General features: G+C 40.8%; 1 protein-coding gene and 7 non-coding genes across 8 annotated transcripts; all 8 read left to right on the forward strand.

The window, feature by feature from the left end:
* The first annotated feature begins 946 nt into the window (after window positions 1-946).
* trnaa-cgc (transfer RNA alanine (anticodon CGC)) lies at window positions 947-1,018 on the forward strand. Its single transcript has one exon. It is a non-coding gene; the product is annotated as a tRNA-Ala (tRNA).
* A 1,982-nt stretch (window positions 1,019-3,000) lies between these two features.
* trnaa-ugc (transfer RNA alanine (anticodon UGC)) lies at window positions 3,001-3,072 on the forward strand. The gene has a single exon. It is a non-coding gene; the product is annotated as a tRNA-Ala (tRNA).
* A 1,981-nt stretch (window positions 3,073-5,053) lies between these two features.
* Window positions 5,054-5,125, forward strand: trnaa-ugc (transfer RNA alanine (anticodon UGC)). Its single transcript has one exon. It is a non-coding gene; the product is annotated as a tRNA-Ala (tRNA).
* A 1,981-nt stretch (window positions 5,126-7,106) lies between these two features.
* trnaa-ugc (transfer RNA alanine (anticodon UGC)) lies at window positions 7,107-7,178 on the forward strand. Its single transcript has one exon. It is a non-coding gene; the product is annotated as a tRNA-Ala (tRNA).
* A 1,982-nt stretch (window positions 7,179-9,160) lies between these two features.
* trnaa-ugc (transfer RNA alanine (anticodon UGC)) lies at window positions 9,161-9,232 on the forward strand. The gene has a single exon. It is a non-coding gene; the product is annotated as a tRNA-Ala (tRNA).
* Window positions 9,233-29,448: 20,216 nt separating this feature from the next.
* On the forward strand, window positions 29,449-44,833 carry LOC114659705 (lectin-like). Its single transcript, XM_028812322.2, has 6 exons — window positions 29,449-29,536; window positions 36,884-36,948; window positions 37,684-37,814; window positions 40,037-40,177; window positions 42,371-42,482; window positions 44,060-44,833. The coding sequence occupies exons 2-6, from the start codon at window positions 36,897-36,899 to the stop codon at window positions 44,131-44,133; spliced, it is 510 nt and encodes a 169-aa protein (XP_028668155.1). The 5' UTR covers window positions 29,449-29,536; window positions 36,884-36,896; the 3' UTR covers window positions 44,134-44,833.
* Window positions 44,834-52,959: 8,126 nt separating this feature from the next.
* On the forward strand, window positions 52,960-53,032 carry trnak-uuu (transfer RNA lysine (anticodon UUU)). The gene has a single exon. It is a non-coding gene; the product is annotated as a tRNA-Lys (tRNA).
* A 734-nt stretch (window positions 53,033-53,766) lies between these two features.
* On the forward strand, window positions 53,767-53,838 carry trnaa-ugc (transfer RNA alanine (anticodon UGC)). Its single transcript has one exon. It is a non-coding gene; the product is annotated as a tRNA-Ala (tRNA).
* Window positions 53,839-60,948: the final 7,110 nt, after the last annotated feature.

The following is a 60,948-nucleotide window of genomic DNA, read 5'->3' on the forward strand; positions in this document are numbered from 1 at the left end:
GAATCATATCGATATTAAACTCAAGTTAAACATAAATGTAGAAAACACGATTACCGATTAAAACAAGAAAGACTTGGACCCCTTACACTGATCCACACCTAACACTCGTTCGTATTCTTTCATTTTAAATCCAGAACGTCTATGTGTTTAATGTATTTTTAATTCCTTGTTTGTCATTAGTAGCGCTGCTGCCTCGCAGTTGGGTGACCTGGGGACCCGGGTTCGCTTCCCGGGTCCTCCCTGCGTGGAGTTTGCATGTTCTCCCCGTGTTTGCGTGGGTTTCCTCCGGGCTCTCCGGTTTCCTCCCGCAGTCCAAAGACATGCAGGTTAGGTGGATTGGCGATTCTAAATTGGCCCTAGTGTGTGCTTGGTGTGTGGGTGTGTTTGTGTGTGTCCTGCGGTTGGTTGGCACCCTGCCCAGGATTGGTTCCTGCCTTGTGCCCTGTGTTGGCTGGGATTGGCTCCAGCAGACCCCCGTGACCCTGTGTTCGGATTCAGCGGGTTGGAAAATGGATGGATGGATGTTTGTCATTACTAGATTACATGCGTGGCTGCAGCAAAAGGACGTAAACCTTTAATAAATAACTTGTTTATTTTCACGTAACGTATTGCTTTCGGTTCCTTGAATACTCAGAAGACGTTTGGGTGATACCCGTTTTCAATATTACGTTATAAATGTCCTGACTTCAAACAATGGTTCAATTTTTCCTTCTAAAATTTGCATTTCAGCTCAAATGGGGACTTGATAGGGAAGTCTGACGCTCTACTGACAGGAGTTATTCGGGCTACTGAGTTCAAAATACTTAAGGAAACAATCGGGCCAAATAACCAAAATCCCTTTCTCCCGGGGAAAAAAATAAAGAAATAAGACAGGGAACTCGCATTACTTTTAATACTGGAGGTCAGTATGTTCTCATTGTGACCGCAGAGATCATGGGTATACGGTGGGGATGTAGCTCAGTGGTAGAGCGCATGCTTCGCATGTATGAGGCCTCGGGTTCAATCCCCGGCATCTCCATACGGCACTTTTAAATGCTGTATACCTCAGACAACTCTGCTTAATCTTAAACGGTAGTCTAATATAAATTAGTTTACATACCTCATGTTTATACTCTTCCTGGGATATTTCAAATACGTACATTCTTATAATTCTGAATGTAAAGCATTTTATTTAGACACTGCTGCATAACAGGTTTCTGAAAAAGATCGATGTGAAAAGCATGATAGATAAATAGGTAGACAGATGTGAAATATACTACATAATAGATAGATACATAGATTGATAAATAGTTTATTTGTCCCAAGAGGATATTTAGAAGCTTAATAAATACAGAAGAATGAAATAATACACTGAAACATGTAATACAGAATTTTTCTGATTATATAGAGATTGAAGGTTAGGGGTACATAAGCCTTACGGCAAAACATGGGTACACTTTTACAGTCGTAAAAAATATTTTTATTTTGAAAGGTTCACTCAATCTATCTAACTTTTAATCCATGATCTATCTAGTACTTTACAACTATCCCTCCACTTATCAGATCTGTACTGCTATCATTGAATTATACATTTATTTCAAATATTTTTATTATTTGTTTTTAGTCATGGTTGTTCCATCGAACCAATGCCCACCAACACTTTATCAGTAATTTAAAAATTAATTTTTCAATTCAATAGTGCACTATTTGATAGATATTCCAAAGAACAGTACACTAAAGCTCACAACAGGTCACGTCTTATACTTTTTTCATTAAGTGTTTTCCTCATCACAACCCTGACCACCAAATCCCATTAATTTTAAACAACCAAAACTGTCCATGAAATGTTTTATTTATTTCCTCCTAACCCTCACTTCACACTAAACAGAAACAAAACTGTCCTCCTCACTCCTGTCCCTTATCTACTGATGCTGCCCAACATTACTGGCTTAACATCAGGGCCTCCTACCCCTAGGGGTTAAGTTTAGAATAAGGCAAGGGTAAGTCAGTCACATAAACCCAAAACTAAACATACAATCCAACCCAACTCCAATTGTTTCCTTCCACCATCAGGCTGCCCTCCTCAACTACTTAACATCAGGGCCTAATCCCTGTAGGGCTAAATTCAGAGTTGGGGTGAGGGTTAATCCCTCCTTAACATAAAAAGACTAAATAACACCCAACCTAAACTTACTGAAATCCCACTAGACTGCCCATGTTTACTATTTAACATCAGGGCCTGTCCCCCAGTTGGGTTAAGTTCAGGATTTGGACAAGGAAGAGAGTATCTAAAAAGATCACCACCACCCCAAGCTTACTTACCTCCATTAAAAGTTTCCTTAGTTATATAACACCTTTCTAATGCTTAAAGCGTTTCACTAAAAATCAACATGTAACAACAGGAGTTTTACATTGAAAAAAAGATGCAGGGAATCATATCAATATTAAACTCAAGTTAAACATAAATGCAGAAAACACGATTACCGATTAAAACAAGAAAGACTTGGACCCCTTACACTGATCCGCACCTAACACTCGTTCGTATTCTTTCATTTTAAATCCAGAACGTCTATGTGTTTAATGTATTTTTAATTCCTTGTTTGTCATTACTAGATTGCATGCGTGGTTGCAGCAAAAGGACGTAAACATTCAATAAATAACTCGTTTATTTTCACGTAAAGTATTGCTTTCGGTTCCTTGAATACTCAGAAGACGTTTGGGTGATACCCGTTTTCAATATTACATTATAAATGTCCTGACTTCAAACAATGGTTCAATTTTTCTTTCTAAAATTTGCATTTCAGCTCAAATGGGGACGTGATAGGGAAGTCTGACGCTCTACCGACAGGAGTTATTCGTGCTACTGAGTTCGAAATACTTAAGGAAACAATCGGGCTAAATAACCAAAATCCCTTTCCCCCGGGGAAAAAAATAAAGAAATAAGACAGGGATCTCGCATTACTTTTAATACTGGAGGTCATTATGTTCTCATTGTGACCGGAGAGATCACATGTATATTGTGGGGATGTAGCTCAGTGGTAGAGCGCATGCTTTGCATGTATGAGGCCCCGGGTTCGATCCCCGGCATCTCCATATGGCACTTTTAAATGCTGTATACCTGATACAACTCTGCTTAATCTTAAACGGTAGTCTAATATAAATTAGTTTACATACCTGATGTTTATACTCTTCCTGGGATATTTCAAATACGTACATTCTTATAATTCTGAATGTAAAGCATTTTATTTAAACACTGCTGCATAACAGGTTTCTGAAAAAGATCGATGTGAAAAGCATGATAGATAATAGGTAGACAGATGTGAAATATACTACATAATAGATAGATACATAGATTGATAAATAGTTTATTTGTCCCAAGAGGATATTTAGAAGCTTAATAAATACAGACGAATGAAATAATACACTGAAACATGTAATACAGAATTTTTCTGATTATATAGAGATTGAAGGTTAGGGGTACATAAGCCTTACGGCAAAACATAGGTACACTTTTCCAGTCATAACAAATATTTTAATTTTGAAAGGATCACTCAATCTATCTAACTTTTAATCCATGATCTATCTAGTACTTTACAACTATCCCTCCACTTATCAGATCTGTACTGCTATCATTGAATTATACATTTATTTCAAATATTTTTATTATTTGTTTTTAGTCATGGCTGTTCCATCGAACCAATGCCCACCAACACTTTATCAGTAATTTAAAAATTAATTTTTCAATTCAATAGTGCACTATTTGATAGATATTCCAAAGAACAGTACACTAAAGCTCACAACAGATCACGTCTTATACTTTTTTCATTAAGTGTTTTCCTCATCACAACCCTGACCACCAAATCCCATTAATTTTAAACAACCAAAACTGTCCATGAAATGTTTTATTTATTTCCTTCTAACCCTCACTTCACACTAAACAGAAACAAAACTGTCCTCCTCACTCCTGTCCCTTATCTACTGATGCTGCCCAACATTACTGGCTTAACATCAGGGCCTCCTACCCCTAGGGGTTAAGTTTAGAATAAGGCAAGGGTAAGTCAGTCACATAAACCCAAAACTAAACATACAATCCAACCCAACTCCAATTGTTTCCTTCCACCATCAGGCTGTCCTCCTCAACTACTTAACATCAGGGCCTAATCCCTGTAGGGCTAAATTCAGAGTTGGGGTGAGGGTTAATCCCTCCTTAACATAAAAAGACTAAATAAAACCCAACCTAAACTTACTGAAATCCCACTAGACTGCCCATATTTACTATTTAACATCAGGGCCTGTCCCCCAGTTGGGTTAAGTTCAGGATTTGGACAAGGAAGAGAGTATCTAAAAAGATCACCACAACCCCAAGCTTACTTACCTCCATTAAAAGTTTCCTTAGTTATATAACGCCTTTCTAATGCTTAAAGCGTTTCACTAAAAATCAACATGTAACAACAGGAGTTATACATTGAAAAAAAGATGCAGGGAATCATATCGATATTAAACCCAAGTTAAACATAAATGCAGAAAACACGATTACCGATTAAAACAAGAAAGACTTGGACCCCTTACACTGATCCGCACCTAACACTCGTTCGTATTCTTTCATTTTAAATCCAGAACGTCTATGTGTTTAATGTATTTTTAATTCCTTGTTTGTCATTACTAGATTGCATGCGTGGTTGCAGCAAAAGGACGTAAACATTCAATAAATAACTCGTTTATTTTCACGTAAAGTATTGCTTTCGGTTCCTTGAATACTCAGAAGACGTTTGGGTGATACCCGTTTTCAATATTACATTATAAATGTCCTGACTTCAAACAATGGTTCAATTTTTCCTTCTAAAATTTGCATTTCAGCTCAAATGGGGACGTGATAGGGAAGTCTGACGCTCTACCGACAGGAGTTATTCGGGCTACTGAGTTCAAAATACTTAAGGAAACAATCGGGCTAAATAACCAAAATCCCTTTCCCCCGGGGAAAAAAATAAAGAAATAAGACAGGGATCTCGCATTACTTTTAATACTGGAGGTCATGATGTTCTCATTGTGACCGGAGAGATCACGTGTATATTGTGGGGATGTAGCTCAGTGGTAGAGCGCATGCTTTGCATGTATGAGGCCCCGGGTTCGATCCCCGGCATCTCCATACGGCACTTTTAAATGCTGTATACCTGAGACAACTCTGCTTAATCTTAAACGGCAGTCTAATATAAATTAGTTTACATACCTGATGTTTATACTCTTCCTGGGATATTTCAAATACGTACATTCTTATAATTCTGAATGTAAAGCATTTTATTTAGACACTGCTGCATAACAGGTTTCTGAAAAAGATCGATGTGAAAAGCATGATAGATAAATAGGTAGACAGATGTGAAATATACTACATAATAGATAGATACATAGATTGATAAATAGTTTATTTGTCCCAAGAGGATATTTAGAAGCTTAATAAATACAGACGAATGAAATAATACACTGAAACATGTAATACAGAATTTTTCTGATTATATAGAGATTGAAGGTTAGGGGTACATAAGCCTTACGGCAAAACATGGGTACACTTTTACAGTCGTAAAAAATATTTTTATTTTGAAAGGATCACTCAATCTATCTAATTTTTAATCCATGATCTATCTAGTACTTTACAACTATCCCTCCACTTATCAGATCTGTACCGCTATCATTGAATTATACATTTATTTCAAATATTTTTATTATTTGTTTTTAGTTATGGCTGTTCCATCGAACCAATGCCCACCAACACTTTATCAGTAATTTAAAAATTAATTTTTCAATTCAATAGTGCACTATTTGATAGATATTCCAAAGAACAGTACACTAAAGCTCACAACAGATCACGTCTTATACTTTTTTCATTAAGTTTTTTCCTCATCACAACCCTGACCACCAAATCCCATTAATTTTAAACAACCAAAACTGTCCATGAAATGTTTTATTTATTTCCTCCTAACCCTCACTTCACACTAAACAGAAACAAAACTGTCCTCCTCACTCCTGTCCCTTATCTACTGATGCTGCCCAACATTACTGGCTTAACATCAGGGCCTCCTACCCCTAGGGGTTAAGTTTAGAATAAGGCAAGGGTAAGTCAGTCACATAAACCCAAAACTAAACATACAATCCAACCCAACTCCAATTATTTCCTTCCACCATCAGGCTGCCCTCCTCAACTACTTAACATCAGGGCCTAATCCCTGTAGGGCTAAATTCAGAGTTGGGGTGAGGGTTAATCCCTCCTTAACATAAAAAGACTAAATAACACCCAACCTAAACTTACTGAAATCCCACTAGACTGCCCATATTTACTATTTAACATCAGGGCCTGTCCCCCAGTTGGGTTAAGTTCAGGATTTGGACAAGGAAGAGAGTATCTAAAAAGATCACCACCACCCCAAGCTTACTTACCTCCATTAAAAGTTTCCTTAGTTATATAACGCCTTTCTAATGCTTAAAGCGTTTCACTAAAAATCAACATGTAACAACAGGAGTTATACATTGAAAAAAAGATGCAGGGAATCATATCGATATTAAACTCAAGTTAAACATAAATGCAGAAAACACGATTACCGATTAAAACAAGAAAGACTTGGACCCCTTACACTGATCCGCACCTAACACTCGTTCGTATTCTTTCATTTTAAATACAGAACGTCTATGTGTTTAATGATTTTTAATTCCTTGTTTGTCATTACTAGATTGCATGCGTGGTTGCAGCAAAAGGAAGTAAACATTCAATAAAGAACTTGTTTATTTTCACGTAAAGTATTGCTTTCGGTTCCTTGAATACTCAGAAGACGTTTGGGTGATACCCGTTTTCAATATTACATTATAAATGGCCTGAGCTCAAACAATGGTTCAATTTTTCCTTCTAAAATTTGCATTTCAGCTCAAATGGGGACTTGATAGGGAAGTCTGACGCTCTACCGACAGGAGTTATTCGGGCTACTAAGTTCAAAATACTTAAGGAAACAATCGGGCCAAATAACCAAAATCCCTTTCCCCCGGGGAAAAAAATGAAGAAATAAGACAGGGAACTCGCATTACTTTTAATACTGGAGGTCAGTATGTTCTCATTGTGACCGCAGAGATCATGGGTATATGGTGGGGATGTAGCTCAGTGGTAGAGCGCATGCTTTGCATGTATGAGGCCCCAGGTTCGATCCCCGGCATCTCCATACGGCACTTTTAAATGCTTTATACCTGAGACAACTCTGCTTAATCTTAAACGGTAGTCTAATATAAATTAGTTTACATATCTGATGTTTATACTCTTCCTGGGGTATTTCAAATACGTACATTCTTATAATTCTGAATGTAAAGCATTTTATTTAAACACTGCTGCATAACAGGTTTCTGAAAAAGATCGATGTGAAAAGCATGATAGATAAATAGGTAGACAGATGTGAAATATACTACATAATAGATAGATACATAGATTGATAAATAGTTTATTTGTCCCAAGAGGATATTTAGAAGCTTAATAAATATAGACAAATAAAATAATACACTGAAACATGTAATACAGAATTTTTCTGATTATATAGAGATTGAAGGTTAGGGGTACATAAGCCTTACGGCAAAACATAGGTACACTTTTCCAGTCATAAAAAATATTTTAATTTTGAAAGGATCACTCAATCTATCTAACTTTTAATCCATGATCTATCTAGTACTTTACAACTATCCCTCCACTTATCAGATCTGTACCGCTATCATTGAATTATACATTTATTTCAAATATTTTTATTATTTGTTTTTAGTCATGGCTTTTCCATCGAACCAATGCCCACCAACACTTTATTAGTAATTTAAAAATTAATTTTTCAATTCAATAGTGCACTACTTGATAGATATTCCAAAGAACAGTACACTAAAGCTCACAACAGATCACGTCTTATACTTTTTTCATTAGGTGTTTTCCTCATCACAACCCTGACCACCAAATCCCATTAATTTTAAACAACCAAAACTGTCCAAGAAATGTTTTATTTATTTCCTCCTAACCCTCACTTCACACTAAACAGAAACAAAACTGTCCTCCTCACTCCTGTCCCTTATCTACTGATGCTGCCCAACATTACTGGCTTAACATCACAGCCTCCTACCCCTAGGGGTTAAGTTTAGAATAAGGCAAGGGTAAGTCAGTCACATAAACCCAAAACTAAACATACAATCCAACCCTACTCCAATTGTTTCCTTCCACCATCAGGCTGCCCTCCTCAACTACTTAACATCAGGGCCTAATCCCTGTAGGGCTAAATTCAGAGTTGGGGTGAGGGTTAATCCCTCCTTAACATAAAAAGACTAAATAACACCCAACCTAAACTTACTGAAATCCCACTAGACTGACCATATTTACTATTTAACGTCAGGGCCTGTCCCCCAGTTGGGTTAAGTTCAGGATTTGGGCAAGGAAGAGAGTATCTAAAAATATCACCACCACCCCAAGCTTACTTACCTCCATTAAAAGTTTCCGTAGTTATATAACGCCTTTCTAATGCTTAAAGCGTTTCACTAAAAATCAACATGTAACAACAGGAGTTATAAATTGAAAAAAAGATGCAGGGAATCATATCGATATTAAACTCAAGTTAAACATAAATGCAGAAAACACGATTACCGATTAAAACAAGAAAGACTTGGACCCCTTACACTGATCCGCACCTAACACTCGTTCGTATTCTTTCATTTTAAATCCAGAACGTCTATGTGTTTAATGTATTTTTAATTCCTTGTTTGTCATTACTAGATTACATGCGTGGCTGTAGCAAAAGGACGTAAACCTTTAATAAAGAACTTGTTTTTTTTCGCGTAAAGTATTGCTTTCGGTTCCTTGAATACTCAGAAGACGTCTGGGTGATACCCGTTTTCAATTTTACGTTATAAATGGCCTGAGCTCAAACAATGGTTCAATTTTTCCTTCTAAAATTTGCATTTCAGCTCAAATGGGGACTTGATAGGGAAGTCTGACGCTCTACCGACAGGAGTTATTCGGGCTACTGAGTTCAAAATACTTAAGGAAACAATCGGGCCAAATAACCAAAATCCCTTTCCCCCGGGGAAAAAAATGAAGAAATAAGACAGGGAACTCGCATTACTTTTAATACTGGAGGTCAGTATGTTCTCATTGTGACCGCAGAGATCATGGGTATATGGTGGGGATGTAGCTCAGTGGTAGAGCGCATGCTTTGCATGTATGAGGCCCCGGGTTCGATCCCCGGCATCTCCATACGGCACTTTTAAATGCTTTATACCTGAGACAACTCTGCTTAATCTTAAACGGTAGTCTAATATAAATTAGTTTACATATCTGATGTTTATACTCTTCCTGGGGTATTTCAAATACGTACATTCTTATAATTCTGAATGTAAAGCATTTTATTTAAACACTGCTGCATAACAGGTTTCTGAAAAAGATCGATGTGAAAAGCATGATAGATAAATAGGTAGATAGATGTGAAATATACTACATAATAGATAGATACATAGATTGATAAATAGTTTATTTGTCCCAAGAGGATATTTAGAAGCTTAATAAATACAGACAAATGAAATAATACACTGAAACATGTAATACAGAATTTTTCTGATTATATAGAAATTGAAGTTTGGGTTACTGAGAATATTGCTTTTTTTAAATGCTGTTTGTCAAAGTTGTATCACATTAGATAGATAGATAGATAGATATATAGATAGATAGATAGATAGATAGATAGATAGATAGATAGATAGATAGATAGATAGATAGATAGATAGATAGATAGATAGATAGATGTGAAAGGCACTATATATTGCACAGATCAATGGATGTGAAAGCACTGTACAATAGAGAGATGTAAAAGGCACTACATATTAGGGAGATTAGATATTATGTTGTTACACAGCATTAAAAGAGAATTCAGAAATGTCAGTCAGTCATTTTCTAACCCGTTTACTCCTGAACAGGGTGGCTCTATGGGGCGCGTGCCTATCCCAGCATGCATATGGAGGCATGGCAGAGACAAACCACAGACAAGACTCCAGTCCATCACAAGGCAAACACACACACCAATACCACACACTGATGTGGTCCATTTTAGGATCGTCAATTCACCTAACCTTCACCTAATGCTGCCATTTTGAAATAAAACATGTAATGATTATATAATAATGGCATTGTATATTAGATGCCTTTTCATAATGATTTGATAAACTTATATAATTGTGCATTTTTTTCACAACTCATGACTCTTTTGTCATAAACCTACCGTGGGGGCAGTCAGCTTGCAGGTAACAGGTAACCAGATCCAAGGGTATAGCGAGAGGTGGAAAAAGAAACCAAATAATGGCACACGAGAGGGATCTGATGTTAAAAAAAAGGTTGTTTTTATTCCTCCACAAGTTCAAGACTCAAGAATTGTTACAACAGTGAAAAATATTCACAGTGAGCAGAGAAAAAAATTATATTTCAAAATACACTTTGAGTCTCATGAATACACACAAGTGGGAATATCAAAATCAATGTGAAGGACGCACAGATCTTCTTCTACAATATTTAGGTTTAGGTTTAGGTTTATTTGTCATATATAAGTTAACACAGGGTCAACATACAATGAAATGTATGACGAAAAAACAAGTCACTCAGCCTAGATCCAATAAAGCTAAAATATAATTAAAAAAAATGACAAGTTAAAATTAGACTAGCCATATAAAATAAAATGTGTACATTTTAAAAGAAGTTATAGAGCAATATGAGTTGAATGAGCAGCAAGTACAAATGACAGTTATTGCACAGATAATATTTTATAAGTACAGATGCATATTCCATAAAGTGCAGATGCATGTTCCAGTCAGTATTCCGAGTGTGCAGGTACAGTTTCTGTGTGAGTAGTGCAATGTAGGTGTGATGTAAGTGTATGTAAGTGTTCAGGTGTTGCTGTTGAGGAGTCGAATGGCCTGGTGGTAAAAACTGTTCTCAAGTCTTGTAGTCCGAGCACCCAGACTCCTGTATTGTCTGCCAGACGGAAACAAGGCCTTCACCACTCTCTGTAGTGATTTCCGGCTGCTGGCAGAGCAGCTCCCATACCAGACGGTAATGCAGCCCGTCAGCAGACTCTTGACCACACTCCTGTAAAAGTTTCAGGTGATGTTGGCATTCATGCCAAACTTCCTCAGCCTCCTCAGGAAGTAGAGCCGCTGGCGAGCTTTCTTGACCACAGTGTCTAAGTGAAGGGTCCACGAGAGATCCTCTGTGATGTTTACTCCGAGGAACTTGAAGCTGTTAACCCTTTCAACTTCTACGCTGCTGATGAAGATGGCTTGGTGTTCTCCGCCTTGCTGTTTCCGATAGTCCACGATCATCTCCTTGGTTTTGCTGACGTTACGAGACAAGTTGTTATCCAGGCACCAATTACTCAGTGCCAGCACCTCCTCTATGATGGTTGTGTCGTCTGCAAACTTGATAATGGTGTTTGTGCCGTGTTTTGCAATACAGTCGTGGGTGAACAAGGAATACAAGAGGGGGCTAACACACAGCCCTGCGGTGCTCCTGTGTTTAAAATGAGTGATGAGGGCGTGTGTTTGCCGACTCTCACTACCAGGGGCCTGTTTGTGAGGAAAGAGAAAATCCATCTGCAGATAGTCGTCCCCAACCCAAGGTCGTCAAGCTTCAAGACGAGTTTTGAGGGGATGATGGTGTTGAATGCCGAGCTGTAATCTATGAACAGCATTCTTACATACTGTATGTATTTCCTCTTTCCAGGTGGGTTAGGGCAGTGTTTATTGTTAGCGCAATGGCATCCTCTGTCAATCTGCTTGCTCTGTAAGCAAATTGGAGAGGGTCCAGTGTGTCGGGGAGGGAGGAGCAGATGTAACCTTTGACCAGTTGCTCGAAGCACTTCATAATGACCGATGTCAGTGCAACCGGGCAATAGTCATTCAGACAGGAGACCACCGGTTTCTTTGGGACAGGAATGATGATTGGTTTCCTTGAAGAAAGTGGGGACCACCGACTGCCTCAGGGAGAGATTGAAGATGTTGGTGAACACACCTGCTAGCTGGTCAGCACATGCCCTGAGGGCACGGCCTGGGATTCCATCTGGTCCCGGAGCTTTGCGAGGATTGACCTTTTTGAAGGACCTTCTCACGTCAGACGTTTCAAGGATCAGAGTGACAGACTCACTGCCCTCTTGAGGATATAGCACCTGTTCTTTGTTGGTTGCATTAAAACGAGCATAGAAAGTGTTGTGCTTGTCTGCAAGAGATGCAGTGGGCTGAACACTGACTGTGTTTTTCTTTTTATAGTCAGTGATGCAGCACAGTCCATTCCACATTAGCTTGGTGTCAGAGCTGTGGTAGCTTGACTCCACTTTGTCCCTGTAGTCCCGTTTGACCTTCTTGATGGACCTCTGGAGGTCGTATCTGGCTGCTTTGTATGCATCAGAGTCCCCAGAGCCAAAGGCAGAGGTCCGTGCCTTGAGCTTAGCTCGAATCTTCCCATTTACCCAGGGTTTCTGGTTAGGATAGATGCAAACGGTGATTTTAGTAACAACATCGTCAATGCACTTGCTGATATATCCTGTGACAGAGTCTGTGAATTCATTGATGTTGCCATCAGCTGCATCCTCAAACATTTGCCAGTCAGTTGTTTCAAAGCAGTCCTGTAAGACCCCCTCAGCTTCACTGTCCCATTTGTAGATGTCCCTGTAAACTGTTTTTTCCTGTTTAAGTCTTTGTTTATATGCGGGCAGCAGCAATATAGAGCAATGGTCTGCTTTTCCAAAAGCTGGTCGAGGGAGGAGTTTGTAGGACTCCTTGAATAAGGTGTAACAATGATCCAGTGTTTGATCACCTCTTGTGGGGGGAGAGATGTGCTGATAGTATTTAGGGAGAACTCTCTTCATGTTTGCTCTGTTAAAGTCTCCCAACACAATAAATGCTGCTTCTGAGTTAGCGTTCTCTAGTCAAATGAAACCCTCCACCTGCGTCCTTGACCCAATACCAACAAATTTTTTCAAAGAAGTATCGGGCGTGCTAATTGATAATGTTCTTGACATAGTAAATTCGTCATTAGATACGGGGGTCTTCCCAGACTGACTTAAGACTGCTGTAGTTAAACCCCTACTTAAGAAAAATAATCTCGACCCCTCTGCTCTTGAAAATTATAGACCCATCTCTAACCTGCCTTTCTTAAGTAAAATTCTAGAGAAGGCAGTCATTATGCAGTTAAATGAGCACCTCAATAAACCTGCTATTCTTGATAAATTTCAGTCAGGTTTTAGAACAAATCACAGCACAGAAACTGCACTCGTTAAAGTAGTAAATGACTTGTGGGTAAATGCAGACAGAGGCCATTTATCTGTTCTCATCCTCTTAGATCTAAATGCCGCATTTGACGCCATTGATCATAATATTCTTAGAAATCGCCTTAGTCAATGGGTGGGCCTCTCTGGCAGGGTCTTAAATTGGTTTGAATCCTACCTGGCAGGGAGAAAATTCTTTGTTAGTTGTGGTAATTACAACTCAAAGACACATGATATCCTACATGGTCTTCCACAAAGCTCTATCCTGGGTCCGCTGCTCTTCTCAATCTACATGCTTTCATTAGGTCAGATTATCTCAAGACACAACGTGAGCTACCACAGCTATGCTGATTACACACAGCTGTATTTATCAATAGCACCTGATGACCCCGATTCTCTTGATTCACTAACACAATGTCTAACTTGTATCTCAGAATGGATGAATAGTAACTTTCTCAAATTAAATAAAGAGAAAACCGAAATCTTAGTGATTGGCAATAATGGATACAATGAGGCTATTAGAAATAAACTGGATGCATTAGGATTAAAAGTCAAAACGGAGGTAAAAAGCTTAGGGGTAATCGTTGACTGTAATCTAAATTTTAAATCGCATATTAGTTAGATCACTAGGACAGTATTTTTTCACTTAAGAAAAATAGCAAAAGTTAGACCTCTTATATCATTGAAAGATGCAGAGAAATTAGTTCACGCGTTTGTTTTCAGTCGACTAGATTACTGTAACGCACTCCTCTCAGGACTACCCAAAAAAGACATAAATCGTTTGCAACTAGTGCAGAATGTAGCTGCTGGAATCCTTACCAGGAAAAGAAAATCCGAGCACATCTCTCCAGTTTTGATGTCACTACACTGGTTACCTGTGTCATTCAGAATTGACTTTAAAATTCTGCTTATGGTTTCTAAAGTCTTAAATAATCTCGCCCCATCTTATATATTGGAATGTCTGACACCTTATATTCCAAATCGCAACCTCAGATCCTCAACTGAGTGTCTCCTTAGAATTCCAAGAGCAAAACTTAAAAGAAGTGGTGAGGCGGGCGGCCTTCTGCTGTTATGCACCTCAAATCTGGAATAGCCTGCCAATAGGAATTTGCCAGGCTAATACAGTGGAGCACTTTAAAAAACTGCTGAAAACACATTACTTTAACATGGCCTTCTCGTAACTTCACTGTAATTTAATCCTGATACTCATCCATCCATCCAACCCGCTATATTCTAACACAGGGTCACGGGGGGTCTGCTGGAGCCAATCCCAGCCAACAAGGCAGGAACCAATCCCAGGCAGGGTGCCAACCCACCGCAGGGCACACACTAGAGCCAATTTAGAATCGCCAATCCACCTAACCTGCATGTCTTTGGACTGTGGGAGGAAACCCACGCAGACATGGGGAGAACATGCAAACTCCACACAGGGAGGACCCAGGAAGCGAACCCAGGTTGCCAGGTCTCCCAACTGTGAGGCAGCAGCGCTACCCACTGTGCCACCGTGCCGCCGCCCTGATACTCTGTATATCCAATTCATTATAATAACTATTCATGGTGGCTCTAAAATCTGTACTAACCCCTACTCTCTCTTCTGTTTCCTTTTCCGGTTTCCGGCTTGCGCCACCACCATCTACCCAAAGCATCATGATGTTCCAACAATGATGGATGGATTAAAAGCCAGAAGTCTGTATGACCATCAGCATCAAGTGACTCCGTGAGAACCCTAACTACAAAGAGGACTATTTCATTTATGTTAGGTAGAATACCCAGAGGGGACTGGGCGGTCTCGTGGCCTGGAACTCCTAAAGATTTTTTTTTTTTTTCCAGCTTTCTGGAGTTTTTTATTGTTTTTTCTGTCCCCCCTGGCCATCGGACCTTACTCCTTTTCTATGTTAACTAATGTTGTCTTATTTTAATTTCTTATTTTGTCATTTATTTTTCTTTTCTTCATTATGTAAAGCACTTTGAGCTACTTTTTATATGAAAATGTGCTATATAAATAAATGTTGTTGTTGTTGTTGTAGTCCACTGATGACATCATATGAAGCTTTATCAGCTTGTGGGGGGATGTAAGCAACTGAAAGGAGAACTGAACTGAACTCCCTCGGGAGGTAAAAGGGTCCAACTTTAATGGTCAGCAGCTCGAGAACCGGTGAGACTGTGCGTTTTTAAGACACACACATCCTTAGCCCACGAAGAGTTAACCATAAAGCACACACCCCCTCCCCTCGACTTGCCTGAGTCCTTCGTTCTGTCTCCCCGATAAATTTGTGATCAGCAACCTTGAAATTGCAAAAAATCAAACTCCACGTGCCTATATTGCTGATCCCGATATTTTTGAAGTTTTGTGAAAAGGAGTAACTTTGATCCCTCGTATCCCATTAGGGGGAGAAACCCTGGGGGTGGGCTGATGTGGTCTGAACAACTTCAAGTCCTTCTGATTGTCTTTCACAAAATATAGTCCCAATTTTTTTTTTTTTTTGATTTGGATATACTTTGTTAATCCCTGAGGGGGAAATTGTCTTCTCGCATGACCTGTGGGGGTCAGAGTGCAGAGTTAGTCATTGTACAGTACCCTTAATTTTCAGGTTTAGGCCTAACAGAGTATGGCCTAATAATAAGGATATTTGGGGTCTAAAGGGCCAACAATAGTAGAGTTGGTGGGGGAGGAGGACCACAAAAAGCTCAATGTCTTTCGCAAGTAGACTTCACGACAAGTCAAGTCATATATCATATGTCAGAGTTTTCTCATACCGGTGAGTCGGGAGGCAGCGGACAAACAAAACAGACGTGATTTCAAAGTGTTCAAAAATCTCTCTATATAATCTTCATTTGGATCTTGATCTTTGTTTGTCCGCGAATGAATTAGAAGAAGAAGCACTAGATGGCAGTAGAGAGACAGCTAAAACATAGGCATTGCATTAAGAATCTCCTCCAGGCTTATACTACTGAAGACTGTAGTACAGTGATCCCTCACTATATCGCGCTTCGCCTTTCGCGGCTTCACTCTATCGCGGATTTTATATGTAAGCATATTTAAATATATATCGCGGATTTTTTGCTGGTTCGCGGATTTCTGAGGACAATGGGTCTTTTAATTTCTGATACATGCTTCCTCAGTTGGTTTGCCCAGTTGATTTCATACAAGGGACGCTATTGGCAGATGGCTGAGAAGCTACCCAACTTACTTTTCTCTCTCTCTCTCTCTTGCGCTGACTTTCTCTGATCCTGATGTAGGGGGATTGAGCAGGGGGGCTGTTCGCACACCTAGACGATAGGGACGCTCGTCTAAAAATGCTGAAAGATTATCTTCACGTTGCTATCTTCTGTGCAGCTGCTTCCTGAAGCAACATGCTGCACGGTGCTTCGCATACTTAAAAGCTCAAAGGGCACGTATTGATTTTTGACTTTGTTTCTCTCTCTCTCTCTCTCTCTCTCTCTCTCTCTCTCTCTCTCTGTTCCTGATGGAGGGGGTGTGAGCTGCCGCCTTCAACAGCTTTGTACCGGCGGTGCTTCGCATACTTAAAAGCCAAACAGCCCTATTGATTTGTTTGCTAGAGATTGTTTTCTCTATCTATGTGACATTCTGTGCTCCTGACGCGCACTCCTTTGAAGAGGAAGATATGTTTGCATTCTTTTAATTGTGAGACAGAACTGTCATCTCTGTCTTGTCATGGAGCACAGTTTAAACTTTTGAAAAAGAGACAAATGTTTGTTTGCAGTGTTTGAATAACGTTCCTGTCTCTCTACAACCTCCTGTGTTTCTGCGCAAATCTGTGACCCAAGCATGACAATATAAAAATAACCATATAAACATATGGTTTCTACTTCGCGGATTTTCTTATTTCGCGGGTGGCTCTGGAACACAACCCCCGTGATGGAGGAGGGATTACTGTACTCCAGTCACACCTCAAAACAAAGACATTCAAACTAAACAAAGTGCTTTAAATTAACTAATCTTTATATATAATCTTCGTTTAGATCTTGATCTTTGTTTTTCCGCGAATTCCACGCATGCGTAGACCACCTTCCAGTTTAGTACGTTGTTGTTACTCACGGATGTCAACAATGTGCCGGAATAACGAAAGGGGTGGTGGACAGTGTTACGCTGGTTAGCTCCTGAGGCCTGGTTAGAGAATGAGATTGCCGAAAATAAAAGGTACGTGCCTACGTAACATATGAATGAAAGAAAGACAGTGTGTAAAATGAATGACAACGTAACAGCACGTTCCGGAAATTATTATTGGTACGTTGTAGCCGGCGAGTGCTGCGCGTCTCACAGTTGTGCCCTGGCTTGCTCACATGTCAGTGACGTGATCCCTATTTATGCTTTAAAGAGCCTGGATACCTATGTGTCCCCCTTTTATAACCATTGCTCCGTATATATTGCCTTATTCTTTGGATTGCCACAAAGCAACCTGTGAGATTGGAGAAAGGTTGAGAAGAGATCGTAAGAGGAAACGACAGCGTCATGAAAACGAGACGGACTGTGAACGGAGAGACGCAGAAATGCTCCTACACCACCACATAATTACTATTCGGACAGTGATTCCGAGTAGGCCGTTCCTATTGAATCAATGTCCAAGGGTTTTGTTTTGTAATTTTGTTTCTTTTATAAAAAATCATAATGCTGTGCGACGAAGGGCCCAATTCATGACTGGCAGCTGCGTTTAAACAGAGAGCCCTTCATAGACAACTTTAACACGTGCAACGTAGTTGGGCGCACATGGCTAGTTTCTTATAAAGTTGTTGTTTTCTGAAGCTGATTGGATTGATTCCATCATTAAGGTTTTGTCTAACGTTTTAGAAGCAGAAGCCCTTCCTGACAGTAACCCTCTCTCTTCTCTGTGCATTTGGACTTGGGATAGACACCAAGCTGGAAATTTCACCATTCTGCCTCACTGAAGGGGGGTAAAGTTCCAGACTTTGAGTCTTGATGCTCCCACAATCTCCTGGATGACAGACTTCCTGACCAGCAGATAGCAGTTTGTGAGGCTGATGGACTGTTTGTTAGACTGGTGTGTAATACTGGAAAACTTCGGGGAATTGTCCCGTCTACCTTCCTGTTTACCCTCCACACAATGGACTCCCAGTATAAAACCAGTGCTTGTCACCTACAGAAATTTTTAAATTACTTGTCTCTCATAGGCTGCATTACTAATGGAGGTGAGTCAGAGTACAGGAAGGCTGTGGAGAGCTTTGTCTTGTGGTGCAGCTACAACAACCTACAACTCAAAATTAGCAAGACAAAAGAGCGGGTGGTGACTTTCCGGCATGCCTAGGAGCTTCTGAGACCACCAGTCACCATTCAGGGGCAGGATATGGAAGTGGTTCAGAGCTACAAGTACCAGCAAACTGGACTGGTCTGACAACACAAGAAGGGCTAGAGCAGAGTGAACTTGCTAAGGAGACTTTCAGGTCTTTTAATGTGTTCATCAAGCTGCTGGAAATGTTCTACCAGTCCATAGCAGCTGGTGTGGTCTCCTGGGGAAGGTACCTGAGCTCAAAAGAAGAACAAATAATATTAACAAAGTGTACCTAATTTAAATCAAAATTGAACGCTAGCTCTTTTGTAGCATTCATATCACACACAGGCCTCATTTCTTTTTCAGGAGTGTTTGTCGAGCGCGGTGCTTATGGATTAAAGCGCAGACTTCTAGCCAACTGCATGAACCTGCCGAAGGTGCCCTCACTCCATCTTGATGAAATGGAGCAAGAGGAGAGAGGATGAAATATCTAACTTAAGCCTATCAGTCTAACCATGCACTTAACCTGCACATTTCCTCCTCGCCTATTTCAATTTACGGTAATTTGGACACTTGATGTTACTTTCAGTTATGAAAGGAAAAGTAACAAGCTTCACACTTTGTTTGCCTTTTTTGTTTTCCAAGTAACAAATATGACTATGTTTGGCTTTGAAGGCAAGGCAACTGCATGAGCACTACAAGAAAAGTGAGAAGTGAGACCCCCATGTGCTTGTACTAACCGGCTGCAGATGTGACAGTTGGAGACAAAAAATTGTACATTTGTGTGACACTTAGAAAAACCTTCATATAAGCGAGAAAATTAGAGGCGTATGTGGCATGTAAAGTGGAGCTCAGATAGAAGTGGATATTCACTGGCATCTGCGGTGGATTCAGAAACCGTTCAGACGTTTTCACTTTTTCCATTACTTTTAAACAGGCATATTTGCCAATTTTGCCTCTCAATCTATAACATACACTCAATAACCCATAATGACAAAGCAACAACATGCTTTCAGAAAGGTTTCAAAGTTATTAAAAATCAAAAACTGAAATCTCTCAATCATTGTATACAGCGGTGGTCACACTTATGCGGTACTGGAAGTACTCCCGGGATTCTGAATAAAAGAAGCCTCCTCACGCCATTCGGGGAGCCAGAGTTGGGAGGAAGAGGGACGATGCTGGCCAGGAGGAGTGAAGATGGAAGGAGACAGAGAACAGAGAGAGAAGAAAGACAAAGTACCGTGTGCTTGGGATTGTATTTTACTGGGCTCTGCACTGTGCACTGCAGGTGGGAAACGCTTCAGAAGTGTTTCCCACTGAAATAATAAAGCCTTGTGTTGTGCAGCAATTGTGTCTGTGCCTGTTGTGTCAGGTATTGGAGGAGCTGTGCACCCCTGCGTGGTCACACCATAGACACCATAATCCTTATCCAACTCTGTTTGCTGTTGTCCTGCCATACAGCGATATATCGGATTTAGACGTTATGCAGACACGTTAACTTTTTTTTACATATTTTCCTATGTTGTGACCTTGTGATAAACTCATTTAAATTAAATTTTTATCTATTCAAGCAACACTCAATACCCCACAATGACAAAGCGCAAGCACACTTTTACAAATGTTTGCAAATTTATTCAAATTAAAAAATTGAAATATCCCTTTGACACAACTATTCAGGCTTGTTGCTATGACACTTAAAATTTGACTCAGTTGCGTCCCATTCTACTGATGGTCATTGAGATGTTTCTACAGCTTGTCTTGGGTCCATCTATGTTCAGTTCAATTGATAATTGCACCGATTAGGAGAGGCAAACACCCGTCCATTGAAGATCCCACAGCTGAGCCAAAATCAACCCACCTAAAGAGCTCAGAGAGAGGATTGGTTTTAGGCAAAGATCAGAGGAAAGATACCAAAATATTTCTGCAGTATTGAAGCATTCAGGGAGCACAATAGCCTCCATAATTCTTAAATGGAAAGCATTTGGAACAACCTTGACTGTTTCTAGAGCTGCCCGCCCAACCCAATTGAGCAATCAGGGCAGAAGGCCCTTGGTAAGAGAGGCGAGCAAGAAGCTAATGGTCACTTTGGTTGAGCCCATAGGAAAAAGTCACCACTCAAGTGATGATAGCTCAAGAGACTTCACAGAGATTCTCATTTGTGTTTCATTTAAGAGTCAGCTTTGTCACAGATGTCCATCCATCCATTTTCCAACCTGCTGAATCCGAACACAGGGTCACGGGGGTCTGCTGGAGCCAATCCCAGCCAACACAGGGTACAAGGTAGGAACCAATCCCGGGCAGGGTGCCAACCCACCACAGGACACACACAAACACACCCACACACCAAGCACACACTAGGGCCAATTTAGATGTCACAGATGTTCCTCCTAGAATTCCTTAGCAGAAATAGATGTAGACAAAAAGGAGACATGAGATACGAGTGAGGTAAAAGGAGTCAAAATTGAGAACTTGGTTTGAAAAACATGACATAATTTATGAAATATTCCTCTAATCTTGTTTAATTCTCTTTCAAGACTTCATATTTATTGGACTGATGTTTTTATCCATGGTGTCCTACAACATTTGAGATGCAATTACAGTAATCCCCCGCTACATCGCGGATTTATTAATACTATTATTATTACTAGGGGGCTCCAACCCTTGCTCGCTTCGCTCGCCTACCCCCTCGTTTGGTTTACCGGATAAACAATTTAAAGAGACTGTTATTGTAACGGGAACTGTTACATATGCATTTTTTTCATTCTTACTTTAAAACTTTTGTAAAAACAATATTTGTCCTTTATTTCCTGCCCCGGGTGTGGTTAAATATCTTTCACGTCGCACTTATAACACTGCTCGCGTTGTGAAGGGCTGGGGGGTCTGAACGCATGCTAAAGAGATGCGATCGGTTCAGCTGGTGTTTTGCTGCTGCTGCTGGCCATTGATGCTTTACGTCAATCACTTAAAAGCCTGTACAGAAGCTGTCCTTTTTCCACTTTGCGAATGCTAAGCAGAAGTGGACAGATCAGCTACTGGCTTTGTGCTGCTTCTGCCAAGATGCATTCCAGTTCTCTTTGCTCTGCGCGTTCTGAAGGAGTAGGAGGACGAGTGTTGGGGTTGGGGGTGATGGCTGATCGCACACTAAGGAGAAGCTGGCTCTGTGCTGCTTGTTTTTCAGTTTGTCACTCTGCGTGTCAAACATTTAATATCCTCTACAGCAGCTCTTATCCTGTCTCACTACCTTGTCTTGCGTGAAGTTAAAATGTTTTATAATAGAGAGATGTTACTCATATCCTTAGCCCGACATCCACATATCATATGTGTGTGTTTTAATAAGTTTACATGTGTTTAAAGCATGTGGGATGGGTATTTTAAAGCTTGAACTATAAAAAAAATGTGGTCTTTCTATATCGTGGATTTTCGCCTATCGCAGGTGGGTCTGGAACGTAACTTCCGCGATAGACAGGGGATTACTGTATTTACATTTCATTTGTTTTTCCAATTGGAGCACAGGCTGTTAAAGTGACTTGCTTAAGGTCAGTGCATTGGTGTTAGTAGTGGGATTTGAATCCACAACCTTTATGCTTTGACATTCAAGGTCTTAACCACTATGTCACACTTCCTGCTCTTTTCTTCTAGAATGAGTCTGATCCGACTGGAGCACAGCAATATAAATTAGAGCAATATTCACAAGCAAAGACTACAGGTTTGTAATCCTATACAAGTGTGTTATTACTACAGTCCATGCATTTCATCATATATAACTGAGCACACAATGCAAATAATTTAAAATTGCAATAAAAAAAATCACAGGGTTATAAGATCTGAGCTCATTATGTGACTTTGCTGAGATTTCCACTGAAACTCAAGAGGAGACCCTTGTGAGACTACCGCGGTAAATTATTCAGGAGAAAAAAACTGAGAAGCATATGACAAAATCAATGTTTTCATTTTAATTCTTGATAATATACACATATATATATATATATATATATATATATATATATATATATATATATATATATATATATATATATATATATATATATATATATATATATACTGTATATACACACCCCGTCTCTGCCGCTCGCGTTGTGAAGGGGGGAGCTGAGCGCATGTTAAGGAGATGCGGACGGATCAGATGCTGGCTGTCTGCTACCAAGCTGCATGATCTGCATGTCGCGCTGTGCGTCGATCATTTGGGGATGGCACTGTACAGCAGCTGTCCTTTTGTCTCACTTCTTTGTCTCATGGGACGTTAAAGTGTCTCCGAGAAATTGTTTGTAAGTAGGACGTGACATGCAAGAAGTCTCGTGGGACTTCAAAGTGTCTCTCTGAGGTGAAAACGTCTCGACCCAAGATTATCGACCTCTCGAACCCTCAGGTACCACGCCAAACACCAGGTAACTGTACAATTATTATTTATTTTATAATAATACCGTGCACTAAGCACCCTCCACTCCACATTACTCATACAATGATCAATACTCCAACTAATCACAATTCTCTCTCTCTCCTCCGCTGCCAGACACTTTGCCACCCTACTTCCCAGCTCAGCTCAATGTCTGGGCTTTCCCAGCATCCTTTTATACCCCCTGACCCGGAAGTGGTTCCTGTCCAACAATCCACAAGTCCTCATTACTTCCGGGTCAGAGTAAAAGTCCTTTTCTTCAACCTGGAAGCACGTCGTTTCTCCTGTTCATGTGACCAGGACGTACTTCCAGGTTATAGGGCACATAGCAGTCTAAAAGCCTCCCTACAGCGGCTCCCAGTGGCCCCCATGGTATCCAGCAGGGCTGCGCATACAAACTACAAGGTCCATGAGGCCCTGCTGGAATTCGGGGAACCTCCATGCTGTTGGGAGAGCTCCACCTGGTGGCCTGGAGGTGTGGGCCGGAATATTTAGCCGGCCATCCATCACAGACGCTATATAGCGCCCGACCCGTGTCTTCCCCGTGTCCTACAGACCCAAAACAGTCCCAAAAGCACAAGCAAAGACACACAACACACTTCTTCTACCACCAGTCCTCCTCATCAAGCTTTGTCTTCCTGCCATCTGACTCTGGCCCTGAGTGGTGGTTGCTGGCTCCTTTTATAGTTCACCCGGAAGTGCTCCAGGTGCGTGTTCCATGAGTTCCGGCTGCACTTCCGGGTGTAATGAATATGTTGCCCATATGGGCTCAGGAGTCCCAAACACAGCAGCCCCTGGCAGTGCCTGCGGAACCCAACAGGGCTGCACCCAACTCCAATTCCCAGGATGCCCTGCGGGAACCTGAGGCACTGCTCCACCCCAGGGAGGCAGCCATCTAGCGTCCAGGGGGAGGTATTGCAGTGTTCAGTGTCCGACTGGGTTTGGACACCAGCCGCCTGTCACAATATATAAAATCCAACGTCTGTCTGTCTGTCTGTCTGTCTGTCTGTCTGCCTGTCTGTCCGTTTTTCACAAGAGAACTACTTAACGGGTTTAGATCGGGTTTTTTTCTATAATTTGCTGGAACATTCCAGTTGATTTTGCAATTTCTCTCATTGTGCAAAGTATCATAGTTTGCTTGCGGTACCAATTTATTTGCACAAATCAGAGAGAAACAGAGTGGGCCAGGGGGGCAGGGGTGGCGTGGGCTGAGGGGCTTTTCTTACATTCGCTTAGCTAGCGAATGAGAGAACTGCTTAATGGATTTAGATCTGTCTTTTTCTAGAATTTGCTTGAACATTCCGATTGATTGTGCGACTTCTCTCGTCGTGCTAAGAACCATAGTTTGCTTGCAGGAGCCACTAATCCAGGACAGGGGCTGGGGAAGCGTGACATCAGGAGTAGGAAGCCAGGCAGGGCCCTCCTCAGTCACGCGCCAGCCTCTGTTCGAATTGCTCCTATCTCTCTCCAAGCTAGCCATACCTGTTTGTTTATTGATTTTTAAAGTTTGTCCTGTTTCACTACTACACAGGCAAAGCTGCAGGGGATGGCTAGTGCATATATAGTACATATATATATTTAGGGGGCATTGCAGCACCTCAAACCCCAGAAAAGTCCCAGGTGCAAATACAAAGTGTAATAGACAAATTACTTACAAAGGCTTCCTTCTGATAGTGGCACAAGCACAATACAATTCTTTTCTTTCTCTCTCTTTCTTACTTCCCCTCCACACCTCCCACATGAGCTTTGACTGTTCTTCACATCTCACACCAACTCCTCTAGCAGAGATCAATTGGCTTCTTTTATCTTAGACCTGTTTGTACTTCTGGTGACAGGGCATTGCCCATTGGAAGCAATTCTGGGTCATACGGAAATCCCATAAAGTTAGCAGTGTAGCTCCATGCAGAACCCCCTGGCAGCACCCATGGACCCCAACAAGGCTGCCCCCACTGGACTACAGTTCCCAGCATTCCCTGTAGGTGTTCCAATGGGTACCAAGGCCCAGGGATGCTACTATCTAGCAGGTTGAGACAGCGTGCAGACTTGATATGGATCCTCCCCAATCTCTCCATTGTCCTGACCTGCTGGCCGGTTAAGGTAATGGGGCCAAAGGATGCCAAGCCTTAATATATAGTTTATAGTTTTATATCTACAGTGCATCTGGAAAGTATTCACAGCGCATCACTTTTTCCACCTTTTGTTATGTTACAGCCTTATTCCAAAATGGATTAAATTCCTTATTTTCCTCAGAATTCTACACACAACACCCCATAATGACAACGTGAAAAAAGTTTACTTGAGGTTTTTGCAAATTTTTTAAAAATAAAAAAACTGAGAAATCCCATGTACATAAGTATTCACAGCCTTTGCTCAATACTTTGTCGATGCCCCTTTGGCAGCAATTCCAGCCTCAAGTCTTTTTGAATATGATGCCACAAGCTTGGCACACCTATCCTTGGCCAGTTTCACCCATTCCTCTTTGTAGCACCTCTCAAGCTCCATCAGGTTGGATGGGAAGCGTCGGTGCACAGCCATTTTAAGATCTCTCCAGAGATGTTCAATTGGATTCAAGTCTGGGCTCTGGCTGGGCCACTCAAGGACATTCACAGAGTTGTCCTGAAGCCACTCCTTTGATATCTTGGCTGTGTGCTTAGGATCGTTGTCCTGCTGAAAGATGAACCGTCACTCCAGTCTGAGGTCAAGAGCGCTCTGGAGCAGGTTTTCATCCAGGATGACTCTGTACATTGCTGCAGTCATCTTTCCCTTTATCCTGACTAGTCTCCCAGTTCCTGCCGCTGAAAAACATCCCCACAGCATGATGCTGCCACCACCATGCTTCACTGTAGGGATGGTGCCAGGTTTCCTCCAAACGTGATACCTGGCATTCACACCAAAGAGTTCAATCTTTGTCTCATCAGACCAGAGAATTTTCTTTCTCATGGTCTGAGAGTCCTTCAGGTGCCTTTTGGCAAATTCCATGCGGGCTGCCATGTGCCTTTTACTAAGGAGTGGCTTCCGTCTGGCCACTCTACCATACAGGCCTAATTGGTGGATTGCTGCAGAGATGGTTGTCCTTCTGGAAGGTTCTCCTCTCTCCACAGAGGACCTCTGGAGCTCTGACAGAGTAACCATCTGGTTCTTGGTCACCTCGCTGACTCCCCCGATCGCTCAGTTTAGATGGCCGACCAGCTCTAGGAAGTGGCATCTCCTGGTGGTTTCGAACTTCTTCCACTTACGGATGATGGAGGCCACTGTGTTCATTGGGACCTTCAAAGCAGCAGAAATTTTTCTGTAACCTTCCCCAGATTTGTGCCTCGAGACAATCCTGTCTCGGAGGTCTACAGACAATTCCTTTGACTTCATGCTTGGTTTGTGCTCTGACATGAACTGTCAACTGTGGGACCTTCTATAGACAGGTGTGTGCCTTTCCAAATCATGTCCAGTCAACTGAATTTACCACAGGTGGACTCCAATGAAGCTGCAGAAACATCTCAAGGATGATCAGGGGAAACAAGATGCACCAGAGCTCAATTTTGAGCTTCATGGCAAAGGCTGTGAATACTTATGTACATGTGCTTTCTCAATTTTTTTATTTTTAATAAATTTGCAAAAACCTCAAGTAAACTTTTTTCACATTGTCATTATGGGGTGTTGTGTGTAGAATTCTGAGGAAAAAAAGGAATTTAATCCATTTTGGAATAAGGCTGTAACATAAGAAAATGTGGAAAAAGTGATGCGCTGTGAATACTTTCCAGATGCAGTGTATATACTGTATAGCCATAATATCTAGAATTTTATATATACAGTATGTGACACTGTATGGAACTTATTATGAATGTAAAATAAATTAATGTTCGTTCTGGATCCTTCAAGTGGATAGGTGTTTTGGGAATCAGAAATGGTTCCTCTATGGCATCACTGTGAAGGACCATCAACAATGTATCTGGCATCTTTACCATCAACAATGTATCCGGCATCTTTATTTTTTAAGAGTGCAGTGGGCATTGCATGGGTGCCCATAATGAGGCTCGCTGATTACATTGTGACCGCCGAAGTCTCCTGGTCAGGGCGTATTAAAGCAAACCACTCTAACTTCAAGGTGGGTGGCCTTAAGTACAATGTGGACAGAGGTGCATCACTACATAAATCTTCCATGCCCACTTCAAAACTTTTTGTCCGTAGCTGGAGGAAGCCATGTTAGAAGAGTGTGGTGCATAAATATTTAGTGATGCATGGGATTAAATCCACGTACCAGGACATGTAAATCACTGAGCTACGTGGCTAATGCCATGCATCGTCTTCATCTTGACACAGTGTTAGAGCAAGGTATTTGAACAGGTGGGCTGGGGTTAGCAATGCACAAAGCATGCAGACTCCAAACATTTAATATTAAGAATAATCTATGAGACATCAGGGGTGAGCGTCTGAGTTAAGATCCTACACAATCGGTGGAGTTGCTTTCTTGATTGTCAACTCTGCACAGGGAGGACTAAATTAGCTTTGTCAGCACTGAGAGATGGTGATGGGCCACTGGCATGGTATTTTTTCTCTGCTTGCTGGCAAAATTTGTATATTTTACTTTCAGCTCTTATATTTTGCACCATAGGGTCATTTTACCTCGCTAGTTTGCTGGGCCCTTTCATCTTTGTGGTCACAGATTTTCCGTTGCAAGCAACACTTTCATGAGAGGCAAGTTCACGCCTTTATTTAATTCTCATGCCTTACATACATACACACAAACACATATACATCTACAAGTCTTGTGTGTGTATATATATATATATATATATATATACAGTATGTGCATCAGTGGACCTTCTCCGGGGCTCTATCGAGGTTTGTAATGACCCGCTGAGACGAGAAGGGGTGATACAGCTAACTGTCTTCTCTCCTTTTCTCCCACCACCTGCCAACTATAAAGACCCTGAGTTCCCGGAGGGTGGTGACATTTGGCTGACAGACTTCTCGTAATGTGAAGCTCCTCAAAGCATTGACTCCAGTAATCTTTTTTGAGATTTCCCATTTTATTTTGACCTATAACACAGGCAACAATACCAAGATAGGTGTAAGCTTCATTTACTTTTCTTAAATATTAAACAGGACAAGCACCCCAAATATTCATCAGGCAATCTGTCATTTCTTCACTTGGCCACAACAGTAATAACCAAGATGATAACAGATTTGTGACATACCATTTTTTCCTGATTTTTAAACGACTCTTGTTGCATACAAAAACACGGGCCAAGTCAGGCTTTTCTTAAGTGTCCTGCTAAGTAGCCCATCATACATTAAAGATTTTTTTTTTCTACATATTAGGAAGTTTTTCAAAGCCCAAACAACCAACTATATATGCGAAGAACCCATCCCAGAATTAAATGGTGTTGGGCAAGCAAAAGTTCGACAAGGAGGAACCTCAAAACCCAGTAAAGCACCACAAAATGTCATTAAAGAACCAGGATTGTTAAGAGCGCACTGACACCTCCAGCATGTCCAGAGGGAGAGTGAAGCAGGATATTTATGAGTGTTAATAATAAATAATAATAATTCATTACATTTATATAGTGTTGACAAAGTTATCGTCTGATATAGCGCCTCTCGCCACAGTCCCCGTGACTCGTGCTTCAGCAAAGAAACACTTGAAACGTGGAACTGACGTACGGCGTGCGGCCATTTCTTGTCTTGTATGTGAACCTCGCATGACCCTTCGAATTGGAAATTGGGATGAACGGATCGCGTGTCAAATAATACAGAACAATGGGAGGTAAAACGGGCAAATTAATGGAAATTCTGCACGATTTTTACTTTATGAGGAACATCGTTCATCGTTTTGACACAGTAACTTTAATAAAAATATTAAACCTTCTTTTGAAAAATTGATGTCCAGGAACCATCCTTTTTACAAAGTTTAAAGAGAAGCAGGACTTGCTTACAGACTTGCAAAGAAATAATAATAATAATAATCTGCGGTGGGTTGTCACCCTGCCCAAGCAAGCGAACTTTGATACTTTGCACAATGAGAGAAACTGCTAAATGAGCTGGAATGTTCCAGCAAATTCTAGAAAAAAACCCGATCTAAACCCGTTAAGTAGTTCTCTTGTGAAAAGCAGACAGACAGACGTTGGATTTAATATATATATTATTTAACTGCGGTGGGTTGGCACCCTGCCCGGGATTGGTTCCTGCCTTGCGCCCTGTGTTAGCTGGGATTGGCTCCAGCAGACCCCCGTGACCCTGTGTTCGGATTCAATGGGTTGGGCAATGGACGGACGGATGGATGGATAATAATAATAATAATAATAATAATAATAATAATAATAATAATAATAATAATAATAATAATAACTCAAAGAAGCGGAAGTTTTCTCTGTGTAAGAAATAAAGGTTCCGTTACAGGGTGGAGCGAAAGCGTGAGGTGTCAAATTTAACACTTTCAGAGCAGCAAGAGATCGACGTGGAGGTGGTGCGACCGCAATAAGAACGGCAGGCATTGCTATAAATGGGTGCGCTGAGTGTGAGAGAAGAGAAGAGAAGAGAAGAGCAGGTACATCTTCATCTCATTCATCAGAATCGAAGTCCAACTGTAGCAATAGGTAAGGCTGTTTAGACAAGTACATGAATTATAAAATAGCAGCGGTTAACTATAAAACGTCAGAGTTTTATGTATTGAATATCTATTTTCTACTAACGCGTTTGCCTTGGAGTTCGTCTAGCCGGTTTTTTAATCGTTTAATTCGTTTTCGCTTTGAGTTATTATTATCCTTTTTAATTTCGCTTCGCTTGCCCGTACATTTCAGTTCAATTCAAGTCAATTCAATTCAGTTCCTATGAAGACAGCGCTGTTTTCGGAAGGTAGAAACAAAATAATGTATCATGGACAACATGAACTAAATGTACTGAACTTGAAGCACTGATTTAATTATTTATTTATTTGTTTGTTTATTTGTTAAACTGGAATCCCCCACCAGTTTTCAGCACTGGGTAATTCTGATTTAGGTTCCCGTTGGACGAGGAGCCCACTTAGTCTCGTGCAGAAGCGAATACAAATTGTCTCTTCTCAAAGCCTGTACGTTTCATCATCGTACCGTCTGTAAAGTCCCCGGTGGTGTTTGTAACATACAGTACACCTTCAATGAGTAGCTAGCCTAGACGAAAAGTTCACCCATTCATTTCCGAATCCGCTTATTCAGATCAGGGTCAAAGATTTTGCCGGAGAGTATAAAGTCGGACGGATTCGCATATAAACTCCAAGTCAGTGGACTGTGTTCAAATAATCGGTGACACTTTTTTAGTTGAGGTTCTGTAAAAAAGCATCTGTTACTCATCTAGTCCTATATAACAAGTCCTTAGCAAAGACTTCTTTCAGTCTTAATTACGCTTATAAAGCATCAGTAAGGCGGTTATTCACTTCTGTTCAGTGTGGCGTCTGATGTGCTGAGGTTAAACTACTTATGAATATTAAGACTTCACAGGTCTTATGATGAAGTATGCAAAATCAAAAGTAGTATATCTCTCTTAAGCCTCCACGGACCCATCCAAAGTGACTTTTATTTTAGTAGGGCATATTACATGAGCCTCGCAGTTTGGAGACCCGGGTTCGCTTCCCAGGTCCTCCCTGCGTGGAGTTTGCATGTTCTCCCCGTGTCTGCGTGGGTTTCCTCCGGGCGCTCTGGTTTCCTCCCACAGTCCAAAGACATGTAGGTTAGGTGGATTGGCAATTCTAAATTGGCCCTAGTGTGTGTGCTTGGTGTGTGGATGTGTTTGTGTGTGTTCTGTGGTGGGTTGGCACCCTGCCCGGGATTGGTTCCTGCCTTGTGCCCTGTGTTGGCTGGGATTGGTTCCAGTAGACCCCCGTGACCCTGTGTTCGGATTCAGCGGGTTGGAAAATGGATGGATGGATATTACACCAATGAATGATCGCTTTACTGAGTTGTTAAGATCTTATATCATAAGTGTAAATGTGTAATAGATGTAGTTTTGCAGCAACTCAACTAAAGTGTTACCAAATCATCGATTAACCTATACTACTGATAGCGCGTCAGGGGAAACGTGTATTTAATGCGATTGCTTGACTAATAATCGTTATTTATTAACAGCATATTTCTTCGCAAAATTTTTAGTTTTCAAAAAAAAAAACATCGAAGAAGAATGAACTTTTAGGAAAGCATAAAGAATCTTAAGGTCGGGCTGATGCTTTCTTACTGGCTTGTGTGGTTCTTCCTAGAGCCACTTGACAGAGCACCATTTAATTCTGGGAAGGGTTCTTTGGATATGAAGTTGGTTCTTTGTGCTTTGAAAAACATCCTAATATGTGGAAAAAATCTCAGAAATCTTTAATGTTTGGTAGGCTAACAGGACACTAACAGATTAAGAAAACCTTGACCTAACCTGATGTGTTATTCTGTGCATCAGCAGTCCTGTTAAAGGCACCAGTCATTAGTATTTCACAAATCGGTTTCCCTCTGTTCAAGGTTATTTACTGAGTGGAGCTTGTTATGGATCTAAATAACCTTCATGTGGGTGGGTCTTTTGGGAACCAAAAATTTCGGCACTCTGAAGAACCACCTTTATTTTTAAGAGTGATAGAATACATTGCACAGGTGAATTATAAAGTGTATTATCATCAGAAGAAACCTTTGTTAAGATCTTGTATCAGAAGTGTAAATGTGTAATAGATCCATTTTTGCACTACCTAAACTAAAGTTTCACCAAATCATCGATTCATATAAATTGCAAAATAATATTTAGAGTGTCACGCAAAACTTGTATGTAATGCAATATCATTTCAGTCCATTAAATGAAAATTTCCAGGAAGTCATTTTTGTTCAAAAGCCACAGACGTCGAGTTTTTCAGGACTGTAATAAGAGAAATAAATCTGCCGAGAATCAGTCAGTGAAAAGTGACATTAGGATGTTGGTCTGAGAGGCAGAGTTTGAAAGAAACTGGCAACTAAAATGAAAAGGTTAAAATGGGGAAAGGTTTGGGATCACGCAGAAATCGGCCACACTAACGTTTGTCTTGTTTTACCCATTTTAATTTTTTCTTCCCACTGTTGCAGATGAGGACCTGTTAGGTTTCTGCTTCTCAAACTACAGACTCTGATATCCTTATCCATCTGGGTCCATCTGGGCCCAGAGCCACTCAGTCTATTAGGTGGCCTAGGCAGCCACGACATGTAAGGGGAGCCGTTTATAAGAGTTAAGTGGCATGTGCTCTGGGAGCCGAGAGTGACAGCCTCTCCTTGATTGTTGAACTCTGATGATATTGAGTAAGTCAATGTTACAGGCTTAGTGCTTACTTTATAAAAGTAAAACTGCACATTTTCTGAACACCAAGGTTCACATGTTCCTTAAAATCTGCAGTATATACCTAAAGGGGTGGCATTTGTGCTGCTGAGGGTGTGTGTACTTCAGACACCGAGGGCGGTCCAAACACAGGTCGTCAAAGTCTAACAATACTGACTACCTGCTACTGACAACAAGGAGCCACATCAGTTCACCCTGCCTAGAGCTCCAAGTAGGCTTCAACTGGCCTTATCTGGGCCTTCTGCTTCTTTTTCTATTCATGTTAGATCCATTTTATCCTCTTCTATGAAAATAGTAGTGTACACACAGTCTTCAGTTCCTTGGCATTCTGTTGCACAGAATAACCTTCATGTTTCAAAACAACAAGAGACTGATGGGTTTCTTAAGAAAAAGTTGCTTCGACTTGACTATTCCCATCCATCCATTGTCCAACCCGCTGAATCGTAACACAGGGTCACGGGGGACTATTTCTGAATTTAGAATTGAACTTTAGGAATGCCAGTACTTTGGAACCCAAGCAAAGACAGTTAATAATTTTTTGCATTTATATAGCGCTTTTCTCACGACTCAAAGCACTCAGCAATTGCAGGTTAAGGACCTTGCTGAAGGGCCCAACAGAGCAGAGTCCCTATTGGCATTTACAGGATTTGAACCGGCAACCTTCCGATTGCCAGTACAGATCCCTAGCCTCAGAGCCACCACTCCAGTTGACATGTTAAAGGTCTCAAGTGGGCTAACACAATGACAAAGGTATCTGTAATGACCAATTAGAATTTAAACATGACTCAAGGTGACCAATGAGGGTTTACCATTAGAACACTGGAGTAATGGCTGCTGAAAAATGGGGCCTTGTAGTTATATATGAATAATAAATTATAAATCAATTATTTAAAGTTGTAACAGCCACTTGGAACATTAGGAGGGGCTTGACTTTATACAGTGGATTGAGGTACTGGGCTGTTTTACTGGGTTAGCCATAACAAGTCCAGCAAACATGACAGCCCAACCCAAAAGTAGGGGCCTGAGTTACCGTGAAAGCTTGCATATTGTAAACTTTATAATTATCCAATAAAAGGGCTCGTCCTGCTTGTCTTCTTATTACAGTGGACTGAATACTAAGACACCTTCACTTTAGGCACACTTTACTGTGTTGTAAGTTTCTTTTTAAATGGGTACATTTGTCATTTTTGCTCACCAATCTATATTCAATAACCCATAAGAGCAAGGTATAAACACATTTTCAAAAAGGTTTGCAAATTTACTAAAAATCAAAAACTGAAATCTCTAATTTGTCAAAGAGGAAAAAAAAAGGCAAATTTGTCCATTTAAAATTAAATATGCAACACAACAAAGTGTGTAGAAAGTGAAAGGGTCTCAGTACTTTTTGAACCCACTTTATTTATATCAGTCTACTGGTACCTCGATAAAAAAACTGTTTGGTTTTCTTTCAAAAACGAGAAGTTGCTCAGGTGATTCCAAACTTTTTGAGTGTTAAAGTGAGTTTAGAAGATGGATGAATGGATGGATGTTACAGGGATGCCACGGGACTGGTCTTGGCTGAATGAACTGAAATTCAACTAAGAAAAGAGCAGAACTTGTAAAGCATCTGGCAGGCAGGCAGGCATTTAACTCTTTAAGGGCTAATTATTTTTACTTCCTTTTGTCCCAGGGCTGAATATTTTTCCAAAAAACTCAAGTTTTCTAAAGAGTACACAAAGGAAAGGTTTCACGCATAAATCAACATAAAATCCTTATTTATGACAAATGTCACTCTGTTTTATGTTCCAGGAGACCCTACAATAGGAATATTCACATACTTATTACATACGTGTTTGTCCCATCACAGTATGAACCAAGGTTATTGTAGTTTTGCTTTTTTATGTTAGTTTTTATTTCTATACTAGTCATTAATAACGGGCGCTAGAACAGTAGTGAATAAACATTAGTAGGAACAGTCTATATTAAATGGCAAGGGACTTTGACCTCATTCTTTTTGTTGGTCGTATTTTTCTTTCTTTCAGCCTTTCTTTTGTTGATGTTTACTTGCTGAGCTGACCGTTCTTCGTGGGCTGCCGCCATGTATTGTGTGTCTTTAATTTTCTGTGACAGTAATACTGTCTTGTACGTCCGCTGGCTTGTACATCCATAATATACCTTTAATTTTCTCTGGCGGTAATACAGGCGTGCACGTCGGTAATATGCCTTTAATTTTCTCTGACAGTAATACTGGCTTGTATGTGGCTGTAATATGAGTCACTGTATTGTGTACTTTTAAATTCCGCAGTAATACTGGGTTGTATTTCCGTAAAACGCCTGTAACTTTCTCTGACAGTAATATCGCGTATCACACCGTGCCTCACGCATGCGCACTTCACCAGAAGACACAAACACACAGACACCTGGATTTTATTAAAGAGGATTTTTTCTGACCTTACTTGAAAATTCAGTTTAGATTTAGTTTTCCTTCATCGTGTATTTTTAGTTTTAGTTTAGTTTTTATTTCGTACACAGACATTCCTATTTTATTTTTGTATCTGTTAGTTTCAGTTTTAGTTTTAGTAATTATGGCATGGAGCTCCTACGGAGTTTAGTTTTGTGTCACAATCAGACAGAACTGTACACTTAACAGATTTGGATACAAGTTTAATGTTAGTGGAAGCTTACTACACTTCCTGGTTTACCATCTGGTTTTGATTTTGTCTGATAAAAACAAGCATAATCAAGACTAGATACTGAATATGAACAATTTTACACAGTTTTATAATTTTTTAAATATTTTCTCATGAAAATCACGGGGGCTTAGGAAGAACAGGGCTCTTAGACTTGAATCAGTGTGCAGACCCCACCTAGCTGTATTGAGGGAAACAAAGAAAAACAAGCATGTAGTGTGAAGGTTAGGGACAGTGACACTTGAATAGCCCAACATAAGGGACAGTAAACCCATAATGAGCAGAGCAAGAGCAGGTAACAGGTGTATGGACAGGCATAAAATGATCTGAGATTAAGAACAATATATACATTATCTGAACCTGTTTATCCAGAGCAGAATCACAGGAAACCTGGAGCCTACCACAACAGGTTTGGATGTAATGCTGGAAAAATCCCTAGTATGCAATATTTTTGATATGACTGATGTTAAGAACAATAAGAATATGATATTTCAACTATCTATTTTGAGAGAGAGAGAAAGACATTGAAAAAAGGGAGACACGTATTTTAAAATATAATTCTGCTGATAGATTTCTTTCACAATATCAGGTATTTTGAGTTGTGAATATGGACTAAAAAGATAAATTCATAAATATAGAATAAACACAAAAAAAACATTAATATGTTTAGTTTTTCATCACTTGACAGACTCTTTTTGCCATACCTTTGTTTGTATCTCTTCGTTGTTAAACGATGTTTTTAAAGCTGAAGTGATTGGTCAGCAACAATATGCTGATTTTGTATAATGACCTAGTCAGTCTCTTGATCAGTGACATTTTATTTTCAAAAACCGGGAGTGGCCTCCCCATCGACTTTCTTCTATATACTCAGATATGGGGATGGATATTTGAGGAGTAAACCGCAAGACAATGATTATATTTTTATAGTATGTACATTAAGGAACCATCAACAACAAATCAAATCAAAGTAATAATATATTGAACAATTATTATAAAAGTACAGTTGAATAAATCAGACTCTGCAGCATGAATAAAAAAAAAATCGAGCATGTGTTCAGGTAAAGTATCACTTCCGGGTGATGGATTTGGCCTAAAAGTTAATACAGATCTACAATTGTGGTGTAACAACTACATGTCGAATTTCATCCATCTAGCTAGTTGTGTTTTTGAGTTATCGTGTTTACACACACACACGCACACACACAATTCCAAAAAACTGTATATTAGGACTCTGGGAGGTCTATAACGTCAAGATTTATCAAAATATCGAGGTTGAATGTTTTCATGATTACGATGCTTTACTTACTTCGTATATGAGAAAGTAAAAAAGATTTCTCGTGTGCAAAGTGGCAGGTGAATTGCTGTCAACAAAACAAAACTGAAACGTTACTCTCTCGTGATTTTTCTGTCCATACGGATAAACATTTTGTTGACCAGCACATTCTGATTTCAGCTGTTTGAATTACATCTTGATATACAACAAGCGCAAAGAAAGGCAGCATGTAAATCGCGTTCTATTTCACACGCTCTACTCACCCGCATTCAGCTCGCTCTGTCACCGCATATGCTTTGTGAACACCTGCCCTCTGTCACAAGCCGTCATTCACTGGATGAATATGTGCGGGCGGCTCGTGGTGGATGACTTTCTGTTTTAGAGTTAAAACTTACAAGGGTTAACGACTAACGGCAAGAATATTCATTCAAAAACAAAAAACTAAAAATATTTTAGGAAATTATTATTATATTTCAGTTATTCTTTCCAGCTACTTTAATAGTGTCGTTTAGTTTTAGTTTTTCATTTCGGTTTTGTTAATTATTTTATTTCAGTTTACGAAAATGTTTTTTGAATAATAGTTTCAGTTTTGATTTTAGTTTTCGTTAACTATAATAATCTTGGTATGAACTCATCCATTGTAACCTGCAATGCAATTAATTCTGCTAAATTCATTTATTTATTTATTTTAGGAAACTGTGAGCAATGAAGATGCTGGTTTTACTGATGGGCATTTTAGCTGTAACTTATGCCACAGGTAAGAAACAAATGGCGTGATGTTGTCCAGTTTGTACCAGAGGATAGGGACCGTACATTCTACATCAAAATGGCAGACACTACATTATCTGTATCCTTATGAAATTAAAAACAGCAGCGGAAGCTGCCCTCTATTTTTACCAGGGGAGATAGTATCTTGAAAGAGCTTTTTCTTTCCCCTGATCCTTCCATTGCTGTGGAATCACAGCCGGGTAAGGACTCCGGCCTTCTGCCACAAAGGATTCCCATTCCCCTGGTTTTCTTTGTATAGCTGGAGGGGAACATTTGGCCAGACAACTCTCTTTGCAACCAGAACTGGTTCTTGTTTAATAAATGAGTCTCCTGTAAAAATATTATCTTAGCATTTAGACTTGTTAAGTGTGAGAGTACTTTCTTTCTCTTTAATTCATGATTGAGACCCTTGACATTCCAGCTCACAAAGTTCACTATTTGGTCATATTGATTCTGACTTTTGGTTGACATTTTGTAGTCTTAGGTTAAGGTAGTACATTGTACATATGATAGCTTTGACATAGATTCATATTATTGCAAGTAACGGTTATGGGGGTATAAGGGATAAAACAGAAATGCCATTGCTCTATTTCTCTTCCCCCAGTCTCCCACAATGTCCCCCCATAGATAGGTTCCATATTCTTTACTTAGTCATTGCTTTTGTTACAATGGACATTGCACTGACACTATCATCATGCTTTTTTCCCCTCTTATTCTTCTGCAGACCCAAAGTTAAACTTTACAAGTAATTTTCCCAGATCCTGTCCGCTAAAGAATTTTTCTGACTGGTACGTGGTTGGGTCATACTGCGTCAAGTATTTTGGACAACCGCAGCTGAACTTCTCTGAGGCTGAGGTGAGTCCAACTATAAAGTTTAGTTCAGATCAAGCAGATGTTTTTTGATTGTTTGTATGCCCTCCCTTTAAAGTAAGTGTAAAAGTGCAAAAATATTCTTATAATAATAATTCTTTGCATTTATATAGCTCTTTTCATAGTGAGTGGGGAGCCACTTCAACCACCATTAATGTGTAGCATTCACCTGGATGATGCGGTTGCAGCCATTTCTGTGCCAGAACGCTCACCACACATTAGCTTTTAGGTGGTGACAAGGGGTGATTAGGAGGACAAAACGAATAGGCCAGGACACCAGGATGCCCCCTACTGTTTATGAAGGATGCCCAGGGATGTTTTTTGGCCATAAAGTGTCAGGACCTCAGTTTTACATCTCATCCAAAGGATTGCACCAATTTTATAGCACAGCTTCCCTGTCCCTGCATTGGGATTCACATTCAGACCACATGGTAGATGCCCCCTTCGGGCCTGACTAACACTTCTGCCAGCAGGGACCCAAGATTTTCCTGGTTGGTCTCCCATCCAAGTACTGGGTGAGCTTGAACATGCTTAGCTTCAGGAGGATGACCTCTTCTGAAGTACATGTGGTATGGTAGGTAGCTAAAAAGATAAAAGCAACGATTGTTTGTCAGTACATTAAACTATGCAGAAGAATTGTGTAATAATAATCTAATGATTAATGGACAATCTTCAAAAGGAGGTAGAGTCAATTTCCCTCAGTGGCCATCTTCTTGCTTTCTCAAGAGGGAAAAGAAGAGGAGAAGGTTAGCTTGAGCACCTCTTCTCAGTCCAAGGTGGTGTTACTTGTTTCAGATGAGCCTGGAGGGTGATTCACAAACACACATGTGTCACAGTAAGGACAACGTATGTCTCCCAGTTGAACCAGTAATGATATGTGTCAGAGGCCCTTTGATTGATTCTGCCCACCACTGATTTGTATGCAGGTACTCATCTCTCCAACCAAACATTACATTTTTTCCCCCTGACACACTTACTGACTCACTGCCCATGCTTCCTAATAAGTGCAACACTAAAACATGTGGATTCTTCACTCCTTCCTTTTTGCATTAACTGCACAACACTCTGGGTAATACTGTTAAAGGGGTAGGCTCACATATTACACACAGGTCACATACAAGTCCTTACAAAAAGATGTTACCTTTAAAATACAAATACACCAACACAGTTCCAGTTTCCTTCTGCGTGTGTGCGTTTTGTGTTTAAATGTATTTGAGTGTTTTCTAATAATTTTTGGCATACCAGTAAAATAGTACTGAATAGATGAAGAAGAATTCCCTCTGATATAGTGGCTTATTTAGCCTACCACCCATTCCTAGGATCAGCATTGTCTACTCAGGGGGATGTCCCATTCAACACTGGCTGTTACTGCTCTGTAATGTCATCCTGCCCATGAAAATCATCATAGGGTGCTGGGAAAAAAACTTTTGTCTGAGCCAGTCACACAGTGAAGTTCCAGGAAAGTATTCATCAAACAAAGTCAACCCTTCAAGTTCACTACAAATACACCATTCCAGATTTCACCCATAAGCACTACTGTTCTACATCACCAGTTTTAAGTACAATTCAAGGATATCTCATTTACAAGCTGTGTTGAGAATGGAGATGAGTAGTAGTAGAGAAAAGCGGATGAGGACTGTTATATGGTGCAGGGAGAATATCACTTTGAAGTGAACATTACAAAGAGAAAAGAAGCGAATGGCGGTGTGGCACTGTAGCTTGAGTGGGAGTGGACGTGATAAAGACTTATACATACCTGGTGGTCCATCTGCATGGGACACTGGAGTAGGTAAAAACACAGACCTTCAGGGTAAAATCTATCTGTCTATCTATCTATCTATCTATCTATCTATCTATCTATCTATCTATCTATCTATCTATCTATCTATCTATCTATCTATCTATCTATCTATCTATCTATCTATCTATCTATCTATCTATCTATCTATCTATCTATCTATCTATCTATCTATCTATCTATCTATCTATCTATCTATCTATCTATCTATCTATCTATCTATCTATCTATCTTGCCAATAATGTGGCTGAATGCTGCGTCCCAGAATTGAATTATTGGGCCTGGCATGCTTTCTATGTGGTTTAATCATATTCTGATTTCCTCGGATGTAAATCTTTAGCTTTCATAGAATGCTCAGCAAGCACTAACCTGTCCCCATTCTCTTTTCTTTCCTTCTTGGTTGAATTAGTTCTTTTGTCGGAAAACTGTGATAGGTGGCCACATGGTCTCCGTTCACAGTGAAGAAGCCAACAGTCAAATACTCGTCTTGACTATGAAGTTTAATGCCAGCAATCCACGCATTTGGATGGGAGGCCTGGAACTGTTTAGAGTAAGTACTGAGTTTAGTTTGCATGTGTTCTAAATTGATTTTGTCACAGAGTGGTGAGATGACACCATCCGCACAGGAAAAGCCATAAGCTAATTAAGAATAGGGCTCAGTGATGGGCGTCATTCTTGACTGACCCAAGGTAGTAGCAGAAGAGTAGCAGAATGAAGACTAAACTGATGGGCATTATGAACAACGCTGCACATCCTCTCTCCGTGACACTGAGTTGCATTGAGTAAATACAGCTGGAGAAATATTTTTTGTGTGTGTTTTCATTTCAGGCTACAAAACAACAAAATATGGATATATGGAATCTTGGGGGGGGGGGGGGGGGGGAGAGATTCTTTTCTATACCCACTGTATATAGTCATATTTATAATACTTCGTAACATTCACATGAACCCTTTACTTATTATTTTTTGAGCCTCTTGATGTTTTAAAATTTTGAATATTATTAAACCCTCTCTTATTTCCACAATTTAAATGTCATATTCAGGACCATCTGACAGGTTCCTAAAACTGTGACACTTCTGTCCATTCATTTTCAAACCTACATAATCTGGTTTGGGCTTTCTAGGGCTGAGTCACATGACCTAAAACAGCTTGCATGATGAAAGTGTAAAGCATGCATCTGTAAAAGTGCTTTGGGACTGCTTGTTCATGTGGAAAACCAACAGTCCCTTGCAGTTCATTGAATGTGCTTGCATTGGTGAATTATCATTTTTGATCATTCATTTTCTGCATTTTGTGACCATTGTTGGAATTTGTGTATTGGGACTTGTTTACATCTGTATCATCTTGGTGCTTCAGGTAACTGCACTTCTCTTTTTATGCCCCAGAGCATTTTCGTAACAATGAATCTTTTTATTTATAAGGATCCCACATTTGCTTAGGTTTGATGGTTTTCTCTCCCTCTAGTGGACCACATTTTGAGCAGGTTTTGGGAGTTCTTGTGTTCAGGAACCTGAAGATCATGACCTGAATAAAATGTTCTGCTACAGGGGTGTCTCTGAAAGAAACTTGTCAGCAAAATGTTTAATGCCATTTAATCAGTGCTCTCCTGCCATGTTTGCTTGGCTAGACTTTGTTACACCATGACAATACACAGACATCAGGCTTTCAGCTTAACCGGAGAGTCTGCTTAATTGTCTTCATGACAACTTTTTCATTTGTGTTAAAAAGGTGAGATACAAACTCTTTGAGGGAAAACGGTCTCCTCTTTTTCTGAATTCATATGAAAAGTTCAAAATGTGAAACCTTTATTAGTTAAGGCATCAGTGTGGTGCACTTTCAAACCAAACAGTGTAAAACTCCACATCGCAGGACTGTTGAGGTACTGGAAAGCCATCAGATGGTCATGTAACTGGCCTGTTGTTCTCTTTTTAAAACACGTGTCTCTCAAACGGCTCTTCTGCATATATGAAGTGCGTTGGTGCCCTGTGTGTGACTGGCTCAACATCCCGCATGGCACCTAATGCTTCATGTATAGGCTGTGGCTCCCCGTGACCTCCTAATTCAATAAACAGGAAAAGGGTGAATGAATAAAGTGCTTTGAGACGATATTTGTCCTGGAGAATATTATATAAAACAAGGATTTGTATTTCTGGGTTTATACTCGTCTATTCATAATAAATTATACAAAGTCTATAATGAAGTATAAGAAAATTTGCACCCTAGGAACCAAATTACCTGAGCTATTCTATAACATTTCATAAATTATTTACCTCTCTGATGCTGAACTTTCTAATCATGAAACAGGTCATTATGATAGCAATTGACAAGGATAATTCAAAATTAATTGCAGAATTACAGTATTTGAGGATTCATCTATTGTGCCTCATTATCTTGCACAATTTGGCTCAAAAATTAACCAGCACATCGTTATCTCATAACAGGCTTAAGTTTCGAGTTTGGTATTTTTCCGTCCAGCCATTTTAGCTCTAAACCGTCCTCAAGAAACTGTGACACACAGAGACACACGCACACACACACACACACACACAGACAAGTACACACTCACCATTGAGATATCAATGTTTTCGGTATCAGGATGACCCTAAAACGTTGAGATCCATCGAAAACCGGAGATCGAGATTTTTGACGAATCTAAAGCTTTCGCTCCTCCCTCATAGATGATAAGTTATGGTGGGGGAAGAAGGTACAAAGCAAAAATTGACTTTTTCTTCTTATTTCTAGACTAACAGGTTTATTTGGACTGATGGCTCCGATTGGAATTATGATGCTTGGGTTCCTGGTCAGCCTGACAATACTGCTAATATTGAAGACTGTGTGGAGATGAACTGGAAAGGTAAGGAAGAGAAATGGTCAAGAATTCAACAGATGCTTTAGGAACATTTAATTCATTATAATGATATATGGTATAATTAAAAAAAATTAAATTTGAGAAAAAAACACATGGGAACACAGAAGTGCAACCAATAATTTAAGAAATGTTATTCCATGTTTTCCATCAAGAAAAGCCTTTAAAACTCACAGTTGTGAAAAGACAGATGATTTAAATCTTCCGTGGTACATAAAACATGAGACATCAGACAGACGAGCTTCTTTATGTTTGCAAGGTTCAAAATACTTGTATTCCTTATTTCTCATTGCTTCATTCTCTTCATTGTAGTTCTGGATGAATGTTAATTGGTTGTCAGCTCTTGTGTACACAGAGCTCACCCCTATGATTGAATACAAATTCAAAAAATCTGCTTGACTTTGTCGGAGCGAGCCATCGACTAGTTGGTGTCCTGCTGAGAAACAGACAGATGATTTTATTCTGCCATGGTATTTAAAACATGAGACACCAGTCAGATAAATTTCTCTTCTGTTTGTGAGGTACCAGACACCTGCGTTCTTTATTCCTCATTGTTTCATTCTACGCATTGTTTTTCTGGATGAACGTTAATCGGTTCTCACCTCTTGTGCACACTCCTACAACTAAAGGCACATTCAAAAAATCTGTTTGATTTTGCTGAAGCGAATCATGGACTAGCTGATGTCCTCCCAAGAAACAGACAGGTGTTTATTTATTGAGCTAAACCAAGGTATGTGCAATAAAAAAAATGAAACCAACACAAATGAAAATTAAACCTAACTAGCAAGTCCAAATGAGAGACAAAGATCGAAGTAACAAAAAAGCAAAAAACAAGCATGATTGTCATAAGTCAATCGTCATAAAATAACGAAAGGTTTATTTTAAGTATTTTTTTAATTTAGGAGGTTTGCATCCCCAGATCGGTTACTCCACCCAACCTATAATCCTGTCACTCTGATTACCGGTAGGCCACAACCCTAGAAGCCACACCCCTAGCAATTGATGCAATGATGGCTCCCAGAATGACCAATAAATTCCAGATGTGGACCTACAGATCTCCAGTCTGTTGAGGTGGTGGTCGCTTTAAATTATCTGCCTGGTTGCACTTTAGTTAAGATTGGGTTAGGGGATGTTTATATGACTTAAATCGAGTAAACCAGGTGACAAAAACCTGCAATCCAATTTGCTGTCCTGCTGATCTACTGAATCACGGAGCTGCATCAGTCTGCAACTGGACCCATCTGAAAATGACAGAGATAGAAAGACCTAAAAAATAGCGTTAAAGATGCAAAAAATACCAAATGAATTCACGCAAAACCTATTCATGACATTTGGAGTGAGTCGCTGGGCATGTCACATTACAAGAGCAGCTTCACGGGAGCACGGCACTGACTGCCTCCAACTTGCTAACATTACGTAAATAAAGGCTTCAAGTGAAATATCGCTGGAAAGGTCGTGTAATGTGACCTGAGCTTTAGGTGATCTTCTTGTTGCAAAGACGACATTGATAACGGTGTCTTGTGGAAAGGGTCATCTTCTTTGTTCTTTTTTTCCTTTTCCTGCAGCAAACGGGAAGTGGAATGATGGCAAATGCAACTTGGAGAAGCCCTTCATCTGTGCATTCAAAAACAGAGTATAAGAATTAAAGAGGAAGATGGACGAATGTAGAAGAACGCATGCATCGCTTTTGGCTTTTAGTGCAGGAGTTTGATCATTGCTGGAGTTTAGTGTGTCTGTGGATGATGTTCAGATGAAGATCACCCATGAGGCACTGTTTTTCTTATTGTCAATAAATTGTTTGTTGAGGAAAGGGATGAACTATATGACGCTTGCACATAATTCTGGAAAGTGATCATGCACAATAAATTAAGAAACTACGAGATGCTGCCGCAACTTTTGCCAATCGATCGGCCCTTTCAAGTTAATGAAGACCGTGCCAGCATCCATGTGCAAAATGAATAAGGAGATGAAGGTTATTCTTACGCTGAAAAAAAATTGAAAAGAAGGTTAGAGGCCACAATGTTTGATTGGTGCATCCATCATCATGGCGAAGGTTGTACAGCTCAAATGTCGCTTCTCTAACAAATCTTGTCTACATGTAGTAAAAAACATAACAAACATCAAAGAATCAAACTAGAATGCAATGAAGTTCATCAACAAAATAAACCTAACATATGTATTCACCTCAACTTGTATTAACTGCTGATCCACAGGCCTGACACCAGGGATGAATGTTCTGATGAAATTAAAAAAATATACATTTTTTTTAGAACAAAACTCAAAATTTCATTAATCTGCTTTGCCTTTCTTAAAAACAAAATAAAAGTCTTTGAAAACATTTCTGTCCAGGGTTGTGATAATGTTAAGTAGGCAGGAGGGATTCAGAGGATCACAGTGAAAATGCTTCCTGTCGCGCAGGCACATCCGACGGTCACGTTCTGGGCTCATTAGAGGTAAGCACTACCACACCGGAACACACGGGGGCGCCGATGGTGTTGTTTCTTTCTCCACCCACAGCACCGAGAAGACGCCCAATGAGGGCAACTGACTCCGCCCCTTCCATTCCGAGAACTATTAGGCCCGAGATGCTTCTGGAAGGTTGCATCTCATTTGGGAAAGAGCAGTCCTATCTAAAATGCTGACTGCTCCTCATAGCTACCTCTCCTTAATTTGGAAGCCCTACAGCCGAGTTACTGTTTTTTGTTCTTGTCTGTGCTAGTGATGGGAACTCCGGCTCTTTTCAAAGCTTCGGCTCTTTTGGATCGGCTCCCTTTAAAGAGCCGGCTCTTACGGCTCCCGAATGGCTCTTCGTTTAGTATCACTTGGATGCTTATATTTTAGCCTAATTAAGCAATTATGAATGGTTTGTGTATAAGCAATTTCTTATTCATTGTTTTCAGACATTACGTATTTTTATGCATTTTTTCCACAGCAAACAAATTAAATAAAGGCCAAACTCAACAACAACAACACAACACTATGACTCTTTGAATAAACGTTTTTAGGCCAGGTTGGCATTCAGAAATGCCAGATACCTCAGCTTAGATGGGCTGATGCGATTTCTCCTCTCCATGATTATTTGTCCTGTTTTTGAGAAGACTCTTTCTGAGGGGACAGATGTAGCGACAATGCAAAGTCTTCCTACCATTACCTTAACCAGGCGTGGGTAGACTGCAGCTTTGGCCTCCCACCAGCTCAGTGGGTCTTCAGATCTTTGGATGAGGGGCTCCTCAAGATAGGACCTCAACTCCAGCATAGCATCAGCTGTGGGATTTCTCCTTGCAGTGTCTCCTGTTGCTCTTTCGTCAAAGAGCCTCCACACAGCAGAAGCTTGTGGTTCCTGTGAACATGCCCCTGCTCCAATTTCTTCCTCTTGGCCCTCTGATGGAGGAGCAGACAGGCTGCTGGGGTTGCATCTTGCTGCCGCTGCACTTATTCTTTGAAATGCCTCATCCAAAGCTCTGTTGTCATTAAATGCTACCTTTTTTTCCCAGAGCAGTGGTTTCTGAAAGCACAGTGTTGTACTCCATCCTCAGATATATAGTTATGGAATAATTGTTTGAGACAAAGTTTTTCTGCTAGGGAGAACATACATGGGGTTTAAGGCCTGTACAAAAGTTGTAAATCTTCTGTCCTCCACAATGGAAAATGGTTGAAAGTCGCCAGCTATCATTTTGGCCAGCTCCTCATCGACACTTATTTGTTTGTTTGGCGTCATTTGTTTTGGAATAAATGTACATATTTTGGTTTGAACTGAAGACCATGTTATACCTGCAGTTTTCGGTAAGACAGTGGATGCTGCAGCAGAAGTACTTGGCTCTTTTCCAGGGTCAGTGGATGGCAGGAGTGAGGGCACGCTCTCCTCCAGTTGCACGGATGGGTGGGTGGTTCTTATATGTCTGTGCAGGTTTGTTGTTGACCCTGCCCTAATGGATATTTTCATATTACAAATTCTGCACTTAGCTTCGCAGTCTCCAGTATCACTGAAATGTAGCCAGATGCTGCTTCTTTTTCGGCTTTCACTCATTTCTTCACTCTTCTTTTTTTCTTCACGATGCGCTTGCATTTAAATCTGGCTCCTTGTCTGTCGCAGCGACAGGTACACCGAGCCTGGCCTGTACCAAAACTCACTGTCTTCAGAGCGTCTGCCCCCCTTCCTTCTTTCACATAATGGTACGATCCTAGTCCGATGTGTTGTTCGTGAACGAGCCGGCATTATGAGCCAATGTTCTGTGTGCCCATATACAGGGCCGGATTTATATGAAAAGAGGCCCTAGGCTATTCCACTTATGAGGCCCTTTCACCTTCCATTTTTAAGTTTGTAAATTACATGAGAGATAATAAAATTTTGCTAACAATTTGAATGTAGGCCTCTCTTGATCTTGAGGCCCTAGGCTGAAGCCTAGTTAGCCTATAGGAAAATCCAGCCCTGCCCATATAAGTAAAGTCCCGCCCCTGCCGAATGGATTTTCAGCAGAGCTGAGCAGGAGCCGCTGAAGCTTCGGCTCTGCTCGACGGGCATCGGCTCCTCTCGTTCGCTTCAAAGCAATCGGCTCTTAGAGCCGGCTCGTTCGCGAACGACACATCACTAGTCTGTGCCATCGTGGACTTGTTTCATTTGGTTTGCCAGCACGGTTATTGAAAGAGGTGACTCGGTTTGTACCCAAACATTTATCTTGGACTCACTCGACCACATTTTGTAATGGTGGCATTTGGAGCTCTCTCTCTATATATAGAATCCAATGTCTGGCCGCTTTTCACGAGCGAACTACTCAACGGATTTAGATCAGGTTTTTTTTTTTTATAATTTGCTTGAACATTCCGGTTGATTTTGCGACCTCTCATCGTGCTAAGTATCATAGTCCTGCTTGCGGTACCGATTTATTTGCTCGAATCCAAGAGAGATGCATTGAGCCAGGGCCCACCTCACTTGCTTAGTTAGCAAACGAGAGAACTACTTAACAGATTTAGATCAGGTTTTTTTCTAGAATTTGCTTGAATATTCCATTTGATTTGGTGACTTCTGTCATCACGCTAAGAATCATAGTTCGCTTGCAGGAGCAAAATATCCGCGCTGTGGGCCTAGGGGAGGGGGAAGCGTGATGTCAAGAGTAGGGAGCCGGGCAGGACCCTCCACACTCTCCTGTTTCACCTCTATGTGGGTGAAGCATAGTACAAAGAGTATAAAAAGTGCAGATCATCGGAAAGATGCAAGCATACTTTTAAACGAAAGAGTCAACTTGTCGACTTGTATGTAGAGAAACTATTAACTATTAGCTGTACAAACGTGCTTGATGGACTGAAACGTCTCCTCTCGTTTCTCAAATTTCTTATGTCCTCTTTGATTATTTTTATTTTGTTTGATTAAACGGGGATAACCAGGTTGGAGCCCCGACATTACTTCTTGGATCTTGCACTCTTTTTACTCAAACACAAGATACTGAGTAGAAGCTCAGACCTATTTAGTCAAATTAACTACACGTGGAAAGAAACTGCTTTTGTGAGATGTCGTTTTAGCTTTCACATTTGGTGATGGGAAGTCTCTGGAATAGGTGATGCCCTGGGTGAGACAGATCAGCGATGATTTTTGTGGCTCACTTCCTTATCTTGGACTCATACAGGACTAGAATGTGAGGTAAGCTGCAGCCTACAATCTTTGCACAAGTTTGAATGATGTGCTTCAGGTTGGCCTTATCCACAACAGTGGGAGAACCAAACCAGTCCGTTCCAAATGAGGTCAAAATGAACTTGATGATGGCTGTGTAGAACTGGACCAAAAATTGCTTGAAGGAGATTGAATTTCCTCAGCTGACACAAAAAGGAAATCCTCTGATGAAAGAAGGCGGTCTGGTGTGATGAACCACATTTTCATTTAGCTCTTGGGGAAGAGATGGTGGCAGGATGCACTTTGGGAAGAAGGCAAGCCGGAGGGGGCAGTGTGATGCTCTGGGCATTGTTCTGCTTGGAAACGTTGGGTCCTGGTGTTGGTGTGGATGCTGCTTTGACACATACCATCTGCCTAAAGATTGTTGCAGAACTTCTACACTCCTTCAAGATGGCAGTGGCCTCTTTCAGCAGATTAATGTGCTCTGCCACGTTGCAAATTTTGATGAATGGGTGTTTTGACATCCATTGCACGTCCAACCTACCTGGAAGGGGGTCTCTCTCTCTGTCTCTCTGAATTGCCTTTTCCAAGATTTTCCACGTCCCAAGAGCCAGCTTCTGTAGCCGAGGATCGGACCGCCAAGGTCCCCGCCTTCGGCAACCACCCAACTCACACTGCACCCGACCTCCTTGGCCCCTCCCATAGGTGGATGAGGAAGCAGAGCCTGGGGACTCAGAGGTGGGCTCCCCCATCTCTGGGACTGAGGTCACCGAGGTGGTCAAAAAACTCCTTGGTGGCAGGGCCCCGGGGGTGGATGAGATACGCCCGGAGTTCCTCAAGGCTCTGGATGTTGTAGGACTGTCTTGGTTGACACGCCTCTGCAACATCGCATGGACATCAGGGACAGTGCCTCTGGATTGGCAGACTGGGGTGGTGGTCCCCCTCTTTAAGAAGGGGGACCGGAGGGTGTGTTCCAACTACAGAGGGATCACACTCCTCAGCCTCCCTGGAAAAGTCTATTCAGGGGTCCTGGAGAGGAGGGTCCGTCGGATAGTCGAGCCTCGGATTCAGGAGGAACAGTGTGGTTTTCGTCCTGGTCGCGGAACAGTGGACCAGCTCTATACCCTTAGCAGGGTCCTGGAGGGTGCATGGGAGTTTGCCCAACCAGTCTACATGTGTTTTGTGGACTTTGAAAAGGCATTCGACCGTGTCCCTCGGGGAATCCTGTGGGGGGTACTCCGAGAGTATGGGGTACCGGCCCCCCTGATAAGGGCTGTTCGGTCCCTGTATGATCGGTGCCAGAGCTTGGTCCGCATTGCCGGCAGTAAGTCGAACCCGTTTCCAGTGAGAGTTGGACTCCGCCAGGGCTGCCCTTTGTCACCGATTCTGTTCATAACTTTTATGGACAGAATTTCTAGGCGCAGCCAGGGTGTTGAGGGGGTCCGGTTTGGTGGACTCAGGATTGGGTCACTGCTTTTTGCAGATGATGTTGTCCTGTTTGCTTCATCAGGCCGTGATCTTCAGCTCTCTCTGGATCGGTTCACAGCTGAGTGTGAAGCGGCTGGGATGAGAATCAGCACCTCCAAATCCGAGACCATGGTCCTCAGCCGGAAAAGGGTGGAGTGCCCTCTCAGGGTTGGTAGCGAGATCCTGCCTCAAGTGGAGGAGTTCAAGTATCTCGGGATCTTGTTCACGAGTGAGGGAAGAATGGAGCGCGAGATCGACAGGCGGATCGGTGCGGCATCCGCAGTAATGCGGGCGCTGCATCGGTCTGTCGTGGTGAAAAAGGAGCTGATCTGCAAGGCGAAGCTCTCAATTTACCAGTCGATCTATGTTCCTACCCTCACCTATGGTCATGAGCTATGGGTAGTGACCGAAAGAACGAGATCGCGAATACAAGCGGCTGAAATGAGTTTCCTCCGCAGGGTGTCTGGGCTTTCCCTTAAAGATAGGGTGAGAAGCTCAGTCATCCGGGAGGGGCTCAGAGTAGAGCCGCTGCTCCTCCGCATCGAGAGGAGTCAGATGAGGTGGCTCGGGCATCTGATCAGGATGCCTCCTGGACGCCTCCCTGGTGAGGTGTTCCGGGCACATCCAACTGGGAGGAGGCCCCGGGGAAGACCCAGGACACGCTGGAGGGACTATGTCTCTCGACTGGCCTGGGAACGCCTTGGGATTCTCCCGGAAGAGCTAGAAGAAGTGGCCGGGGAGAGGGAAGTCTGGGCATCTCTGCTCAAGCTGCTGCCCCCGCGACCCGACCTCGGATAAGCGGGAGACAATGGATGGATGGATGGATGGAAGATTTTCCAAGGATGTCAAGGCTAGAGGCTGTCAGCAAACAGGGCCCATTGTCAATAAACGTGTCTGATTTTGGGTTGTACAAGAAATAAATTGTTTTGGTTGTTCTTGTTGGTCAGGAATGGTTTGAGGAACATGAAAGAGTTGAAGTTGTTGACTTGGCCTCCAAATTCCCCAAATCCCAAATCTGATCGAGCATCTGTAGGATGTGCTGGAAAAGCAAGTCCAATCCATTGAGGCCCCACCTCGGAGCTTACAGAATTTATAGGATCTGCTGCTTTACACCTTCTGAGGTGCCTTGATGGGCTGTTTTGGTGGTAAAAGGGGGACCTACACAGTAATAGGCAGGTGGTTTTAATGCTGTGGCTGATTGGTGTAACTTCCCCTTATTTTTCACTGCCTTCCAAGTTCAATTTGAAAGAAAAATACAAAACAACAATTAATGATTTAAAATATAAAGGCATTACAAAGAAGGTTTCTGTTCACCACTCTTTGGTGCAAAGTTTGCTGACAGATCTCCCCCTTGAAACGTTTAATACGTGTTCAAATATTATTTAAAAGTGATTGCCTATTTGAATTGATTGTCTATTTTGTGTCATGATTTTTGACTTCCAAAACAAGCAATGCGAAAAGACAAGTTTTTTATTCATTATTTAATTTGCTTATTTATTTATTTATTTTTTTTAGGACGTCCTTATGCTCAAAAAACGAAGGCGCCCCGGGCTGCCATAAGTCGAGGTAATTGTTGGTAGCAAAAACCAATCGGATAGTTTTCCGCTACCAAGATTCTACCAAGAATTGAAAGCTCGGGCCAATCGCAGCCCGTATCGGCTACCAAGAATTGGCGAATCACGGCTCGTGTTGGCTACCAAAACTCGGAAAGGGCGGGCCAGCCACTTGTCAGTTAATGTATTCTGCAAAAACTTGTTCGAGTCGGCACACAGATTTGCGTTTATTTTTGAACTTTAAAACTTAAAAATGTTACTCACGAGTGTCGGTTTGTGCAGATATATTTATATTCACGTAATGATTTTTTAAAAAATTCTTGGTGCAATTTATTACATTTATTAAATATGTGTACAAAACGTGTAAAGAAAAATATAATGATGTATAAATATAATAAACATTGAATTGTATAATCATACTTTCATTTTACAGAATGAGCTTTAAAAATACTAATATGAAGTGCTGTATAATTATAAAAATACAAATCATAGTAAGTGAAAACTTTTTTTTCTTGACTTCATCTTTGTCAATTTAAAAACTTTTTTTTAAATTAATTGTTTGGGTGAGTTCATTTTTATCTGAAAAGATAGATGAACTATGTGTACATCATGTTTCCTACAGAAGACCATAGGAAAGTCTTTCTGGTATATAAAGACCACTAATTCTTATTCTTATATATATATATAACAAGTGACTGGTATGTTTTTTTTATACTTAACACTAATTTCACAAATCGTTCATATCAATGCCAATATATAATAATAATAATTATAATTATACTCTATATTAACATTGATGTTATAAAATATGCTTATAAAATAGACCTACACCTTTAATACTCAGACGATTCTAATCATGCTGTAGTATAGCATATACAGTACATATATATACTGTATATAATTAGCTAAATGGTGTGTGTGCTGTTTACTAGAACACATATAGTTGTTTTGCGCTAAGTATATAAACATTTCCCTTTGCAATATTTCCAAATATTTATTTTTACCTACTTTAAATTAATTAAATGTCAGCATCAACTAGAACATATTACTTCCCAAATTTTATAAATACATACGAACACAAGGCTGTGCACTATTATTTATTCATTCTTATTGTGCTTTCATTTTTATTGCAGGCCTATCCCTCTTGATTATCTGTGCCGCCGTCTGAGACCATGGTAAAGGTTCTGTATAAGTAAGTGAAATGCGTTATTATTTGTTATAATTATGATTCAATAGAATGGGCAGGCAGTTTCTTTAAGTGTGATTTTAACTAAGCGTGCTGTCCATGTGTTCCTTGACAAATCAATCATTCATTAAATAGTTTTTGTTTAATCAAAAAAGAAAAATAAACAACTACATCTGCAATGTAGGACTCAAACCACCGTTCGTTGAAGAGAAAGCGTTCTTTTTTCAAATTTATTTTAGATGTATATTCTTCGATTCAGCAATGTGCCATGAGCAGGATTCAAAAACACATCCTTGAGATGATTTCTGGTTGATTGTCTCTGAAGAATCGCAGCTATACCTCGACTAATACGCGTAATCCTTAACGCAGCGAGCTCGTAGAGCGATGTTTCTCTGCTTTTGTGATGTAGCGACGCACTTGGGTGGGTTCCTCGCTGTTGATTCGCAGATCTTGGTCGGAGTCTCTTTTTTTTGGCAGTTTGGTGTTTAGTGGTATGAATTTAGCGCACGGTATTGCCGATCGCTAAACTTGCCTGGACTCACTAGCGTTATAAAGAACAGAAACTTGTAATCCACTAGCAGCACCCCAGAACAAAAAAAAAAAAAAAAGTCGCAACCCAGTGATTGAGAAACGTGGGTACGTCAAGTTTTAAGAGCCCGGATAGCTCAGTCGGTAGAGCATCAGACTTTTAATCTGAGGGTCCAGGGTTCAAGTCCCTGTTCGGGCGGAAGTGTCGACTTTTAAAAACGCCCCGCCTACATTAAAGGCTCCCTTAGTTATATAACGCCTTTCTAATGTTTAAAGCGCTTAACCAACAATCAACATGTAACAACAGGAGTTATAGCACTGAAAAAAAAAGATACAGGGAATCATATCAATATTAAACCCAAGTTAAACATAAATGCAGAAAACACGATTACCGATTAAAACAAGAAAGACTTGGACCCCTTACACTGATCCGCACCTAACACTCGTTCGTATTCTTTCATTTTAAATCCAGAACGTCTATGTCTTTAATGTATTTTTAATTCCTTGTTTGTCATTACTAGATTACATGCGTGGTTGCAGCAAAAGGATGTAAACCTTTAATAAATAACTCGTTTATTTTCGCGTAACGTATTGCTTTCGGTTCCTTTAATGCTCAGAAGAAGTTTGGGTGATATCCGTTTTCAATTTTACGTTATAAATGACCTGAGCGAAAACAGCGGTTCAATTTTTCCTTCTAAAATTTGCATTACCGCTCAAATGGAGACTTGACCGGGAAGTCTGACGCTCTACTGACGGAGTTATTCGGGCTACTGAGTTCAAAATACTTAAGGAAACAATCGGGAAAAATAACCGAAATCCCTTCCTCTCGAGGAAAAAAAATAAAGAAATAAAACAAGGAACTCGCATTACTAGTATTTAATACTGGAGGTCAGTATGTTCTCATTGTGACCGCAGAGATCATGGGTATATGGTGGGGATGTAGCTCAGTGGTAGAGCGCATGCTTTGCATGTATGAGGCCCCGGGTTCAATCCCCGGCATCTCCATACGGCACTTTTAAATGTTGTATACCAGAGACAACTCTGCTTAATCTTAAACGGTAGTCTAATATAAATTAGTTTACATACCTGATGTTTATACTCTTCCTGGGATATTTCAAATACGTACATTCTTTTAATTCTGAATGTAAAGCATTTTATTTAGACACTGCTGCGTAACAGGTTTCTGAAAAAGATCGATGTGAAAAGCACGATAGATAAATAGGTAGACAGATGTGAAATGTACTACATAATAGATAGATACATAGATTGATAAAAAGTTTATTTGTCCCAAGAGGATATTTAGAAGCTTAATAAATACAGACGAATGAAATAATACACTGAAACATGTAATACAGAATTTTTCTAATTATATAGAGATTGAAGTTAGAATTACTGAGAATATTGCTTTTTTTAAATGCTGTTTGTCAAAGTTGTATCACAATAGATAGATAGATAGATAGATAAGAAAGGCACTATATAACTGATAGACAGATAGATGTGAAAGACACTATACAACAGAGAGATTTAAAAGGCACTCTATAGACGTGAAAAGCACTATATAATAGACAGATTGATGAATGTGAAAGCACTGTACAATAGAGAGATGGAAAAGGCACTACATATTAGGGAGATTAGATATTCTCTTGTTACACTGGCATTAAATGAGAATTCGGAAATGTCAGTCAGTCATTTTCTAACCCATTTACTCCTGAACAGGGTCGCACTATGGGGTTTGGAGGGTCGCGGGGGGCTACTCCACTTAGCATAGTAGGCAAGGCAAGGACAAACCACAGACAAGACGCCAGTCCATCTCAAAGCAAACACACATACAAACACCACACACTGATGAGGGCCATTTTAGGATCGTCAATTCACCTAACCTTCACCTAATGCTGCCATTTTGAAATAAAACCTGTGATGATTATACAATAATGGCATTGTATATTACAGCGTTTCTCAACCTTTAAGTATTTGCGACCAGAGTTTTCATAACAGTTTTAATCGCGCCCCCCTAACATTTTTTTGAAAGGTGCACACTAATACCAAATTGTTCTTTTTTAATTAATGATATATCATAGATGCATATTTTATTATACCTACTTAACTTTTATCGACATTTATCTAACTCTATATTTATTTTTCTATCATCAGAATGTATTTTAAGTTAATTTGTTTTGGTTTCAATAGATGTATTTTTCATATATTTTAGGTTCTTGTTTTCTTTTTTTCACATCTTCACGCCCCCCTTTTTGTTACTATGCACGCCCCCTAGGGGGGCCCACCCCACAGTTTGAGAACCACTGGTATATTAGATGCCTTTTCATAATGATTTGATAAACTTATATAATTGTGCATTTTCTTCACAACTCACAACTCTTTTGTCATAAACCTACCGTGGAGACAGTCAGCTTGCAGGTAACAGGTAACCAGATCCAAGGGTATAGCGAGAGGTGGAGAAAGAAACCAAATAATGGCACAAGAAAGGTATCTGATGTTAAAAAAAAGGTTGTTTTTATTCCTCCACAAGTTCAAGACTCAAGAATTGTTACAATAGTGAAAAATATCCACAGTGAACAGAGAAAAAAATGATATTCAAAAATACACTTTGAGTGTCGTGAATACACACAAGTGGGAATATCAAAATCAACGTGAAGGACGCACAGACTCATATATGTTTTTTTTTTTAAGGTGGATGCAATACAAAATACATTCCCACAGGTGGTGCTCTACAGACTTTAACGCTGAGGTCCAGGTTAGTTATTTAGATTTTCAGCCTCTCTTAGACGGGGTAGCACAGCTTCTCAAATTTAACATCATATTCATAACCACTGTTCATGAAACAGTCTAAAAGGATAACCCACAAGCTTATGTGTGAAATTTGCTGTTTTCAACCTTCTTGGAGTGGCTCTTAGAGGGCTGGGAACAGCGGTACAGAATTAAAATTAAAAAAATAAGATCATATTTGTGATCAGCAACCTTGAAACTGCAAAAAATGACACTCCACGTACCTATATTGCTAGTCCCGATATTTTTGAAGTTTTGTGAAAAGGAGTAACTTTGATCCCTCCTATCCCATTAGGGGAGAACCCCTGGGGTTGGGCTAATGTTGTCTGAACAACTTCAAGTCCTTCTGATTGTCCTTCACGTAATATTGTCCCAATTTTTTATTTTTTTTTTTATTTTGATATGCTTTGTTAATCCCTGAGGGGGAAATTGTCTTCTCGTATGACCTGTGGGGGTCAGAGTGCAGGGTCAGCCATTGTACAGTACCCTTAATTTTCAGGTTTAGGGCCTAACAGAGTATGGCCTAATAATAAGGATATTTGGGGTCTAAAGGGCCAACAATAGTAGAGTTGGTGGGGGAGGAGGACCGCAAAAAGCTCAATGTCTTGCGCAAGTAGACTTCACGAAAAGTCGAGTCATATATCATATGTCAGGGTTTTCTCGTACCGGTGAGTCGGGAGGTAGTAGACAAACAAAACAGACGTGATTTCAAAGTGTTCAAAAATTTCTTACAAAGTTGTTGTTTTCTGAAGCTGATTGGATTGATTCCATCATTAAGGTTTTGTGTAAAGTTTTAGAAACAGAAGTCCTTCCTGACAGTAACCCTCTCTCTTCTCTAGGTATCTGACAGCTTGGGACAGACACCAAGCTGGAAATTTCACCATGCTGCCTCATGGAACGGGGGTTGGGGTAAAGCTCCATACTTTGAGTCTTGATGCTCCCACAATGTCCTGGATGACAGACTTCCTGACCAACAGATAGCAGTTTGTGAGGCTGAGGGACTGTGTGTCAGAAATGGTGGTGCGTAATACTGGAGAACTTCAGGGAATTGTCCTGTCTCCCTTCCTGTTTGTAAATGACTTGTCTCTCATAGGCTGCATTACTAATGGAGGTGAATCAGAGTACAGGAAGGCACATATCTTTAGGAAGTCACTGCGCACTGGAGAGATTCCGAAGGACTGGAAAATGGCAAATATCATCCCATTGTATAAAAAGGGTGACAGGGCAGACCAAGCAACTATAGGCCAGTAAGCGTAACATGCATCACAGGAAAATGAATGTAAGGAATTATTAAGGATAAGATCGAGCAACACCTGGCAAGGACAGGAGTTATTCTGAACAGTCAGCATGGGTTTGGATGAGGGAGATTGTGTTTTACTAACATGCTGGAATTCTATGAGGAGGCAACAAAAGGATACGATCAAAGTGGAGCAGATGAGATTATTTATATTGACTTTCATAAAGCATTTGATAAGGTGCCACATGAGAGGTTGGGCATCAAATTAAAGAAGTGGGAGTTTAGGGTGATGTTTTTAGATGGGTGCAGAATTGGCTCAGACACAGGAAGCAGAGGGTGATGGTGCGAGGAACCTCATCAGAATTGGCAGATGTTAAGAGTGTTGATCAGCAGGGGGCAGTGATAGGGCAGCTGCTATTTTTAATATATAGAAATGATTTAGATAGGAATATAAGTAACAAGCTGGTTCAGTTTGCAGATGATACCAAGATAGGTGGATTACAAGATAATTTGGAATCCGTTATATCAACACAGAAGGACTTGGACAGCAGACAAGCTTGGGCAGATTTGTGGCAGATGAAATGTAATGTCAAATATTACACATAGGAAGTAAAAATGTTAGGTTTGAATACACAATGGGTGGTCTGAAATCGAGAGTCCACCTTATGAGAAGGATTTAGGAGTCATAGAGGACTCCAAGCTATCGACTTCCAGACAGTGTTCAGAAGCCATTAAGAAGGCAAACAGAGTGTCAGGTTATATAGCGCCTTGAGGAGTGGAGTACAAGTCACAGGAGGTTCTGCTCAAGCTTTATAACACTCTGGTGAGGCCTCATCTGGAGTCCTGGGTGCAGTTTTGGTATCCAGGCTACAAAAAGGACATAACAGCACTAGAGAGAGGTCCAGAGAAGAGCAACTAGGCTGAGTCCAGGGCTACAGGGGATGAATTATGAGAAAAGATTAATAGAGCTGAGCCTTTACAGTTTAAGTAAAAGAAGATTAAGAGGTGACATGACTGAAATGTTTAAAATTATGAAGGGAATTAGTCCAGTGGATCGAGACGGTGACTTTAAAATGAGTTCATCAAGAACACGGGGACACAGTTGGAAACTTGTGAAGGGTAAATTTCGCACAAACATTAGGAAGTTTTTCTTTACACAAAGAATGATAGACACTTGGAATAAGCAACCAAGTAGTGTGGTAGACAGTAAAACGTTAGGGACTTTTAAAACTCGACTTGATGTTTTCTTGGATGAAATAAGTGGATAGAACTGGCAAACTTTGTTGGACTGAATGGCCTGTTCTTGTCTAGAGTGTTCTGATGTTCTAATGTTCTAAAGGCTGTGGAGGGCTTTGTCTTGTGGTGCAGGGACAACAACCTGCAACTCAACATCAGCAAGACAAAAGAGCGGCTGGTGGACTTCCGGCATGCCTAGAAGCTTCTGAAACCACCAGTCACCACTCAGGAGCAGGATGTGGAAATGGTGCAGAGCTACAAGTACCAGAAAACTGGACTGGTCTGACAACACGAGGGCCAGAGCAGAGTGAACTTGCTAAGGAGACTTTCAGGTCTTTTAATGTGTTCATCAAACTGCTGGAAATGTTCTACCAGTCCATAGCAGCTGATGTGGTCTCCTGGGGAAGGTACCTGAGCTCAAAAGAAGCACAAATAATATTAACAAAGTGTATCTAATCTAAATCGAGATTGAACACTGGCTCTTTTGTAGCATTCATATCACACACAGGCCTCATTTCTTTTTCAGGAGTGTTTGTCGAGTGTGGTGCTTATGGCTAAAAGCGCAGACTTCTAGCCAACTGCATGAACCTGCCGAAGGTGCCCTCGCTCCATCTTGATGAAATGGAGCAAGAGGAGAGAGGATGAAGCATCTAACTCAGTCCTATCAGTCTAACCATGCACTTAATCTGCACATTTCCTCCTCACCTATTTCAACTGATGGTGGACACTTTGTTTGCTCTTTTTTTTGCTAAGTAGTAAATATGACTATATTTTGGCTTTGACTCCGCCAGGGCTGCCCTTTGTCACCGATTCTGTTCATAACTTTTATGGACAGAATTTCTAGGCGCAGCCAGGGTGTTGAGGGGGTCCGGCTTGGTGGACTCAGGATTGGGTCACTGCATTTTGCAGATGATGTTGTCCTGTTTGCTTCATCAGGCCGTGATCTTCAGCTCTCTCTGGATCGGTTCACAGCTGAGTGTGAAGCGGCTGGGATGGGAATCAGCACCTCCAAATCCGAGACCATGGACCTCACCCGGAAAAAGGTGGAGTGCCCTCTTAGGGTTGGGAGCGAGATCCTGCACCAGGTGGAGGAGTTCAAGTATCGAGGTCTTGTTCACGAGTGAGGGAAGAATGGAGTGTGAGATCGACAGGCAGATCGGTGCGGCGTCCGCAGTGATGTGGGCTCTGCATCGGTCTATCGTGGTGAAAAAGGAGCTGAGCTGTAAGGCAAAGCTCTCAATTTACTGGTCGATCTATGTTCCTACCCTCACCTATGGTCATGAGCTATGGGTAGTGACCGAAAGAACGAGATCACGAATACAAGCGGCTGAAATGAGTTTCCTCCGCAGGGTGTCTGGGCTCTCCCTTTAAGATAGGGTGAGAAGCTCAGTCATCCGGGAGGGGCTCAGAATAGAGCCGCTGCTCCTCCGCATCGAGAGGAGTCAGATGAGGTGGCTCGGGCATCTGATCAGGATGCCTCCTGGACGCCTCCCTGGTGAGGTGTTCCGGGCACATCCAACTGGGAGGAGGCCCCGGGGAAGACCCAGGACACGCTGGAGGGACTATGTCTCTCGACTGGCCTGGGAACGCCTCGGGATTCTCCCAGAAGAGCTAGAAGAAGTGGCCGGGAGAGGGAAGTCTGGGCATCTCTGCTCAAGCTGCTGCCCCCGCGACCTGACCTCGGATAAATGGAAGAGGATGGATGGATGGATGGATATTTGGCTTTGAAGGCAATGCAAGAAAGCACTTGTGCATAAGCACTACAAGAGAAATGAGAAGTGAGTGACAGTTGGCGACAAAAAAATTTACATTTGGGTAGCAGTTAGAAAAACTTTAATATAAGCATGAAAATTAGAGGTGTGTGTGGCATGTAAAGCGGAGCTCAGAGAGAAGTGGATATTCATTGGCATCTGCGGTGGATTCAGAAGGCATTCAGACATTTTCACTTTCTCCATTACTTTTAAACAGGCATATTTGCCAATTTTGCCTCTCAATCTACAGCACACACTCAATAACCCATAATGACAAAGCCACAATATGCTTTCAGAAACGTTTCCAAGTTTATTAAAAACCAAAACCTGAAATCTCTCAATCATTGTATACAGCGGTGGTCACAATTATGCGGTACCCGAAGTACTCCCGGGAATCTGAATAAAAGAAGTCTCCTCTCTCCATTCGGGGAGCCAGAGTTGGGAGGAAGAGGGACAATGCTGGCCAGGAGGAGTGAAGATGGAAGGATAAAGATAGAGAAGAAAGACAAAGTACCGTGTGCTTGGGACTGTATTTTACTGGGCTGTGTACTGTGCACTGCAGGTGGGAAATGCTTGAGAAGCATTTCCCACTGAAATAATAAAGCCTTCTGTTGTGTGGCAATTGTGTCTGTGCCTGTTGTGTCAGGTATCTGGGGAGCTGTGCACCCCTGCGTGGTCACACCATAGACACCACAATCCTTATCCAACTCTGTTTGCTGTTGTCCAGCCATAATGCGATATATCAGATTTAGACGTTATGCAGACCTGTTAACTTTTTTTTTTAACATATTTTCCTATGTTGTAACCCTGTGATAAACTCATTTAAATTAAATTTTTATCTATTCAATCAACACTCAATACCCCACAATGACAAAGCGCATGCACACTTTTACAAATGTTTGCAAATTTATTAAAAATAAAAAAATTGAAATATCCCCTTGACACAACTATTCAGGCTTGTTGCTATGACACTTAAAATCTGACTTCATTGCGACTCATTCTACTGATGGTCATTGAGATGTTTCTACAGCTTGTCTGGGGTCCGTCTATGCTCAGTTCAATTGATAATTGCACCGATTAGGAGAGGCAAACACCCGTCCATTGATG

This window comes from Erpetoichthys calabaricus, chromosome 10 (genome assembly GCF_900747795.2).
Source record: "Erpetoichthys calabaricus chromosome 10, fErpCal1.3, whole genome shotgun sequence".
NCBI lineage: Eukaryota > Metazoa > Chordata > Cladistia > Polypteriformes > Polypteridae > Erpetoichthys > Erpetoichthys calabaricus.

Excerpts from the sequence above, each read along its gene's own strand:
- LOC114659705 (XM_028812322.2), top strand. The coding sequence starts at position 36,897 with ATGAAGATGCTGGTTTTACTGATGGGCATTTTAGCTGTAACTTATGCC. Across the intron at positions 36,949-37,683 it reads AGCTGTAACTTATGCCACAG|ACCCAAAGTTAAACTTTACA; the intron begins GTAAGAAACAAA and ends ATTCTTCTGCAG. Across the intron at positions 37,815-40,036 it reads TGAACTTCTCTGAGGCTGAG|TTCTTTTGTCGGAAAACTGT; the intron begins GTGAGTCCAACT and ends TGGTTGAATTAG.